Below are 72,089 nucleotides of genomic sequence, written 5' to 3'. Positions count from 1 at the left end.
TCCATACATAGTACATTACTCATGTCTCCTATTTAGGTCTTTAAACAAAGTTTTCTCTAGGAAGAGGATGCAATTCTTATTAGATGTATTGCTATATACTTCACAGTTCTTATTCCCTTAAGAAGTAGCTTTTATGTTTTTATTGCATTGTATAATTGGTTTGTTAGTAGAAAAAAATGTAAAATTTTTAATGTTGATATTGTACACCACTAACTTGCTGCATTTGTTCTTTCGATTTTAATCCTTTATCTGTGACTTTCCTTGACCTTTTTATGAATCCAGCCATATCATTTACTCATAATTATAATTTTGTGCCTTGCATCCATTGTCTGATAATTGTTACATCTTCTGTCTGTATCTTATTTTTTGGGGGGATAATTACAATGTTCAGTACAAGGTGTGAAAGGAGTTATGCATGCATTATTCCTGCTTTGTCTCTGAATTTAGTGAGAAAGGCTTTAAATATGTCATACGAAGTAGGATGCTTGCCGTAGGCTTACTGTGGATATATTTTACAGCAAATTAAGCCCCTCTTTTATTTAATTTTACTAATTTTTAAGGTCTTCTTATTTTATTAATATGAATGAATTTCTCCTTTAATATGTATCAATGCGCTGAATTACATTGATGAATCTATTAATTAGCAATCATTGTATTCCTAGGAGAATGTCTACTTTATTCTAAGTAGACACAGATAGGTACTCTAATATAAGTTTTTAGAATTTTATTTGCATATTGTTTATTTTCCTCCAATAGCTAGTTCTTGGATCTGTTTACTCCTCTTTCTATTTTCTTATTCTTTCTGCCTTCATTTTCCTTTATTATTATTTTCTCAGATACTTTTGACTCTTTTTAATAAATTACTTAATTGAGTGCATAATACAACTTTAGTCTCTCCAGTTTTTTCTTAAAAGAACATTTAAGGTGATGAATTTAACTCTGAGAAGTGTTTCAACTTGGTTGTATAGTTGTTATTAACTTCTCAGGAAAAGTAGTGGGTTAGATTGTTTCATTTAATTGTTAACCTTTAGCCATCATAGGTGGAGTGCTTTTTCTAGACTCTTCACATGGCCTAAATTTGTATCCTATACTATCTAATTTAATCCCCAAACAATTCTGTGAATTTTCCTTATTTCCCAGGTGAGAAAACAGATTCTGAGAGTTTAAATGACTTGCCTTAATCTCAGCTTGTGACCGGTGCTGCCTCTGTTTTATCTCTGCCACAGAGAATCTTTAAAAAACATAACTTAAGCAGGGCCAGCCATGCTAGCAAGATGGTATCTTTCATAAGATTTTCATCAGTTATATGGTTCCTCAACACGTATTTGGATTTGGTGGATAGGATGGAACATAGTGACAGAAATGAAAAAATACTCAAATTATGCCTGGAATAGTCCATATCTTCTGTTATTGGTTCTTTGTGCTTTGCTTCTTCAGTAGTGAAGAAATTTGAACTTGGGTTTTTCTTGGAGAAGGTTAACATTGAAGCCATGAGCTAGTTTAAGGAAGTTTCGTGGAAAGGAATTATTTAAGAATTATAGTTGTTGGAGCAAGGAGAAATAAGTTTTGCAAGCCACCTCCTTTTAACCTTGTTGCAAAATGTTACTTGTTGTGATAGCATCACCACATATGAAGATTATAAATGAAAATTACTGGTTTTCTGAAAGGAACTGTTTTTCTCATGCAAAGATCATTTTTAACTAGGAGAACTAGGAGTATTAAAATTGGATTCATGACCTTCGTCAGGATTACAAACTTTTTTTTTTTTCTGAAGGACAGAGAAAGGGGTGACCACATGTTTGCCTTTATGGGTCTTCATGGCATAGCCTAATCAAGCATTTAGGAATATGATATAACCCCCTTTCCAACATGCTGAATCACCAAACTAGCATTGTTTTAAGATACGAGAGAAACATGAAAATGACACTGTTTTTTGACTCTCTTAATGGTCAACATATCCACAAATATTTTAATTACTGGGCTTGTGTTTATGGTGATGACAATGATAAACATCATTTCTGAGAGGATCTGATGATGTAATTCAGAGAAACCCACAACTTAGTGACCTCAAAACTTTCATTAAAGAAAACACTCTCTAGAAACTTTGCAATGTGATTATATTGATTAAGTTTTAGCGACTGATTACAATTTCACTTTATTTTTCTCTCAGGCAAGACACATGATATTTTTCATATCACTTTTGATGTTTTCATTAGGCTAGCAATGCATTAGAATCCTGACTTATTGCTTCTGTGAATGTCAGGGCCAGACATTTTCTGTTCATTTTTAAAATAAAAAATGTATTTTTCCACATCCTTAATATCTGAGTTGGGTGATAAGAAAAGAAATTCTTTTTGCCAAGACAATCTGCCATGTACATAATACATTCATTTCAGTGAAATTAGGAAGTCATATTGTTTTGTATTTGCTTTGAGTATTTTTGGTTTTACTATTAATATTTTAACACTTCAAGAAGCAATATTTTGTGTTAGCCATTGTGCCCTTGTGAAGATTATTAAATAATATTGTGAGCCCACTAACAAATTATTACTCCAGATGATGAACCCACCCTATTCATAGGTAAATCTTGATTTTTAACAAGGAATATAGCTTATCAATATGCAGACTCTTTGTAGACTCATTTCTTTGTCTTTTTTTTTTTTTTCCTGGTAATTAGGAGCTGAGACACTTGACATCTGATGCTGGTGTGTGATTTAATTTGAGCTCTTCTTCTCTGGGCCGAGCTGAAGGAAACTGCGTGGAAGCGGTCTGGAACCGTGGAGGTCACCCTTCATTTCCTCAGGTTTGTAACCCAGTTGCACTCCTATTTGTGCTTTTGCTTCACTTCACTCAGCTGAGCATGACTGCCTTCTTGATTCTCTACATTTCACACCACTGAGCTTGATTGTTCTTAGGTCCACGGCTGCTCACTTGTAGCATTACTCACACTAATGGTCTAGACTTCAAATCCTAGTCAAGGCCAATCCCTCAAGATTCACAGATGATAAATTACTAGAGGACATGCAAAAAACCCAGAGTGCTAAAGGCTCACTGAAGCTATTTCTGTGTAATATAACAGACTTCACCATTAGATTTTGGAGTTAGAATATTCAAATCCTCAACTTAGACATCTAATCAATGAATTGTCTCAGTGATTATACTGGAGTATAATCTGGTGTATTGCCCCAGGATCTTTTTTAACATGTTGACTTTATTTGAGAAAATAAGCCCATTTCTTGTGAATACTGACAGACTGACAATCTGATTTATTTTACCTTTTTGAAATATTTTTTTGTTTTCCTTTCTGATAATGCAGATAACAAGATCAGATTGACTAATAAACCTTTCTGTATAATCCAAACTGTTCCTTTGGAGAGTCGTGAATAAACCATTAAAATACAACCTCTATCTCTACTGCCCATTGTCTTTTAAATTAAAAGACTCATTAGTGAATACTAGTTTCATTGAATTCATGGTGCTATATGGATTTATAAGTCTATTCTTTAGCACTCTGGGGCATGTGTTCACTGGGGGTAGATTCATGAAGTTTTGGGGTTCCCAAGATGAATCCCTGTGTTTGATAGGAATTGTTGGTTGAGGATTGATCAACAAAAACTTACAAGAAAGATTAGTTCTTAGAATTATTCTAGATGTCCAAAATCTAGACTACCTGCAATACTTGTTATTTCAGATTGATAGATCACTGAAAATATTAGAGATCTTCATCCATTTATTTATTTATTTATTAATATGTTTTGGGTACTTACTATGTACTAGAGATGCTATTATATATCAGAAGTTGAAAAAAACTTGGTGTCTCTTTCAAGGAACAGTTGCTTAGTTTATTGCAGCATCATAGGATGTGGAGTCTCCACATCAGTTAAGCATATGTTTGTATAATTCTTTTTTCTATTAGTGTATAGTTGATTTGCAATGTTGTGTTAGTTTCAGGTATATGGTAAAGTGATTCAGTTATACAAATACTTATATCCATTCTTTCTCAGGTTCTTTTCTCACATAGGTTATTAAAGAATATGGAGCAGAGTTCCCTATGGTATACAGTAGGACCTTGTTGGTTACATTTTTTATGTATATTAGTGTGTATATGTTAATTCCAAATTCCTATTTATCCTTCCACCTTTCCCTTTTGGTAAGTATAAGTTTGTTTTCCATGTTTGCGAGTCAGTTTCTATTTTGTAAATAAGTTCATTCGTACATCTTTTCAGATTTCATGTAGGTGATATCATATGATGTTTCTCGTTCTCTGACTTACTTCACTCAGTATGATCATCTCTAGGTCCATCCATGTTGCTGCAAATGGCATTATTTGATTCTTTTAGTGGCTGAGTAATATTCCATTCTATATATGTACCACTTCTTCTTTATCCATTCCTCTGCTGATGGACATTTAGGTTGCTTCCATGTCCTGGTTATTGTAAGTAGTGCTTATATGAACACTGGGGGTGCATGTATTTTTTTGGCTTATGGTTTTCTCTGGATATATGCCCAGGAGTGGGATTGCTAGATTATATATAGTAGTTTTATTTTTAGTTTTTTAAGGAACCTCCATACTGTTCTCCATAGTGGCTCTATCAATTTACATTGCCACCAACAGTATAAGAAGTTTCCCTTTTCTCCACACTCTCTCTAGCATTTATTGTTTGTAGACTTTTTGATGATGGGCACTCTCACCAGTGTGAGGTGATACCTCATTATAGTTTTGATTTGCAATTATCTAATCACTAGCGATGTAGAGCATATTTTCACCTGCCTTTTGGTCACCTGTATGTCTTCTCCGGTGAAATGTCTATTCAGGTCTTCTGCCCATTTTTTATTGGGCTGTTTGTTTTATTTTGATACTGAGCTACATCAGATGTTTGTATATTCTGGAGATTAATCCCTTATTGGTCACATCATTTGCAAATACTTTCTATGATTCTGCAGGCTGTTTTTTCATTTTGTTTATGGTTTCCTTTGCTGTGCAAATGCTTTTAAGTATAATTAGGTCCTGTTTGTTTATTTTTGTTTTTATTTTCATTACTCAAGAGGGTGGATCCAAAAAAGATATTGCTCCAATTTAGTCAAACAGTGTTCTGGTTGTATTTTCCTCTAAGAGTTTTATAGTACCTGGTCTTACATTTAGGTCTTTGGACCATTTTGAGTTTATTTTTGTATATTATGTTAGAGAATGTTCTCATTTCATGCTTTCACATGTAACTGTCCAGTTCTCCCAGCATCACTTATAGGAGACTGTTGTTTCTCCATTGTATATTGTTGTCTCCTTTTTTGTAGATTAATTGACCATATGTGTAAGGGTTTATTTCGTAATTTTCTATCCTGTTTCATTGATCAATAAAGCTGTCTTTGTGCCAGTACCATTCTGTTTTGATTACTCAAGCTTTATAATATAGCCTGAAGTCAGGGAGCCTGATTCCTCCAGCTCTGTTTTTCTTTCTCGAGATCGCTTTGTCTGTTTGGAGTCTATTTGTCTATATATTTTGAGTATATTTGTCTTTTGTGTTTCCTTACAATTAAGATTTTGTTTTTGCTCTAGATCTGCAAAAAAAAAAAAAAATGCCATTGGTAATTTGATAGAAATTGCATTGTGTCTGTAGATTGCCTTTTGTAGTATAGTCATTTTGACAATATTAATTCTTCCAATTTAAGAAGATAGTATATCTTTCCATCTATTTATGTCATCATCAGTTTCTTTGGTCAGTGTCTTATAGTTTACAGAGCACAGGTCTTTTACCTCCTTAAGTAGGTTTATTCCTAGGTATTTTATTCTTTTTGATATAATGGCAAATGAAATTGTTTCTCTAATTTTACTTCCTGATCTTTCATTGTTAGTGTATAGAATTGTGACAGTTTTATGTGTATTTATTTTGTATCCTGCAACTTTAACGGACTCATTGATAAGCTCTATTAGTTCTCTGGTAAAATCTTGACAATTTTCTATGTGTAGTATCATGTCATCTGCAAACAGACAGTTTTACTTCTTTCTCAATTATTTTTCTTTTCTGATTTCTGTGTCTAGGACTCCAAAATTATGTTGAATAAAAGTGGTGAGAGTGGACATCCTTGTCTTATTTCTGATATTAGAGGAAATGTTTTCAGCTTTTCACCATTGAGTATGATGTTAGCTGTAGGTTTGTCATATATGACCTTCATTATGTTGAGATAGATTTTCTCTGTGCCCACTTTCTGGAGGGTTTTTGTCATAAATGGTGTTGAATTTTATCAGGATATTTATCTACATCTATTGAGGTGATCATGTGGTTTTTGTTCTTCAATTTGGTGATGTGGTGTAGCACACTGAGTGATCTGTGGATATTGAACAATTCTCGTATACCTGGGATAAATCCCTGTTGATCAGAGTGAATAATCCTTTTAATGTATTGTTGGATTCAGTTTGCTAGTATTTTGTTGAGGATTTTTCTGTTTATCTTCATCTGTGATATTGTTTCATTCCATCTCATTTTGTCTAACTTTCTGTGTTTATAGTCTCTATTTGCTACCTGTAGTGGAGAAGGAAATGACAACCTACTCCAGTGTTCTTGCCTAGAGAATCCTGTGGACGGAGGAGCCTGGTGGGCTGCTGTCTATAGGGTTGCACAGGGTCAGACACAACTAGAGTGACTTTGTATGCATGCATGCATTGGAGAAGGAAATAGCAACCCACTCCAGTATTCTTGCCTGGAGAATCCCAGGGACAGAGGAGCCTGTCGGGCTGCCATCTATGGGGTTGCACAGGATCGGACATGACTGAAATAATTTAGAAGCAGCAGCAGCCATCTGCAGAATTTTAGTTCCTCTTTCTTTTGGTGTCTGCCTTTGGTTGGTAAGGCAAATCTAGAGGTTTGTGCAGGCTTTCTGGTTGGAGGGACTGATCCATGCTCACTGGTGGGTGGAGCTGGGTTTTGTCCCACTGCGGGGCAAGACTATATCAAGGGGTGTGTTTATAGGCCCATGGGCTCAGAAGTTGTGACCAGAAAGCAAATGGAATGTACAGGGGGATTAAGAAGAAGAGCAGAATGCCTTTGTTATATGACAATGACCTTGCAGGCTCAATGGGTTTGAAGGCATGTGTTTGGCTTATTCTTAATGGTCAGTCAGGGGTTCTCTGTGGGGAATTGGATAGAAGCTCATGGAGATGTTGTGCCTGTGTTTCATGGCACACTGCACCACCTGTATAATCTTAAATATATTTAAGCACCAATGTTGATCTGGTGATAGGAAGTAATACTGGATATCCTTAGCACACACCCTAAATTGCTACACCACATTACATTCCCACCTTTTATGATTTGCCTTTGTAATACTTCATATATTTGTGAAGAAACATACCTATAATATTTTCATACAACACTCGAGGGCCTTAAGGAAAAGGTTTGTTGTTGTTGTTCAGTTTCTAAGTCGTGTCCAGCTGAATGAAAACATAAGAAAAAGGTAATAGCTGATTAATATATAACCTGTATATTGAATGTTTCTTGAATAAGTTCTAGAGGTGGCAACTTACAATCTACAGCACTGATACAGGTAAGATTCACTAATTATTAGGTTGATGCAAACATAATTGCTATTTTTGACCATGAATTTTAAATCATTATAACTAGGCTCAAACACATCTTTATTAATCAAAACAAGAACCATTACAATCACCATGTATTTCTTGCCAATGAGAAATAAGTTTGTTTATTCTTGTAGCATAAAAATCCATGTTTCAGGATTTGACAGACTCTTGGAAGGCATTTTCTGCATCTTGCTGGTTGTGAAAGTGTTTTCCCTGCAGAAAATTGTCAAGATGCTTGAAGTGGTAGTCTAGTCAATTGGCAAGAAGTCAGGTGAATACTGGCAGATGAGGCAAAACTTCACAGCCCAATTTGTTCAACTTTTGAAGCATTAGTTGTGCGACATGTGGTAAGGTGTTATTATGGAGAAGAGTTGGGTCCTTTCTGTTGATCAGTGCTTGCTACAGGCATTGCAGTTTTTGGTGCATCTCACTGATTTGCTGAGCATACTTCTCAGATGTAATGATGTCACTGGGATTCAGAAAGCTGTAGTGGATCAGATGGGCAGCAGATCACCAATCAGTGACCATGACCTTTTTTTGGTGCAAGTTTGGCTTTGGGAAATGCTTTGGAGTTCCTTCTTGATTCAACCACTGAGCTGGTCATTGCCAGTTGTCATATAAATTCCACTTATTGTTGCATGTCACAATCCAAAGAGACAGGTTCATTGTTGCATAAAATAAGACAACACTTCAAAAATATGTGTGTTTTTTTTAAAATTTGCAGTCAGTTAATGAGTCACCCACTTAATGAGCTGTTTTCACCTTTCCAATTTGCTTTAAATGCCTTACCACCATAGAATGGTCAACGTTGAGTTCTTCGGTAACTTCTCATTTAGTGTAAAAGGATCAGCTTATGTGATTCCCTCAATTAGTTGTGAAATTCTGATGGCTGGCCACTGCACTCCTCATCTTCAAGGCTCTTGTCTCCTTTGCAAAGCTTCTTTAACCGCCAGTACATTGTATGTTCATTAGCAGTTCCTGGTCACATGTGTTGTTGATGTTGCAAGTTGTCTCTGCTTTACAACCCATTTTGAATTTGAATAAGAAAATCCTTCAAATTTGCTTTTTGTCTATTATCGTTTCCATAGTCTAAAATAATATCAAATAAGCAGCAAGTAATAATTCATTAGCAAAAAAGAGTGATACATGCACATTAAAATGATATATAACATAATCACATTTATTTAAGAATGTATTCCAATATCAAATGGCAAATTTCAGCAATACAAAAACCACTGTTACTTTTGTATGAACCTAATACTTAATTATTCAAGCAATTAGTTTTCTACTTTGCATACTCTAACACTCTCATTTGACTAAAGTTTTTCTCATCATGAGAGCCAGAAGACTTTGGTTTTCAGTCAGACTTTGTCATTAGCTGTGTTAGCTTTAGCAAATTATATAACCTTTCTGCACCTCAGTTTCCGCATCAATTTCTAAAAATGCTGGCTGATTTAATGCAAGTTCTATAGAAAAATGTTTGTGTTCTTTTTTTAGTAACTATAACAAAAATAGACCATTTGCAGCATGCTTGGTTTAGAGTGTATTATTAGAAACAGATGCTATTAGGATTTTTCTATTTTTAATGTTGAAAATTTAGGAATTCCTTTCCAGGACATATTCTCAAAGCAGAATTGTGGTATTCATTAGCATGATCTCTAGGCTCTTAACTTTTAGACCACATAAGAACACAAAAGTTAAAGAGAAAAAGGATTTGTGAATTAGATGAAAATGGTGGTTAGATTTACCAGAGAGAAATCTTGCTAGGGAATGAAGATTCATCCAACCCTGGTGGTCCTGAATGACATCTTACTTCCTAAGGTCAGAGTGACCTTAACTTTCTCTGTAATGAAGATGAATGTATTTTACTTTTCTCTAAGTTGTGGTGTTTTTATTAAAAAAATTCTCAAAAACCATTTTTTTTATTTCAAAGAAAATACAAGTTTTTCAGAAAGACTTACTTTCATATTTGAAAACCACATTTGAAAACTATGCATGTGCACTAAGGTATAGACATTCATTAAACATTTGTATATATATTTATGAACACCTTTCATTATCAAATATTTGAAAACACTGATAAACAGATGTTTTCTTTTCCCGTCTTGCTACACAACATGGAAATGAATATTCATGGCCTATGTCCCACTCAGTAGAATAGACACCTCCAACTCTCTAGATCAATGGAACAAGGTTCTCAGATGAATGTTGTGGATTTCATCCATCACAATGCTTATTTTGTCAGCATGAGGCCATCTGAGGTATATTTTCATTCTTCAGAATTTCTTTGCTCTTGTTCAGTTCAGTTCAGTTGCTCAGTCGTGTCTGACTCTTTGCGACCCCATGAATTGCAGCACGCCAGCCCTCCCTGTCCATCACCAACTCCCGGAGTTCACCCAAACTCATGTGCATCGAGTCAGTGATACCATCCAGCCATCTCATCCTCTGTCGTCCCATTCTCCTCCTACCCCCAATCACTCCCAGCATCAGGGTCTTTTCCAATGAGTCAACTCCTTGCATGAGGTGGCCAAAGTATTGGAGTTTCAGCCTCAGCATCAGTCCTTCCAATGAACATCCAGGACTGGTCTCTTTTAGGATGGACTGGTTGGATCTCCTTGCAGTCCAAGGGACTTGCAAGAGTCTTCTCCAACACCACAGTTCAAAAGCATCAATTCTTCAGTGCTCAGCTTTCTTCACAGTCCAACTCTCACATCCGTACATGACCATCGGAAAAACCATAGTCTTGACTAAACAGACATGTGTTGGCAAAGTAATATCTCTGCTTTTTAATATTCTATCTAGGTTAGTCATAACTTTCCTTCCAAGGAGTAAACATCTTTTAATTTCATGGCTGCAATCACCATCTGCAGTGATTTTGGGGCCCCCCCAAAATAAAGTCTGACACTATTTTCACTGTTTCCCCATCTATTTGCCATGAAGTGATGGGACCAGATGCCATGATCTTAGTTTTCTGAATGTTGAGCTTTAAGCCAACTTTTTCACTCTCCTCTTTCACTTTCTTCAAGAGGCTTTTTAGTTCCTCTTCAGTTTCTGCCATAAGGGTGGTGTCATCTGCATATCTGAGGTTATTGATATTTCTCCTGGAATCTTGATTACTGTCATTTTAATTTTGAACTCATGGAAGGAAACAGATGCTTTTAAGTTTAATGCACCTGGAGACAAATATATTAAATATTCATTTTATTTTAAGAATCTAAATTGCTAAGTCTTGTAACCTGGCTTAACTGTGGTACATTTGTTTGCCTATTCAAGTTCTTCTAACTCCTGATTTTGATAGTAAATCCATGGAAAGTAAGCAAAAGTTCACTATTATTGACTTGGCTGAGAAGCTAAGCAATTAGTCTAGGATTTCTCAAGCTAGATGTAGATTTTAAAATAAATACAGGCTAACAAACACATGAAAAGATGCTCAACATCACTCATTATTAGAGAAATGCAAATCAAAACCACAATGAGGTACCACTTCACACCAGTCAGAATGGCTGTGATCCAAAAATCTGCAAGCAATAAATGCTGGAGAGGGTGTGGAGAAAAGGGAACCCTCCTACACTGTTGGTAGGAATGCAAACTAGTACAGCCACTATGGAGAACAGTGTGGAGATTCCTTAAAAAATTGCAAATAGAGCTGCCTTATGACCCAGCAATCCCACTTCTGGGCATACACACCGAGGAAACCAGAATTGAAAGAGACACATGTACCCCAATGTTCATCGCAGCACTGTTTATAACAGCCAGGACATGGAAACAACCTAGATGTCCATCAGCAGATGAATGGATAAGAAAGCTGTGGTACATATACACAATGGAGTATTACTCAGCCGTAAAAAAGAATTCATTTGAATCAGTTCTGATGAGATGGATGAAACTGGAGCCGATTATACAGAGTGAAGTAAGCCAGAAAGAAAAACACCAATACAGTATACTAACACATATATATGGAATTTAGGAAGATGGCAATGACGACCCTGTATGCAAGACAGGAAAAAAGACACAGATGTGTATAACGGACTTTTGGACTCAGAGGGAGAGGGAGAGGGTGGGATGATTTGGGAGAATGGTATTCTAACATGTATACTATCATGTAAGAATTGAATCGCCAGTCTATGTCTGACGCAGGATACAGCATGCTTGGGGCTGGTGCATGGGGATGACCCAGAGAGATGTTATGGGGAGGGAGGTGGGAGGGGGGTTCATGTTTGGGAATGCATGTAAGAATTAAAGATTTTAAAATTTAAAAAATAAAAAACTAAGAAAAATAAAAAAAATAAAATAAAATAAATACAGCATATTCCAATCTGAAACCTTGAAATTATATAAAAATAATCGATAAAATTGGCATCCATATAAATCAGCTCCTAAACTGAGCAAAACTTTTATCTTTTGAAACAATGTTTTTTCAATTTTTATTTACTTACTAAAGTATAGTTGATCTACACAATGTGTCTTTGAAATACATTGTCCCCAAGTGTTGCTGCTGCTGCTAAGTTGCTTCAGTCGTGTCCAACTCTGTGCGACCCCATAGATAGCATCCCACCTGGCTCCCCTGTCCCTGGGATTAATATTTGGCAGACTCTTATATCACAGGTGAAAAAGTAGTACACATCTAAAAATAAATCCAAATGACCAGCCTAAATCAGGAAGGGTACTATAAGAAAGGAGTATACTCAGCATTCAGAAGGTTAATGCTGTGAAGGTGATACCTCAGAATTACAGTAGGGACAGTATAAGTATAAAATCAGTAAAGAACATTCTCAAGGATCTTCAAAGTCAATAGAAGACAAAAGAAAATATACCGAAAAGATACTTACCACTACTAGATATCAGGAAAATGAAGATTAAGATAATGAGATACCTCTACCTCTAGTGAGATAGAACTCATTAGAATGGCTCAAATTAAATGGACTGACAATACCTAGTGTTAAGGATGTGAAAACTGGTATTCTCATACATTGCTGATGGTGAATATTAAATGTTACAACCACTGTTGAAAACTTTTTGAAAGTTTCTTAAAGGTTCGATATACATGTAGCATATCAGTTAAGTCATTCCAATCTTACATGTACACCAAAGAAAAATGAAAGCATACATGTCCATATAAAAAGCTATATGTGAACATATCAATATTACTCACAATATGCAAAAACAACCCAAATGTTCACCACACTGTTCTATTCTACTTATAAATTTAGATAATTTGATTTTTCTAGGGATACAAGTCATATTGGTGCTTACCTGGGGCAAGGGCACAAAGGCATGGACTACAAAGGGGCCCAAGGAAACTTTGAGTTTAATGCAAATGATCTGTATCTGATTGTATGATTTTTTTGTTTGTGCATGCAAATAGAAAGGATGTATATATGTGTCAGAACTCATGAACAGTATGTTTTAAATGGATGTTATTTCTTGTACACAAATTGAACTTCAGTAAAATTCATAAGAAGGGGACGGTCAATGAAAGACCCTGGACAGAGAACTATAAACAAAGAAAATCAGGATACAAGTGAGAAATTATCCTAGAGTGAGTAATAGGACAAAAGCTCTGGTGGATATTTCCAGTTTTCAACTAACCCTTCTGCAAAACTGTGGAACTGACTGATAGCTGAGTCTGGGTTAATAATAACAACAGCACTTTAAATAGTAGTTGCATCTATAGTTTATAGTCTACTTATTATGTGACAGGGTATATTATTTGGAGAAGGAAATGGACTTATTATGTGATAGGGTATATTATTAGATACTCTAAAATGTATATTCCATGTTCTGAGACTTAATTAAAAATTGGGGGTCACAGAGAAGTTGGCCATCATTCCTGACTCTTCTTTCTCTCATTTCTTCCCTGTTGCTTTCTTTTCTGCTGCCCTCAAGGAACAATTTTTTTTATCACTTTCAGTGTGATGTCCATACTCAGGCCTCTTTTGGTCTTATATGTTATTTCAATCAGCTTTTAAAGAAATTTCCTGGGAAAACAATCTCTTCCCTGCCCAAGGGGACTTCTAGGAAATAGATTTTGTTTTTCCACTTGGATGAAAATACAGTAGATAAAAAAAATTAGAATTCCTTTTTAATATCCACAGTAGCCCCATGGTGTGGAAACAGAAGTCTTAATTTCCTTGTGAGGCAAATGAGGTGGTAGAGTTTAACAGATTCTACCTGAATTCACATAAATAGTAAGTAGTAATCCTGCTTACTAGGATTTGGATTAGGTTCCAGGCCTTTCTGGTTGCAAACAATGCACTGTCCATCCCTTAAACTTGGTCATCAAATGCAGATTGGGACTTCACCCAGCTGGAGTCAGAAGTGGCCCAAAGCATCTGAAGCCAGTAATTGACAGAGAGGTAGCATATTTGGGTTACAATTTGCTGGAAAATCTAGGAGTCAGAGCACAGGAAGACATTGTGATCTGATATATGAAGCAAAACACAAAATGAGGTTGCCATTCATTTATTTTATGACTATTTGTCTCTACAGTGTGCCAAGCAGCTTATTACACCCTGCAGGCCCTGCATTGAAGACAACATAGCTCTGGCCTCCTATGAAATTCTACCTTGAAAGTGGGGAGATAGACCCTTGGGCCAATGTTCGTAATTCAATAATTTGTGAAATAGGAATGCAGATGGTGCTGTGAGGCTTACATGTAGGGGCATCTTGGTAAAGCCAGAGAAAGCATTTCAGAAAAGATGAGATTTAAATAAGGCACAAGTTGTCAGGTGAAGAGTGATTTAAGACATTCCTGGAAAATTCATCAGCTCTTGCTCATGCAGAGACATGACATAAAACAGTTGTCTGGGGACACTGAGCCTATTTGTCAGAGCTGAAGTGTAGAATGAGTGTGAGTGAGGCGTTGTGATCCAAGTGAGGGAGGTTGGAGTAACAACTCTATAAAACATGTTACATTAGGGAGTTTCAACTATTTTCTTAAAACTTGGGTAACCATAGAAGGACCCTCAGCATATGAACATTATGCCATACATTTGTAACCTTGCTGATCTGAAAGGTGGGCTGCATGTTGCCATGGGGATGCAGTTATCATTTTCAGTCTCCTTCTTTCTGGTGCCCTGAGCAAGATGTGAGAGTGCTTCGCTGTAGTAGTTAGGAGTATATAGGTTGTTGTGGTGAATTCTACAGGATTGGCAAAGTTCACCTTTGAGTCTGGGGATGGGAAAAAGAGACTAGCAATTACTGATCACTAAGTGTATGCCAGACCCTGAGCTAGGTTCTTACTGTAAGTTATTTAATGTAATTCTCACAATCACTGCATAATATTGATGCTATACTCAGACATTAGGTATCTAAGCTGTAAATATTATGCCATCTGAGGCCCAGAACGTATTCCTTACATTTCCCAGTTAAGTTGATTCATACTAAAATTTTATCCAAGAGATTGGGAGCAGAAATAATGAATGCCACTTTGGGACAACGTGAGCAAATGCCAGGGGCTTCCGTGGTATCTCAGTGATAAAGAATCCGCCTGTAATGCAGGAGGTGTGGGTTTGATCTCTGGATTAGGAAGATCTCCCGGAGGAGGGCATGGCAACCCACTCCTGTGGAGAATCCCATGGACTGAAGAGGTTAGTGGGCTACAGTCCATAGTGTTGCAGAGTCAAACATGACTAAAGTGACTCAGCATACAGCTTCTATGTCTTTATTTACTTACTGTAGTAAATATGGAAATATCATGTATTTCATAGGTGATTAAAGTTCAGGTTGAAGAACAGTCAACCAGCCTACATAAAACACTGAGACATAAACCCTTATTTTTTGAGCCATTGACCTTCCAGAATTATTACTGCACTATACTCTAATCCAACATATTATTTATGTGTACATTTATTTATTTAGAGTGACATATGCATGTTTTTAAAATATCTACTAGAAGACTCTATTTTGGTTAAAAGGGAACCAAGGACATGTCACCAGACTTCACCGGAAGCCGTATTTGGGAACTCAAATCAGCTAGTGCTGTTTTCCATCTAATCCACTGACCTTCCAGCACTGCTATACATGAGCACCCTGGGAGACAGCCAGCCTGCCCCTTATTCTGAGTTTGGCGATATAAGCCCTGGCATAGAGATGAGAAAACTGAAACTAAGAGGAGAAACTTCCTCAAGGTCAAAGGTTTAGTTAATGGTAGAGGTTATACTTGAATTAATTTGCTTAATTATCACAGCTTATGTGACTTCAGAGGTCATTGTTTTTCTAATACTCCAGACTGTTATTTATATTATTGATTTATTCAACAAAGTTTCTTAATGTGTTGTTGTGTTGGTATTGAATTTTTTTCCTCTGTGTTTCTTTTATATCATCATGTCCTCACACCCGCCCTTCTTAGCTCCAGCTTAAAGGCAGATAAGCTGGGTAGCTGGGGTCCATACAGAAGTAATGATTGGCTGAAGGAGACAAACAACCAGTTAGTGATAAAGCCACAACCATTAAATCTGTGCCTGTCATCCTAGTAGGAATTTTTTCTACTGCAGGATGGTAATATCAGAATGTTTCTCTTTCTCACTCTCTCTTTCCCTGTCCTGCAAGACCGTCTGAGTGTGTTGGATTCTATGAGCTTGTTTGCAGAACCAAACTCAATTGCATTTTTATTTACCCCCAATTAATAAACATCTTCAGGTTATTTACTAACAGCTCACATTCTGGTTTGCACAAATATTCTTGCAGACTAGAAATTGTGGGAGAACAAGAGGCCTTGTAAGCTGTCTACCAGGTACCTTTTAAATATTATTTGATGAGCTTTGTCTGCGAGGATGAGAGAATACAGTTAGACTGCCCTTTCCTCAGATCCAACTGGCCCAGAATGGACTTATCTGCAATTAATATGAATTTGAGAGACAATAAAACAGAGTGAAAAAAATATCAGTTTTGGGAATTCGAAAATATTAAGTTTGTATTTCATGTCTGCTGATGTGTGCTCTTAGGCAACTCAATTAAATTCTCTTTGCCTCTGTTTTCTTAGCTGTAAAATGAAGATAGGGTAATAAGTGAATGTTCTAAAGCAACTATCAGTCAGCTCAGTACTTCATTCTGGAGCAAGAGTTGTATAGTCTTTGATACTAGGAGAAGTATGGATTTCTTCAATCTCAAGGGATTGAATGGTGGAGTCTTGGGAAAGATCTACATCTTGACACAGAAACTGGTCAGTTTCTTAGTGCCTTATGTTTCTGTCATCATGGTCAACCTCAGGGACATGCTTGTGCTCGTGCTTAATAAAAACTGCTTATGCAGTGGGCTCCAGGACTCAGCATGACGATGGAGAGAGGAGCATCACTTTCCTATATCTTGATGAACATTGAAAATTCAAAATCACAGTGAACTTCATCAGTGAGAGTGGTAGGATATCACTGGAAAAAACTGAGACCATGAAATTGGCTGTCCAAAGACTAGTTACCATGGTGACTGGTCCTATTGTCTGTGAATGAATTTCAGGCCCCTCTTGGCCAAAGGCAGGAGGCAAGAGGCAAAGAGGAGAAATAATTTATAATCTACATAATCATTCCTTGAATTCTGAGTCATTCCTTAGAGTGAGGAAGCTTGGAGAATAAAATTTTCATTATAGGCATGAGGGTTAAAATATTTTAATTTGAATATTATTGTCTTTTTGTAGCCTTATTTTTATTTCAAGATGGCCAGGTTAGGCCTATGGCTATAATAATGTCTTCTATTTATTAGGTTTGTTGTAAGGATTAGACATTATATAGCCCATAGCATAGCATAGTTATAGCTATAGCCTAGTGGAGTGAGGTAATTCTGTTCATAGCCTAATACCTAGTAAGGCAGTCAAAATTATTATTTTAAATTAGTTTTTTATCAGGTATCACTGTTGAAGATAATTGAGGCAATAAGTTGTAACTCTCCAAAGCCTAACATTTGTGTAATATTATTCTTTTATTTTATTTTTTTTTTAATTTTTATTTTTACTTTATTTTACTTTACAATACTGTATTGGTTTTGCCATACATTGACTTGAATCCACCACAGGTGTACATGAGTTCCCAAACATGTTTGGGAACTCAATATTATTCTTTTAAAAACTGATTTTATTTTTAGAAACTTTTTTTTCTGTTTTTTTAAACTGACCTTACCAGTATCTCTCTGTGATCTTCCCTCTCTTCATCTTCTGACTCTAACATACCATTTACTACCTTGATCATTTTAACTATGTAGCTATCTTAGCTCTCCAACTAGCTCATGGAAGACTGAGAACCATATCTTTTGTTCAATGTGGTGGTCAAAATATTTATAACCAAGGTGGTATAGACCCCACTAATCATGAAGGCTGAATGTGAACAATCTGGTCATACTGGCACATATCAGAGGAATAATGACACAGTTTATATCTCTTTGAATCTTTCATAATGACTCCCACATAAAAGAAGCTCAGCATGTGCACCTGTGGCTGATTCAAGCTGATGTATGGCAAAAACCACCACAATATTGTAAAGTAATTATTCTCCAATTAAAATAAATTAATTAATTGAAAAAAGAAGCTCAACAGATATTTGTGATTAAAGTTGGAAAGTTTCTAGAAAATGATATCTGAAGAGGCTGACTGACTGCCAAGTGTCTTCCCAAGATTATAATCACCTTAAGAAATTTATCCCTGTTAGGTCTTCAGCTTTGTGCATTCAAAAACTCAGGTTAATTGCACTTAAAACTTATTTATGAATTAGAATTCCATTTAATTTTTTTTTTCAGTTTTTTTTTTTTAGCCATGAAATTATTTATTTATTTATTTATTTATTTATTTATTTATTTATTAAATTTTAAAATCTTTAATTCTTACATGCGTTCCCAAACATGAACCCCCCTCCCACCTCCCTCCCCATAACATCTCTCTGGGTCATCCCCATGCACCAGCTCCAAGCATGCTGTAGTGAGAAATATGCTTTGCTATTCACATTGGTCTCAGCAGTTCATTCCTTAGATAAAAGCTAATTTATGTGGGAGTCAAGTTATTCTGAGAGGATATTGTGATTTGCATTATGTTAAGGGAGGCACCGGAGAAGGCAACAGCACCCCACTCCAGTACTCTTGCCTGGAAAATCCCATGGACGGAGGAGCCTGGTAGGCTGCAGTCAAAGGGGTCGCTAAGAGTCAGACATGACTGAGTGACTTCCCTTTCACTTTTCACTTTCATGCATTGGAGAAGGAAATGGCAACCCACTCCAGTGTTCTTGCCTGGAGAATCCCAGGGACGGGGGAGCCTGGTGGGCTGCCGTCTTTGGGGTCGTACAGAGTCGGACACGACTGAGGCGACTTAGCAGCAGCAGCAGTAAGGGAGACATTCTTACATTTATGGTCAACTGGCTTTCAACAAAGGTACCAAAGCAATTCTGTGAAGGAGTAGATAGTCTTATCAGCTGGAAAAATTAGATATACATAGGCAAGAAGGAAAAAACAAAAAAATGAGCCTACTTCCTTACCTCTTAATCCAAGAAAGAGAGAGAGAGAAAATTACAGAAAGGTAAAACTTTTCACTTAATTTTGGAAATTTTGTAAAGGTTAAAAAAATATCCAAACTGCTCTCCGGGTGGTGGAACAGCTGACAAAGTTTGAGAAGTTTGGCCTGTTTTGTTCTGTCAAGAAATTCTGCATTTGTACTTTGTCCTGCCTGCTTGAGTGGCTGGTCTGAAGTGATTTTACTCCCATGGTTGTGCCTAGTAGGTAAGGAGTTAGGCTCAGTTAACTCAAAATGAATCATAGCCCTAAATTTAAGAGCTAAAATCGTAAAATTTCTGGAAGAAATCAAGAGAAATCTTTGTGACTTGAGTTAGACGATAATTGCTTAGATCAATAAAAGGAGTAATTGATCAGTTTGCCTTTATAAAAATTTAAAAACTTTTACTCTTCAAAAGAATGAAAGTGAAAAGACCACTAACAAGTTGGGAAAAAATGTTTGCAAAACATATCTGGTAAAGGCATTATACCAGAATATATATAGCATATTTCTTGTTCAACAATAAGACAACCTAATTTTTTTTTAAATGGGCAACATATATGAATAGATACTTCGCAAATAAGATATACAAATTGTCAACAAGTGCCTGAAAGGATGTTTAATATCATTAATCATTAGAGAAATACAAATTAAGATCACAGTGATATACTTCTACACACCCACTAAAATGGCTGTAATCCAAAAGACTTAAACACCACTAAATGCTGGTGAGGTTTTTTAGAGAAACTGAAATCCTCTGACATTGCTATTGAGTATGTAAGATGGGTACACTTACATATGCTTATATCTGACCCAACAGTTCCATGTCCAGGTATCTATTCCAAAGAAATTAAGATATAGGTCCATTTAAAGACTTGGTTGTTCATGGCAGCTTATTCATGCAATCCAAATATCCCCGACAGGCAAATAGATAAATTTAGAGCTATACAAGGGGATGCTATTCATCAGTTTAAAAAATGATTTATAATATACATGGATGAATTTCAAGTACCTCATTCGAGATGAAAGAAGCTTAACACAAAAGACTATATATTTATGACTCCATTTATATGAAATTTTAAGAAAAGGTGAATCTGTAGAGTCAGAAGGCAAATTTAGATAGTCTGGGACTGTGAGTGAGAATTGATTGCACATGGTAGAAAGGAACTTTTTGGGTGATGGAAATGTACTAAAACTGGCTTGTCGTCATGATTACAAAGCTATATAAATTTAGTAAAATTATTCAGCTGTATACTTTTGATGGGTATCTATCATGATGTATAAACTATGCCTCAAAAAAGCTGCAAAAAATATTCAGAAATAGAATTGGCAGCTAGATAAAATCCTGAGACATCAAGCTCTGTAGATTGGCTGTCTATCTATGAAACAGAAACATTTACCTCCCAGAGAAACTTGCCTGGCTACATCCATCTTGAACAGTGAAAAAAAGGAATTAGGAATATATTTTGGTGATTCCATTTATCCAAACGTCTTCACTAACCAAGCCCATTTTATTTTTTTAAATTTTTATTGAGATATAATTGATTTACAGTGTGTGTCAGTTTCAGGTGTATAGCAAAGTGATTCAGTTTTATCTATATTTATGTATAGAATACGGAGAAGGCAATGGCACCCCACTCCAGTTCTCTTGCCTGGAAAACCCCATGGATGGAGGAGCCTGGTAGGCTGCAGTCCATGGGGTTGCTAAGAGTCAGACACAACTGAGTGACTTCACTTTCACTTTTCACTTTCATGCATTGGAGAAGGAAATGGCAACCCACTCCAGTATTCTTGCCTGGAGAATCTCAGGGATGGGGGAGCCTGGTGGGCTGCCGTCTCTGGGGTCGCACAGAGTCGGACATGACTGAGGCGACTTAGCAGCAGCAGCAGCAGCATATAGAATGGGCTTGCCTGGTGGCTCAGATGGTAAAGTGTCTGTCTGCAATGCAGGAGACCTGGGTTCGATCCCTGGGTTGGGAAGATCCCCTGGAGAAGGAAATGGCAGCCCACTCCAGTATTCTTTCCTGGAAAATCCCATGGATGGCAGAGCCTGGTAGGTTACCATCCATGGGGTCGCAAAGAGTCGGATCTAAATCTGTAAGAATAGACTTACATACATATCAGTTCAGTTCATTCAGTACAGTTCAGTTCAGTTGCTCAGTCGTGTCCAACTCTTTGGGACCCCATAAACCACAGCACGCTAGTCCTCCTTGTCCATCACCAACTCCCGGAGTCCACCCAAACCCATGTCCATTGGGCTGGTAATGCCATCCAACCATCTCATCCTCCATCATCCCCTTTTCCTCCTGCCCTCAGTCTTTCCCAGCATCAGAGTCTTTTCCAATGAGTCAGCTCTTTGCATCAGGTGGCCAAAGTATTGGAGTTTCAGCTTCAACATCAGTCCTTCCAATGAACACCCAGGACTGATCTCCTTTAGGATGGACTGGTTGGATCTCCTTGCAGTCCAAGGGACTCTCAAGAGTCTTCTTCTCCAACACCACAGTTCGAAAGCATCAATTCTTTGGTGCTCAGCTTTCTTCACAGTCCAACTCTCACATCCATACATGACCACTGGAAAAACCATAGCCTTGACTAGATGGACCTTTGTTGACAAAGTAATTTCTCTGCTTTTTAATATGCTGTCTAGGTTGGTCATAACTTTTCTTCCAAGGAGTAAGCGTCTTTTAATTTCATGGCTGCAATCACCAACTGCAGTGATTTGGGAGCCTAGAAAAATAAAGTCAGCCATTGTTTCCACTGTTTCCCCATCTATTTGCCATGAACTGATGGGACTGGATGCATATATGTATATAAATCTATCTCTTTTTCAGCCTCCTTTCCATGATAGGTTATTACAAGACACTGAATATGGTTCCTGTGCTCTTCTGTAGGTTCTTACTGGTTATTGATTTTATATATAGTAATATAGATATGTTAATCCCAAGCTTCTAATTTATATCCCCTCCCCCCTTTCCCCTTTAATTCTGATAGTTTGCCACTTAAATTATATCCAAAGAGGCCAAGTCATTTCTTTTCTTAAATAATTTATTTTAATTGGAAGATAATTACAATATTGTGGTGGTTTTTTTTTTAAGATTTAAAATGTTTTATTTTTAATTTTTTAGTTTTTAAATTTTAAAATCTTTAATTCTTACATGCGTTCCCAAGCATGAATCCCCCTCCCACCTCCCTCCCCATAACATCTCTCTGGGTCATCCCCATGCACCAGCTCCAAGCATGCTGTATCCTGCATCAGACATAGACTGGCGATTCAATTCTTACATGATAGTATACATGTTAGAATGTCATTCTCCCAAATCATCCCACCCTCTCCCTCTCCCTCTGAGTCCAAAAGTCCATTATACACATCTGTGTCTCTTTCCCTGTCTTGCATACAGGGTCGTCATTGCCATCTTCCTAAATTCCATATATATGTGTTAGTATACTGTATTGGTGTTTTTCTTTCTGGCTTACTTCACTCTGTATAATCGGCTCCAGTTTCATCCATCTCATCAGAACTGATTCAAATGAATTCTTTTGTGCACCTGTGGCTGATTCATGTTGATGTATGGCAAAAACCACCACAATAAAAAAGAATTCATTTATTGTGGTGGTTTTTGCCATACATCAACATGAATCAGCCACAGGTGCACATGTGTCCCCCCATCCTGAACTCTCTTCCACTGCCCTGCCCACCCTATCCCTCTGGGTTGTTCCAGAATACCAGCTTTGAGTGCCCTGTTACATGCATCACACTTAGACTGGTCATCTATTTTACATATGGTAATATATATGTTTCAATGCTATTCTCTCAAATCATTCCACCCTCACCTTCTCCCACAGAGCCCAAAAATCTGTTCTTTACATCTGTGTCTCTTTTGCTGCCTTACATATAGGATCATCATTACCATCTTTCTAAATACCATATATATGCATTAATATACAGTAATGGTGTTTCTCTTTCTGACTTACTTCACTCTGTATAATAGGTTCCAGTTTCACCCAGCTTATTAGAATAGATTCAAATGTGTTCCTTTCAATAGCTGAGTAAGGGGACAACAGAGGATGAGATGGCTGGATGGCATCACTGACTTGATGGACATGAGTTTGAGTGAACTCCAGGAGTTGGTGATGAACAGGGAGGCCTGGTGAGCTGCAAATCATGGGGTCGCAAAGAGTCAGACATGACTGAGCAACTGAACTGAATATTCCATTGTGTATATGTACCACAACTTCCTTATCCATTCCTCTGTCAGTGAACATCTAGATTGCTTTCATATCCTAGCTATTGTAACAGTGCTGCAATGAACACTCGGGTCCATGTGTCTCTTTCAATTCTGGTTGCCTCAGTGTGTATGCCCAGAAGTGGGATTGCTGGGTTGTATGGCAGTTCTGTTCCCATTTTTTAAGGAATCTCCACACTGTTCTCCATCGCGGCTGTACCAGTGTGCATTGCCACAAACAGTGTAAGAGAGTTTCCTTTTCTACACACCCTCTCCAGCATTTATTGTTTGTAGACTTTTTGATGACAGTCAATCAGACCAGCATGAGATGATGCCTCATTGTGATTTTGATTTGCATTTCTATGATAATGAGTGATCTGAGCATATTTTCATGTGTTTATTAGCCATTTGTATGTATTCTTTGGAGAAATGTCTATTTCTTTTGACCACTTTTTGATTGGGTTGTTCATTTTTCTGGTATTGAGCTTCATGAGCTGCTTGTGTATTTTGGAGATTAATTCTTTGTCAGTTGTTTTGTTTGCTATTATTTTCTCCCATTCTGAAGGATGCTGTTTCACCTTGCTAATGGTTTTCTTTTGTGCACAAAAACTTTTAAGTTTAATTAGGTCCCTTTTGTTTATTTTTGTTTTTATTTCCATTACTCTTAGAAGTGGGTCATAGAGGATCTTGCTGTGATTTATCAGAGTGTTCTGCCTGTGTTTTCCTCTAAGAGTTTCACATTTTCTGATCTTATATTTAGATCTTTAATCCATTTTGAGTTTATTTTTGTGTATGGTGTTAGAAAGTGTTCCAGTTTCATTCTTTTACATGTAGTTGACCAGTTTTCCCAGCACCACTTGTTAAAGAGACTGTCTTTTCTCCATTGTATATTTTTGCTTCCTCTGTCAAAGATAAGATGTCCATAATTAAGTAAGTAAGTGTTAGTCATTCAGTCATGTCTGACTGTTTGTGACTCCATGGACTATACCCCACCAGACTCCTCTGTCAATGGGATTCTCCAGGCAAGAATATTAGAGTGGATTGCCATGCCCTTCTCCACGGAATCTTCCCAGCCCAGGGACTGAACCCTGGTTGCCTGCATTTCAGGCAGATTTTTTACCATCTGAGCCACCAGGGAAGCCTCAAGGTGTCCATAGGTGCATGGATTGATCTCTGGGCTTTCTATTTTGTTTCACTGATTTACGCTTCTGTCTTTGTGTCAGTATCATACTGTGTTGATGACTATAGCTTTGTAGTAGAGTCTGAAGTCAGGAAGGTTGATTCTTTCAGTTCCATTCTTCTTTCTCAATTGCTTTGGCTATTAGAAATTTTTTGTTTCCATACAAATTGTGAAATTATTGTTCTAGTTTTGTGAAAACTACTGTTGGTAGCTTGATACGGATTGCATTGAATCTATAGATTTCTTTGGATAGTATATTCATTTTCACTATATTGATTCTTCCAAGCCATGAACATAGTGTATTTCTCTATTTGTGTTATGTATTTGTGTCATCTTTGACACAACACTGTCATCAGTATTTTAGTTTTCTATGTATAGGTCTTCTGTTTCTTTAGGTAAATTTATACCTAAATATTTTATTCCTTTTTTTTTTACAATGGTGAATGGGATTGTTTCCTTAATTTCTCTGTTTTTTCATTGTTAGTATATAGGAGTGCAAGGGATTTCTGTGTATTAGTTTTATATCCTGAAACTTTACTGTATTCATTGATTAGCTGTAGTAATTTTCTGGTGGTAGCTTTAGGATTTTCTATGTAGAGGATCACATCATCTGCAAACAGTGAGAGTTTTACTTCTTTTCCAGTCTGGATTCCTTTTACTTCTTTTTCTTCTCTGATTGCTATTGCTATGAATTCCAAAACTAGTTGGATATTAGTGATGAGAGTCAGCACCCTTGTCTTATTCCTGATTTTAGAGGAAATGCTTTCAATTTTTCACCATTGAGGATAATGTTTGCTTTGGATTTGTTGTATATGGCTTTTATTATGTTGAAGTATGTTCATTCTATGCCTGTTTTCTGGAGAGTTTTTATAATAAATGGGTGTCAAATTTTGTAAAAGGATTTCTCTGTGTCTTTTGATATATGGTTTTTATCTTTCAATTTGTTAATATGGTGTATCACATTGATTGATTTGCAAATATTGAAAGATCCTTGCATTCTTGAAATAAAACCCATTTGGTCATGATGTATAATCTTTTTAATATGTTGTTGGATTCTGTTGCTAGAATTTTGTTGAGGATTTTTTGTGTCTATGTTAATCAGTGACATTAGGCCAAGTCATTTCTAAGGTCTCTTTTCTCCAAGTTACTGGAAAATATTTAACTGTGGTCCCACATACAACTGCACTCTCTCCTCTCTCTCTCTCACACACACACATTACCACTTTATAAATAACCTACAAAGCTCCTTTCTTCCTGGAGAAATATTACCTGGCCTCCCCAAGTTTTGTAGACATGGAAAATAGTTTTTAAATGGGGAGTATATATGCCACAGTAGTCCTGTCGGGTATTCATAAATTTCTCCAAGTAGAAGTGGAACACTGAGATATATATTATTCATTATTTAAAACCAGAAAGGGTGGAGAAGAGATGGAAAACATGAATATATGTGCAAAGTAGGACATTTGCTTCTCCAAAATACAAATAAAATATTTTGGAGGAAAGGATTTAAAGTAAGAATTTTAAAGTGTTGGTTGGTTGCCTATAAATTTATTTTTCAAATCAACCATACGATACAAGGCAATACTTTAATGAATGAAACAATTCTTTCCAATTAATAGATTCAGCTTGTGGTTGCAATAGCCTTTTCAGAACTGACTTTCAGAACTGAGTCAGTACAACCAAGTCTGGTTTGAGTAGAATGGCATTGAGAAACAGATTAGATTCAGACACACCATAAATATCACACAGTGACTTACATAGCAGGCCAAGGCAAAGCCTGGTGAACCAATATTTCATCCTAAGTACAGCGCATATGGAGGATGTCCAGAGAAGTTTCTGATTGCTGCTACCCAAGCAAGACTTTTTTCCATTAATGATGGGGCTTATGGCAACATTATTCTGTGCAGCTTCTCTTCTGCTCATGTGTGTGGGCCCATAAGCAAATGACACTTTTAGAATTTGTTTGCTTATATAGTTCAGGAGTTTTTCAGTGTGAGATTCTTATCAGGTAATTTTTTTTAATGGACTCTCATAAGACTATTTTTATTATTCCTAAAACATTTTTGTTGCTGTTGAAGTATATATTACCTCAGGTAAATCATTCATGTCAATAATCTCCAAAGAGAGTTAGGAGCATACGTATAATGAAATGAGCAGATAATCCAGTAGGGAATGAGGACAAAGTACTAGAACTTCCATTTCAATTGTTATACAGTATTAAAAATATTAATACCTTAAGCTTCTTCAGGATTTAGTATATGGATTAGAAATGGTACATTCATCTGGTCATTGTGTGAGTTGTTCACAAATGGTCTACAGGTTATTCTGAAGGAAGACCAAAGTCCCACCTTTTGGAGGGACTGATTCAGTATCATTTTTGCATGTTTATCAACTTAAAGCGCACTATACTTTACAAAGTAAAAGATGGTCTTAAATCTGTGGGTTGAAACATAGCAGAAAAATACAAATATAAAAAACTGAAACATTAGGTAGCTAGAGTTCTAGGAGTAGCTCTTTGGCAACCTACCACAAAGTCAAAACAATGGTCACCTAATCATATCTGTCAAGAAGATGGCCAGTTACTGCCTTATATTTGATCATATGAGACTTTAGCAGTACTGAACTAGAATTTCTGTGTATCATCAATTGAATTAAACCAATGAATGGGCCTCCCAGTCTCTACCAGTCTCCATACTTTCCTCCACTGTCTTCTGCCTGACCCTCTTCACTCTATCTTTGGTTCCAGGCCTCCATAGGCATTTGAGTTTCTGATCTGATTTGTCTGATCATTATTTTTATACTTTATTGTTTAATATTTGTAGCTTAAACCTGTCAAAGTAAATGTTATATCCCTCATAAAAAAGATGGCCAATTAATTTTTTAAATTATAAAGAAAATTTATTGAAATTATATTTTACATCCACCTTTGTTAATAAAGAAGTAATGTGTGTTGAAGCTTAGTTAATAATAGTAGAACACAGAGAGTTTGTTGAAGTCACATTTTTTAATTGGATAGGCAATCAAGCCATTTGGAGACCACCCAGTAAGAAATATCACTTAGAATTTGTTTCCATGATTCTTGATGTTGCTGGCTGAGAAACATGTATTGGGAGACATATATAAGGAGACATGTATGTGAATTCAGAGTGGCAGCTCGGAAACTGGCAAATGCCAAATATCAGAAATGGGTGAATTCTGTGGTTTATTGTACATTTGATATTCTGAATATGTGAGCTTTGATAACTGCATTGGTTGTTAAGTATCTGGTCATCTTTGTCAAAATCTGGACCATTGTCCTTCTGTTCCACTCGCCCAGTGTTATATGCAATCAGACACTGACATTTGAAAATGAAAAGTAGCACAATTCTGAGAGCAGAATAAAAATTTCAAGTTAGATGTCAGGAGGTAAAAGGCTACTCATGAAAGCCTAAAGTATGTGTGAATTCATAAAAACTGACCCTCACATCTGGAGAAAAAGAAGACATATATTTGGATTAACTCAGCTATTCTGCTAGTAGTCATCTGCCTAGAGGCTCCAACTTTTTACATCACATTGAATTAATTAGTTGAATTAATTTGAAGGCATTTATTGAATGCCTACTAAGTGATGAGTGCTGGAAATAATTGATGTCAATTTATTCAGCATTTTCTCTGCCTGCTGCTGCTGCTAAATCGCTTCAGTTGTGTCTGACTCTGTGTGACCCATGGACAGCAGCGCACCAGGCTTCTCTGTCCACAGAATTCTACAGGCAAGAATACTTTAGTGGATTACCATTTCCTTCTTCATTTCTCTGCCCGGCTGTGGGCTAAACCTCTTGAATGTATCACTATGATGAATCCTATAACATTTAAATTAGGTGTTATAATCCCAATCATAGAAATAAGGAAATTGAAGGATAAAGAGGCAAATTACTTGGCCCACCTCTAAACAGGAATTTCTGGAACAGCCTCAAATCTGTGATGCTAGTTAGTCCTCTTGATGGATGGAAAACTATAGAGGGGGTGGAACGGTAGGGAGGGAGGAAAGAAGAAACTTGGGATGTGGGAGAGCAGTAGCCTCTCTCAGATCAGAGCTGCTTTCTTGTGGAAATTGCCTGGTCTGATCCCTTGCCTTCAGATTCTTCTAGCTGTGCTATAATATTTGAAATTTCACAAGCTGTAGACCCAGTCTGGCACCTATGAAGGAGAAGTCGACTTCTGGAGCTGTAGCTTTAGGTTTGTGTTGCAGGATTAGGTCATTTTTTCAGCTCTTTCCATTCTGGTCTTTATTTCATGGCATCCCAGTATCTGGCCCTTCTGCCCAGTCCCCTACGGCTGCTCCTCCTCAGGACCTCTCAGAGACTGAAGTCTGTGACAACTGTTGTCAGGGATTTTTCAAGACCCCCATAGCCTTGTTGAATGTTTGCTTATGAGTGATATCAGCATCCTCTAAATCCTGTCACTTGCTCTGTTCTTGTTTGAATAAACTCTCTAGGTATCAGCTCTAATTAGAAGGCACTGGTATTGTTACCTCTAACTTCCTGAGAAGTTTGTTTACTCTTTGAATTGCAGATCAGCTTGCTCTGCCCTCCTGCTTAGAAGGTTTCCTTTTAGGCTGATCCAGCTGCTCTGCTTGAAGCTTTCCTTCTTCTGTTCATTAATCTGGCATCCTTCCCATGCCTGAGCCTCAATTAAAACAAGGCAGACATATTTTAAAATTGTGACATTTGTCTTGACTCCTCCTCAGGTTCGTCTGCCTTTGTGTTGCTTCTAATCTTTGACATTCAGGTTTTAAAATAGGCATCATTAACATCATCATCACCATCATCATTTTCTTCATCATTCTTTCTACTTTGGTTTCATATATTTATTTTGTTTTAACATTGAATAAAGGTGAAGTTCTCATGTTTTCCTAGTTGACCTCTCTGCTCTGTTTCTCCCTAAGTTCAGTTCAGTTCAGTTGCTCAGTCATGTCCAACTATTTGCGAACCCAAGGACTGCAGCACGCCAGGCTTCCCTGTCCATCACCAACTTCAGAGCTTGCTCAAACTCATGTCCATCAAGTCAGTGATACCATCCAACTATTTCATCTTCTGTTGTCCCCTTCTCCTCCCGCCTTCAATCTTTCCCAGCATCAGGGTCTTTTCCAATGAGTCAGTTCTTCGAATTCTTTGGCCACCTGGTCAAAGTATTGGAGCTTCAGCAGCAGTCCTTCCAGTGAAAATTCAGGACAGATTTCCTTTAGGATGGACTGGCTTGATCTTACAGTCCAAGGGACTCAAGAGTCTTCTCCAACACCACAGTTCAAAAGCATCAATTCTCTTACGCTCAGTCTTCTTGATGGTCCAACTCTCACACCCATACATAACTACAGGAAAAAACCATAGCTTTGACTAGACAGACCTTTGTCAGCAAAGTAATGTCTCTGCTTTTTAATACACTGTCTAAGTTTGTCATAGCTTTTCTTCCAAGGAGCAAATATCTTTTAATTTCATGACTGCAGTCACCATCTATAGTGATTTTGGAGCCCCTAAAATAAAGGCATCTAATATCATGAGTTCCAGTTGGTATTATACTTTTCTACAGATAGAAGTATGTTAGTCACTCAGTTGTGTCTGACTCTTTGCAACCCCATGAACTGTAGCCCACCAGATCCTTCTGCCCATGGAATTATCCAGGCAAGAATACTGGAGTGGGTTGCCATTCCCTTCTCCAGGGGATTTTCCTGACCCAGGGATTGAACCCAGGTCTCCTGCATTGCAGGCAGATTCGTTACACTCTGAGCCACTAGGGAAGCCATATATTTCTACATATATCTGGGCATAAATAATTAATGACTAGTGTTTATTGAGACTTAGTGTACACTTAGCACTGTTCTAAGTTGTTTATATATATATATATATTCCTTTCTTACATATAACTGTTAAATATATATATCTACTTTTTCAAATTCTTTTCAATTATAGGTTATTGAGTATAATTATAGAGTATAATTCCCTGTGCTATACAGTGCTTCCTTGTTTATCTATTTTATATATAGTAGTATGTATATGTTAATCCCAAGCCCCTAAACTAATCTGTCTCTCTCCACTATCTCCTTTGGTCTTCCCTAGTGGCTCAGATGGTAAAGAATCTACCTGCAACATGGGAGACCTGTGTTTGATCTCTGAGCTGGGAAGATCCCCTGGAGAACAGAATGGCTACCCACTCCAGTATTCTAGCCTGGGGAATTCCATGGACAGAGGAGCCTGGTAGGCTACAGTCAATCTGTTCTCAAAGAGCTGGACACGACTAAGTGACTTTCACTATCTCCTTTGGCAACCATAAGCTTGTTTTCTATATCTGTGAGTCTATTTCTATTGTGTAAACAAGTTTGTATTATTTTTTTAGATTCTACATATAGGTGATACCATATCATGTTTATCTTTCTCTTTCTGACTTACTTTAGGAGTATGATAATCTCTATGTTATTGCAAATGACATTATTTCATTCTTTTTATGGCTGAGTAGTATTCTGGTGTGTGTGCGTGTGTATATACATACCACCTCTTCTTAATCCATTCATCTGTTGATGGACATTTAAGCTGCTTTCTTTCCTTGGCTATTGTAAATAGTGCTGCTAGTACTCTTGCCTGGAAAATCCCATGGGCTGAGAAGCCTGGTAAGCTGCAGTCCATGGGGTCACTAAGAGTCTGGCACGACTGAACGACTTTACTTTCACTTTTCACTTTCATGCATTGGAGAAGGAAATGGCAACCCACTCCAGTATTCTTGCCTGGAGAATCCCAGGGATGGGGGAGCCTGGTGGGCTGCCATCTATGGGGTTGCACAGAGTTGGACACAACTGAAGCCACTTAGCAGCAGCAGCAGCATGAACATTGGGGTGCATGTATCTTTTTTAATTAGAATCTTCTCTGGATATATGCCCAGGAGTAGGATTGCAGGATCATCTGATATTTATTTTTAGTTTTTTGAGAAACCTTAATACTGGAGAAGGCAATGGCACCCCACTCCAGTACTCTTGCCTGGAAAATCCCATGGACAGAGGAGCCTGGTAGGCTGCAGCCCATGGGGTAGCTAAGAGTCGGACACGACTGAGCGTCTTCACTTTCACTTTTCACTTTCATGCATTGGAGAAGGAAATGGCAACCCATTCCAGTGTTCTTGCTAGAGAATCCCAGGGATGGGGGAGCCTCGTGGGCAGCCGTCTATGAGGTCACACAGAGTTGGACACTACTGAAGCGAGTTAGCAGCAGCAATACTGTCCCCTATAGTGGCTGCACCAACTTATATTCCCACCAATAGTGTAGGATGGTTCTTTTTTCTCTATACTCTTTCCAGTATTTACTATTTATAGACTTCTAAATAATGGCCACTGTTACTGGTGTTAGGTGATACCACATTGTAGTTTTGATTTGCATTTTTCTAATAGCTCTATTGAACATCTTTTCATGTGCCTGTTGACCATTTGTATGTCTCCTTTGGAGAAATGTCTGTTCAAGTCTTCTGCCCATTTTTTGATTGGGTTGTTTTTGATATTAAGCTGCTTTTGATATTGAGCTGTTTATTATATGCTAATATTTTTAACCACTGTAATGGTATAAAACCTTTAGCATTATTCCTTATAGTAATTTTTTTAAAGACTCAAAAATGCACTGAAAAACTTTCCCTTGACTTATTTTTCTCTAAGCATTGCATTTTTGAGATATATTTAATCCAGTTGTTGATATTTACTGCTATACGATATCCTGTCAGCAATGTCCATCATAATACACTGTATTATCCTCAGGGGCATTTAGAGTGTTTCTGGTTTTTTACTACTACAAACTTGGCTGCAATGAACATTGTTGTGCATGTCTTCTTGTTAACAGCCACTTTACTCTCCAACTTTATTTTTAGTTTTTTGAAATGTGTCTATTTCACCAGTGCCTCTGGCAATTGATAGGATGAAATTGTTAATTGAAACGATTCCTGCCAATATCTGACTGATGGATAAAACTGATCCTTTGTTGGACTTTTCAGTTGGTTAAATTGAAAGAGTTTAATCTCTAATGGTTGATGTAATGCTGTGAAGACTTTCAGAAATTAGGAAGGGTGGATTTGAAGGTTGTATATGTGAGGAGATAATCCCAGTGCCTTTGGAACTCACCTTTCTCTTCTTATCATGGAAATCTGGGTCTCTATGGGAGTCTTTGTTTCAGCACCAATATTTCACAGTGGTTCAGATACTACCTGAATCAGTGCTCCTTTTCTTATGTTACAAATTGTAAATGTAAGGGCTGAATATTTATTGGATTAAAAATTACTCTGAAGTATAGTTGCCATGAGACATTAAGATATATGAAAACATGTTTCTAAATGTGGTGGCTCAGATGGTAAAGAATCTGCAGGAGACCTGGCTTTGATCCCTGGGTCTGGAAGATCCCCTGGAGGAGGGCATGGTAACCCACTCCAGTATTCTTGCTGGGAGAACTCCATAGACAGAGGACCCTGGCAGGCTACCATGGAGTCACAAAGAATTGGACACTATTGAGCGACTTTTACACTGCACATGAATATATTCGCATACTACATGAGATTTCCTCTGTAGTCCACGTTGCCTTGCTCTACAGTAGTTTGAGTGCCTTTTGAATCAAGCTGGTCCAAGTGAAAACATCAGTAAACTATCTACCAGATAGATAGTGCTTCCCTTGTGACTCAGCTGGTAAAGAATCCACCTGCAATGCACAAGACCTGGTTTGGTCCCTGGGTTGGGAAGATCCCCTGGAGAAGGGAAAGGCTACCCACTCCAGTATCTACTAGAAGCCCAAGAATAGTACATGTTGTGACAACTGCAGTCTTTAATTCATGGAGAAGCTTCACCAGAATCTAGTTTTTTCTGGATGAACTCATTGTGAATGAACTCAGTTGTTTGTCTGCTATTTTATGATTTTATATGTGTGTGGCTCTCCACATACATCTTGGTGCATGGCACAGGTGTTGTCCAGAAGTGGAACAACCCCTGGGCCTGAACTTTAATAATCAGAAAAATAGAATTTCCCATTAATGATGCTCCATCAAGGAAGAACACTGGGTTTAGAATTAGAACACCTGGTTCTAATTCTAACACTGATTTGGTGAAATTGGGCAAGTTATTGTAAATGGGAATCATTACTGATCTCCTGTTGTAAGGTGATTATAATAATATCTTCTAAATTAGTATAATTTATCCAAATGAAGTTAAAAAATCTAACAAGTTAATAAACACTGAGCGGTATACCCAAGGCATTAATGATTTACGTTGAAATATTCTGTACAAATTTAATATAAAAGAGATTTACTAATATTTCTTTCATAGAGTTGCTATGAGAAGAAAAAATGGGTTGATGTGTGTAGGGCATTATGTACAAGAAAAACCCTGGCCACATAGCGAGCCATCTATTACTGTGATTCTTTGTTTCAGAGATCACCCTACCAGTGGCTCCAAGTAAGAATAATGGGTACTAGTTACCTTAAAGTTTAAGTGCAATATATCTCAATCTAGGAATCTAACTACTCCTCAGAGAAGGCAAAAATCAATAGTTTAATGAAATGAACCCACTTTCCCCTCTCTTACCCAACAAGTATGAAATAGATCTGCATAGTGAATGAGACACCATCTTTTGCTACTGCTGCTAAGTCACTTCAGTCGTGTCCGACTCTGTGTGACCCCATAGACAGCAGCCCACCAGGCTCCCCTGTCCCTGGGATTCTCCAGGCAAGAACACTGGAGTGGGTTGCCATTTCCTTCTCCGATGCATGAAAGTGAAAAGTGAAAGTGAAGTCACTCAGTCGCGTCCGACTCTTGGCAACCCCATGGACTGCAGCCTACCAGGCTCCTCCATCCATGGGGTTTTCCAGGCAAGAGTACTGGAGTGGGGTGCCATTGCCAGGAAGTACTAATTGTTTAAAGTAGTAATTATTCCATCCTCCATAAGAAAGGATTAAGCATTTGTTCCCTGACCTTCCCACAGGATTGAGAGTGCCTAAATTGTTTTTTCCTCCCACTCCATATATAAGTCACAGATGAGGAAAGATTTGTTAGAAAATGCTGAGCAACTGAACTGATTGGTCATCTGTTCTTTAGGCTAGAGCATGGAGAATAGGGCCAGAGATGGCACCAAGTTGAAAGAGAAATGCCAGGGTGGAGCCTGTATGTCTGTGTTTGGTATGATGAGGATGTGTGAGTGGAATCTGGCTGAAGTGAAGTGACTGAGTATTCAGATTTTTTTCAATCACAACTCTCTCCCAGGGGCCACATTTTAGTTAAAGGAGGTAATAGGATGTGGCGTGGGCCACCTGAGATGGGCTTGAGGTGAGGAAGAAAAAGCTGAGCCACTGACAGAAAGCCCATGTCAGGGAGTTAGGCAGGGAGATCCCCCTGGAGGTCCCACCTGAAGATCTGTGAATGCCTCTCATGAGCAAGTCAGCATGCAGCTGAAAGGGGAAATGAGGCCAGACAGTGTTCTGTCAACAAGGAAGAGAAGCTGATTTACCACGTGTGGTTGCTTGCAGAATGCCATCCTTTTTCTCCTTCATTCTTGCTTCAATCCTAGAAGAGGACTGAAAGCAAAGATGATGAGAAGCAGCATGAGAGAAGACCCAGACCCCATCTATGCCTTCCCAACCTCCTACTCCCAGCCTGCAGAACACTGTTTAGCCTGTCATGGATAGTTGTTGCTGTTGTTCAATCACTCAGTTGTGTCTGACTCTTTAATCCCATGGACTGCAGCACACCAGGCTCCCCTGTTCTTCACTACCTCCTGGAGTTTGCTCAAACTCACGTCCATTGAGTTGGTGATGCCATACAACCATCTCATCCTCTGTCACCCTCCCTCTCCTCCTGCCCTCAATCTTTCCCAGCATCAAGGTCTTTTCCAATGAGTTGGCTCTTCATGTCAGGTAGCCAAAGTAATCATGGATGGTAGAAGAAAAGAACTGTGAATTGAATGTGAGATTAAGGTTTTCAAATGAAAAGCATCCAAACTAGTTTGAAAATTTATGAAACTGGACTTGAATATCGCCAGGGAGCCTGACTCCAAGGGGAGTGGAGGCTTGACAAATAATATTTTATTCAAAGAATTAAAACCTTTTAATGGGTATACCACAGGTTGATAACATCTCAACAAAATCAGTTATTAATTATTCATTATAAATACCTCCCTTTGTAGGACAGATATCCTGAGAAGTTGTTCTTCCAGATGAATCTTAAGAAATTTTTACTCAGTCTTAGCAGAGATGAAACTTGGCCAGCTTTCTATGTTAGCTAATCTTAGATTGTTCATGCATTTGTTCGTTTATTCAATCTACATTTATTGGGTATTTAGTGTGCCAGACCCTGAACTACTGAACCAGACTCTTGGGATAATTAAGCAGGCCAAATACTCAGTTCACATGATTTCACATGGATTGCAAAAACTTCTTTTCTGAAGCTTTTGAGGCATTGGCAGACACTGCACAAAGTACCCTGTGGGCTTTACAACCAAATAGCACCTGGAACTGCTTGGTAGAAATAATGATGACTATGGATCCCAGGTTTTCCAGGGACTGCCTTGGTTTCTTATATTTTTTTTCAATAAAATATTTATTCAATATGTATATAAATGGAATTTATTTTTCATGACTTTGTAACACTTTGAATTTAAATGGTAAAACATCCTTTGTTGGACCAAATGCCCCAATTTTTTATTTTAAAAATGTGGCTGGTTAATACATGAATTTTTTCAAAAGTGAATTTAGATCTGGATTATGATGACAAAAATGTGAAAGTTATTGTTTTCCTGGCAGTTGTATCTCTTGGCATATGACAAGTTTTAAGGGTATAACAAGCTGAGCTATAAAGCAACAGTTTGCTTTATGCCAGTTTTAACCCACAGTGATGCAAAGTTCACTAATTCCCTGTACTTTCAAAGGTAATGGATTGAAGCATCTGAGTCTTCACTCAGATTATACTTCCTGCAAGATAAAAATGCAATAGGGAAAGAATTGATAGAGAGAAACAAAGAGAAAAAGAGACTTAGAAAAACACAGAGGAGAGAGAGAGAACCAGGGAGAAATAGTTTGTAACCATCTCAGCTCTCATCTCAAAATAATTTCTTACACAAGCTATTCAAGAAGCATGATGAGGATAATATTCAGCTCTTGTTTTCAGATTCCTTAGCTTTACTGTGGAATAATTTAATTAAAATATATTTTTATTACCATTTAACAGCTTCTGTCCACTCTCTTTACTGCTATAATTTCCTGAAAAGGAGATGGATGACATACTGTGGGCATCCCTGGTAGCTTTTCAATCAATTCATATCTTCTGAGTTAGTTTCATTTTGTCAAAGGAATCCTTTTCTTATTTAGCATTCTTGTCACTGAAAATGAGTGGTCTGATTATCTGATGCATTGCACAGTTATGGGGAAAAAAATCTTCTAAAATTGTAAAATCTCCTCCTTGACTATGAAAGGCTTAGAAAAGAGAAACCTGGTGATAAAACATTTCTTTTAAAGACATGCCTTTCTGCTTTCCCAAGTATGGTAGGCAGAATAATGCCCCCCATGCCCCATTCTGATCTTTAGAACTTGTGAATATAGTAGCTTACATGGCACAAGGGACTTTGCATATATAATTAATTTAAGGATCTTGAGATAGGAGTTTATCCCATGTAATATAGGTGGGTCCATTGTAATCACAGGGTTCTTAAAAATGAAAGAGGGAGGCAGAAATGAGGTCATAGAAAAAGATGTGCTGATGGAATCAGTCGGAGAGATGCTGTGTTGCTGGCTTTGAAGATGAATGGTGGGACCATGAGCCAAGAAATGTGGGCCACCTCTAGAAACAGATTGTTCTAGCAAGGGACCAGATTGTTCTTCACAACTTTCAGAAGGAACACAGCCCTGCTGACATTAACTTTAGCCAATGAAATCTTTGCTGGCCTTAGAAACTATAGAGCTATGAGATAATAAATTTGTGTTTTTTTAAGTTATAGCAGCAATAGAAAACCAATACATTAAAATATCCTTTTTGTGCATACATTGAATCCTAAATTATTGGCTTTTAATTACATTAGTTCATAAAAGTCTTCCTAATTTTACTAGCCTTTCATTGCAATATTTTATATATTTGAAGATGTAATATTGGCAGCAGATTTCTCACCACTCTACACTTCCTTTCTAATTGATGCCCTTTTTAGAAAGCAATTTTCAGTGGCAGCATACTTACGCTTGGACAGTTCCATTACTACTTATTCTCAAGTCTAATTTTAATCAAATTTGTCAGTAGATGGAAGACCCAAGCCAGACAAGGCTTCATGAATTTTATAACAGTTGATAAGACAGGAAGGAATACTCTTCTTCCTTTTTTTTTAATGTTTGGGAGATTTGCTTTAATTTGAATTCTAGGAGTGAAATCTGCCAAGATCACTTTCGTGTTGCTCTGTCATGGTAAATATTCTGCAACCCACTCCAGTGTTCTTGCCTGGAGAATCCCAGGAACGGGGGAGCCTGGTGGGCTGCCGTCTATGCGGTCGCACAGAGTCGGACACGACTGAAGCGACTTAGCAGCAGCAGCAGTAATGTTATCGAGAGAGGAAGCCATTTCTTTGGAGCAAATATTAGTGCCTGAGAGGAGAATCTTGGTATAATTCAGTTGGTCACTTCACTAATTGGAAGCTACAAATCAATGTGAACCTGTGATTCACTTATATAGATGTTAGTTTTTCAAGCACTTTATTTTACCTGCCATGTACTTTTTCAAACAATCCTTATTGCTCTGTATCACATTGAATTTTAAACAGTTCTCACTGAATTTTCTTAAACACTCACACCAGATGAATGGAAAGGTAAGAAAAGAAGAATTTGTGGCAGCTTTTTTTTTTTTTTTTTTTTAATTCTTAGCTTTAATAGGAGCTTTGTAATGTCCGTACAGGCTTTGGATTAAGGCAGTGCCTCTGCTACAAGTTCACTTGTGACAGAGACAACAACACTCCAGGGATGTCCTTGTACATCTAACAAATGTCAGGCAGCAGTTTCTTGGGTTCTTGACAGTGGGTAGCTAAATTCCACTGTGATTGCTAACTGTGAAATTTGTCACAGCAGGTTGAATTTTTAAAACATTTTATTTAAAAACATTATCTATTTGACTGTGCTGGGTCTTTAGCAGAGGCATGTGAATTCTTAGCTGGGGCATGTGGGATCTAGTTCCTTGACCAGGGATTGAATCTGGGCTTCCTGAATTGGGAATGTGGAGTCTTAGCCGCTGGACCACCAGGGAAGTCCCAGTAGACTGACTTTTACCACTAATATTCGCATGGCCTAATTTTCAAAGAGTCGAATGGTGTGACGATGTGTGTGATGGGATGTGTTTCTGTGTGTGTGAGAGAAAAGCCTTTATGAGATACAAAGTAATTTTTCCAAAGGACCGTGACACTAGTTCATGGAAATACTTTCCAATTTGAAATCAGTAAACACCACATAGAAAATAAAATTATACAGTCATTAAAAACTGGAAGTATCCTGCCCTTCTGCTTCCTGCTTCCTTTTAGTTTCCAACCCTTCTCATCCCACAGGCTATTTTTTCCCTCTCTCTCCAGAAAGACAATGTTGACTGCAGAGTAGTTAAAAGCCTTCAGAAGACAATTCTGTCGTCTCTTCAATAACAACAAAGCATCTGCCAACTAGCAAACTAACATAAATCTGCATCAGCCATGTCCTTCTTTCTCCTTTTTATGTTGATCTCCCTACTATCTAATGTTTTGAATTTTACCCACTCTGGTGCGCTTCAGAACTTTACACTTGTTTCTTTATCTTACATGGTAAAACTTACCCTCTAACTTGAATACTTTTCATTAATTCTTAAACATGATTATACCTTTTATTTTTTAAGACGAGTTAAAAAAAATCCTCATTACCCTTCAGATCTCGCATTCTCTTTTCCTCCACTCTAGCCAAATTTCCTCCAGTTGCTTCTGAGTGCACCTCAGTTTGGCATTTAATCACTTAACTCCACCAAAATTGCTCTCATTTATGTCCTCAATATTGTCCATATCATTAAATTGAATGGACAATTTCACTTCTCCTCTTCCCTTTCAGCAGCTTTCAACATGTCCTTATTCTTAAAACTCAAAACTTTGAGTTCTGGGATACAACACTTTCTCGGCGTTTCTCCTTCCTATCTGCTCATTCTTTCTTTATTTCTGTTTAGGGCTCAACTTCTAATACCTGCTCATTGGCTAATGGAATTACTCACAGTTCATTTTTGGTTCTCTTTTCTCTCTACCTGCCGTTCTCCTTCTAGGCAATGTGACTTTTGCCCCAAACTTCAGTTACAATTTCTAAGCTGATGAATCCCAAATATCTTGTTGTAGTCTAGACTATTCCTTTGTTTCACATCTGAATTATCCACCTGCCAACTCGGCACTTTCCTTAAGTAGCTCAAGTTACCCAGTCAAATATGTCCAAGAATATACCACAGTTAACCTGTATCTTGTCCTTTCACCTTGGTCTCTTTCAAGCAGATGCCATCAGTAATGCTATCAGTGAATACACCAACATTCACCCATGGATGCAAGCAAGCCAGGAGGTATTGGATCATCCTTGACCAATCCTTCTAATTCACTAAGCCAGTCCTGTTCAGCACTAAGTCCTGTTATTTCACTTTCCAAAGGCTAACTCAAATATACCCAGTACTCATCATTTTTGTCAATTATAACCTAGTCTAAGCTACCCAGTAGCTGCTTCCCTTCCACTTCATTTTCTACAGTTAGCTAGTGTGATCTTTTCATAGCACACATCTGAACAGGATACTTTCCAGAAGGTTAAAACCCTTTAACAGCTTCCCACTGCTCTATGAATAAAAACACACACCTATGATCTTTGAGAGGCTTCCCTGGTGGCTCAGATGGTAAAGAATCTGCCTGTAATGCCAGATACTTGGGTTTGATCCATGAGTTGGCTTCCCAACTCATGGATCCCCTGGAGAAAGGAATGGCTATCCACTCCAGCGTTCTTGTCTGGAGAATCTCATGGGCAGAGGAGCCTAGTGGGCTACGGTCCATAGGGTCATTTTTATCTGGGCCCTCACTACCTCTGTAGTGTCTATGTGTACCATGTCCCCATTCTTTTTAGTTGGCTCCAGGCACATTGTCTTTCTTTCAGAAATATGTGTCACATTCCTCCAACCACAGGGCTTTTGTATACGCTTGGAGATTCTTCTCTCATCTTGTTCCCTGTTGAACACCTGCATACGAAGCGTCATCTCTTCATGGACTGTTTTAGTTGGCTCCTCTAACTTGACCAAATGCCTGCATGAAATTATGTATTTCTCCTTCATAGCACTTAGAACAGTTGCAGTTTAATATACATTTGTCTAATTGGTTAATATAATATTTGCTTCTTGAAATATACTTGAGGTAAAATGATAAATTATTGTTTATGATTAGCTGAAGTCAGTTAGCAAAGGTGACTGGGAAAAATATTTGTTGAAAGCATACATGGAGAGGACTTACAAATTATTTTAATCTGTTTTAGAGAAGCTTGACTGAATCTCAGAGAGGCGAATCACTCAAACTGAAATTCAGGTTCCATAATACTAATATTAGGGCAGATTAGTGGTATAATATTATGTTTCTAAATATGCTTTATGCTCTGTTTATACATTAATACAAATCTCAGTGGGGTTAGTGTCAATTATTTCAATAGTGATGACATTGGAAGAGTTATAGGTAAAGTCTGCATTCAACACCTGCTCCATATAGTTAACTTTTATAGACAATCACCCAGTCCTAAGTTTCTAATCTAAATTGCTGTACCTGATGAAACTTCTCGTGTGAAAGCAAACTTTCTGACCTGGATTAGCTAGAAATATATGCATGAGAGACAAAAGGACTCCACAGGAAGCAGTTACAAGGAATCCTAGCTACTTGTGTGTTGGCCTGGCTTAAACTCTAAATTTCATGATGGCAAATTCTTTCCATTGCTGTGTGCTTGCTAAAGCTTCATTCATATCCGGCTCTGTGAGACCCTATGGATTGCAGCTTTCCAGGCTCCTCTGTCCGTGGGATTCTCCAGGCAAGAATACTGAAGTGGAGAAAGAAGAATGGAACTGGAGGAATCAACTTGCCTGACTTCAGGCTCTACTACAAAGCCACAGTCATCAAGACAGTATGGTACTGGCACAAAGACAGACATATAGATCAATGGAACAAAATAGAAAGCCCAGAGATAAATCCACACACATATGGACACCTTATCTTTGACAAAGGAGGCAAGAATATACAATGGAGTAAAGACAATCTCTTTAACAAGTGGTGCTGGGAAAACTGGTCAACCACTTGTAAAAGAATGAAACTAGATCACTTTCTATCACCGTACACAAAAATAAACTCAAAATGGATTAAAGATCTAAATGTAAGATCAGAAACTATAAAACTCCTAGAGGAGAACATAGGCAAAACACTCTCAGACATAAATCACAGCAGGATCCTCTATGATCCACCTCCCAGAATTCTGGAAATAAAAGCAAAAATAAACAAATGGGATCTAATTAAAATTAAAAGCTTCTGTACAACAAAGGAAAATATAAGCAAGGTGAAAAGACAGCCTTCTGAATGGGAGAAAATAATAGCAACTGAAACAACTGACAAACAACTAATCTCAAAAATATACAAGCAACTTCTGCAGCTCAATTCCAGAAAAATAAACGACCCAATCAAAAAATGGGCCAAAGAACTAAGTAGACATTTCTCCAAAGAAGACATACGGATGGCTAACAAACACATGAAAAGATGCTCAACATCACTCATTATTAGAGAAATGCAAATCAAAACCACAATGAGGTACCACTTCACACCAGTCAGAATGGCTGCGATCCAAAAATCTGCAAGCAATAAATGCTGGAGAGGGTGTGGAGAAAAGGGAACCCTCCTACACTGTTGGTGGGAATGCAAACTAGTACAGCCACTATGGAGAACAGTGTGGAGATTCCTTAAAAAATTGCAAATAGAACTACCTTATGACCCAGCAATCCCACTGCTGGGCATACACACCGAGGAAACCAGAATTGAAAGAGACACATGTACCCCAATGTTCATCGCAGCACTGTTTACAATAGCCAGGACATGGAAACAACCTAGATGTCCATCAGCAGATGAATGGATAAGAAAGCTGTGGTACATATACACAATGGAGTATTACTCAGCCGTTAAAAAGAATTCATTTGAATCAGTTCTGATGAGATGGGTGAAACTGGAGCCAATTATACAGAGTGAAGTAAGCCAAAAAGAAAAACACCAATACAGTATACTAACACATATATATGGAATTTAGGAAGATGGCAATGACGACCCTGTATGCAAGACAGGAAAAAAGACACAGATGTGTATACCGGACTTTTGGACTCAGAGGGAGAGGGAGAGGGTGGGATGATTTGGGAGAATGGGAATTATAACATGTATACTGTCATGTAAGAATTGAATCGCCAGTCCATGTCTGACATAGGGTGCAGCTTGCTTGGGGCTGGTGCATGGGGATGACCCAGAGAGATGTTGTGGGGAGGGAGGTGGGAGGGGGGTTCATGTTTGGGAACGCATGTAAGAATTAAAGATTTTAAAATTTAAAAAAAATAAAAAATTAAAAAAAAAAAAAAAAAAGAATACTGAAGTGAATTGCCGTGCCTCCCTCCAGGGGATCTTCCTGATCCAGGGATTGAACCTTTGTTTCTTACACCTCCTGCATTGGCAGGCAGGTTCTTTACCACTAGTGCCACCTGGTAAAATCTAGCCAGTCATTTGCCTATTTGTTCTCAGATCAATTTATTGCATATTTTTATTCTCAGATAAATTTACTGCATATTCCCATTATTATTGTGTGTTGCAATCTAACTAGCTGTTAGGGTCAGCCAATGGGAAGAAAAGGTGAAGTACAAGAAGAAGGGGGAATTTATGGTTATACGTCCTTTCATATTGACTTAGGCAGCATCTTTGGCAGAAACAGCATCTCCTCCATACTTCCAGCTCCTGGCAGATAACCTTTCCTTCATTCAGTGGTCCTAGTCCCCATAGGCAGCTTGCTGGTGGTATGTGCCCCCTTCCATACTGCTGGCTTTTAGGCTCCAATAAGATCACTTATGCCTCCTATAGCTCTATAGGGTAATACCGGCTTTCCTGCTATTGCTAGTCTGTGGATTGCTTCATGATCTTCTATTAAGTTTCTCAGCTCTGTCAGCACATGTGTAACCATTCACCTGTATTAAAGTTCCTTTATTTGAAATATGTAAATTGATTTATATTTTCCTGGGTAGACCTTTACCAGTACAATCTTTAGGAGGAGGTATCAGGATTAGTTCCAGGAAACAGATCCTCAAGAGCAACTTCGATTGCTTGCTTCTTTTAGCTTGAACACACCACAGAGCTTCATTCAGATGGAAAATGGGATACTATAATTAATCTGTCTCATCAAATGGCATTACAATTACTTTAAATTATAACCTAGTTTGTTTGGGATGATGTGCCAATTGAAAACTAGGCTTTGGGGAAACAAGTAGCTGTTGCATTTGACGATAAAAATGGGATCACTGTTTCTGATTGTACTGGACTGCTTTCAAGTGGAAAATGATAAATCTAAAGGGTTAAACTCTTATCTCAATAGACAACCAAGGAATCAGAGGCTTGCTGTGGAATTCTTAGAGTTCTTTGTATCAGGAGGGAAATCCTATTGAGAATCAGAAGCATGTGTTGTTTGTAGAGTTACCTTGCAAGTTGAAAGCAGGCTTACCAATTTATTGTGTCAGTATTAAGGCATTAATTTTGAAGAATGAATCTCTTCATTCTTTAATGAAGTGTTTGGACAGAGGTGTGATATTTGAACAGATGCAGTTGAATCTGAGAACCATGATCACAATATTTTACCAGCATATTCAACTATGTCTGATGAAGGTTGTCTTCCTTTACTTAAAGAACTTAAAATTTATCCACCTGAAAAAGTTGACTTGAAAAGAGATGCTTATTTTCCTCAAGGCTCACTGACCAGAAGTATCTCTTGTTGATAGCTTAGGTAAAGTGCAAAGCCTGATCCCAGAATAAATATCTTTTATAGCCAAAGAATTACAAAATATTTGCTAATTTTTATTAGCAGATGCCTGGAAAGCATGTGTGGAGATGAAATCCACACATAAGTAAGACTAAGAAATGCAGTATATAATATAAGGTTGGTCAATGTTTATTAATATAGGTGTATTTACCTAAGTATCCAGATTAAATTCATTTGAGTGCTAGCTCAAACAGCTGAAAATTATACTAAAGCATTGTTTAATTGGTTTACTGAAGCATAGACTTTACAGTGGTCTATGAGAAATGACAAAATGCCAGACCTTTCTGGAATTAAAGCTGAAGAATTGAAAAGCATAAGGAGATGAGAATGTTGGAGTACATTTATTATATGCAACCTGTTCACTTTTCTTATGGCAATTTCTCATAAGAAAATCCAGAGGACTCTTGTTAAAACATCAATAATTGCACTAATGAGAGGAGCTTCAATAATTAAATGTCTATGGTGACTTTACTCTGCAGGCTGTGGATGACAGTAAGAGATGATACCTTTGAAGTGACTGATTTTAATAGGAAGGTGAGATCTTAAGATGTCTGCAATCAGGTTGCAGTATCACTTTACTAATAAAGACAGATGATCATAATTACTGTAATGAACAGAAGTATTGAGTAGAACTCAGGATCTTTTATCTGCAGGGATCTATGATGACAACTAATTAATCATAGTTGCCCCAGGAATTAAGTAGAAGCCCAACAAAGAATGGCTTGACCTACAAGACTAGAAAATGCTGGTGTGGTGATCAGAAAACTATCTTGAATAAACACAATAGGAAGTCTCACAACTGCTCTTCTTTTTCCCAGGCATGAGCCAGTTCACAGATCAAGAGCCTAAGCAAGAGGCCAGCATCCCTTGAAGAAGGGCTTTGAAACACTGCTGCAAGTATAAACTGTAAGTATCTGCCATCTCTTTTGGTAAAGAAATCTTAATTTATTTAATGGAATAACTGTGCAAAGAAAAATATCCAGGAATTTGAAGATTCTCAGACACGGATTCTTAGTTAAGGCTACTACCTGGTACCACAAAATGAATATTTGATCCAGTAATCAGTGTAGGAGCCTATAGATACGATGGTAAATGAAGTTTGGGCCCCGCATGAATCTCACAGTGAACCCAATAACCCTTGTGGTTATTTCCCCAGTTCCTGAATGTAGAGTTAAAATAAACATATTGGAAACTGGCTGAATAGCCATATTGGTTTGTTGACTCATGGAATGGGAACTATTATGTTATAAAGGGTCAGATCAAAGCTTGTGGAAGTGTACATGTCAGCTGAGATAGTAAATTGAGAACAGTATCTATATGAATTAGAGACTGTTACCATCTAAGGTTTGCAGTATACAGGATATGATTACTATCTCATTCATGTTTAACTTGTCTGCTTGCTCCAAATTAAAGCTGACATAGCTTCAAAAATATTTGAGAATTTAAAAATTTCATCCAGTAGTAATTTCAACTGTAGCATGTTCCAGGTCTGATATATTTGCTGGAGCAAGTCACCACAACACCTGGATCTTGATATGCAGCTACTGCTCTGGAAAATACTTCATTTTCCCTACATATGAACATGGATTATCATGAACAATTGTTTTACTTGGAAGGGGCAGTAGTATACCTTCCCTGTCTCACTTCAGGCCTATGCCAACACAATTTTTTCTCTGTCATAGTACAGAGACACTGATGATCTGTGCATCACATAAAATATCACGCTTATTGATTCTGGTGAGCAGCAAAGCTTATGCTTATTGATTATTGAATATGCTTATTGATTCTGGTTAGCAGCAAGTGGCAAGAATTGTGTACTAGAGAGTAGAAGGAAAACCCCAGTGACCTGACATCTCATTGAAAAACTTTTAATGTGAACAACAAGTTTCTGTGCCTTTCATTTGCTGCCATGAAGAAAGAGGTATAGTCAATGCTATGAGTCTTTATGGAATTTGGAGGAAACATAGCCATAATTCTTGTATTGTTCTTATTCATTTACTGAACATCTCATATAATCACTACTTTTTAGTAAGATTCAGAGAAAAAGAAGACTTTGCCTAGGATCTAGGCTTTCATACAAGTTGTCTTGTTATTTGAAATTTATGTTCTAACACATGCCATTGTGGCCTCTAACAGATTGGTCAGAAAAATTAAAGTATAGGAGCTTAGGTTTTGGAGCAAAACCATGTCTTCCTCTACTGATGCAACTGGCTTAAACATTGGATTTTAAAAAATGACTGCTTGACTGTGGGACACCAGAAGAGTATGCCTCATGAGCCACCCGTCATGAATGAGATCCTGGCTGACTTACCAAGTTATAAGGTTGGATTTGGGCAGTAATCATCCATTATCAACTAAACATATATGTGAGGTTGGGCTTACAGAGATTTGGAAGATGTGGATATGAAGAATTTGCTGGTGTTGCAGGTTCTTATAACATCTACATTTGGTTTTGTAGGGCATTTCCATTACTAATTGATGGAAGACAAAAGAGTTCAAGTATGGTTTACAGATATGTCTGTAAAATTTGCTGTAACAAGCCTCAAATAATTGTTCAAATCAAACCTCAAATTATTGCTATGTGATAGAACCACTACTTTAAGTAGCCCTTAAAGAAAATTTTCAAGGAAAGTCCCATCTTCAGAGTGCATTTGGCTCTCTCTCTTTCCTGGAAGTGTATATGTCCTGTGGTAGGGTCTACACTATCTTGTTATCATGTCTAGTGACTTAGTTTGCTCTTCAGGAACTATGAACAAACATGATTGGAAAGTTAGTGAGAATGAGATTTGGGAGAAGTTCTATAGACTAATCTAACAGTGTAAGCGTGTTTATACTCCATGTGAATGCTCCTCAAAGAATATCCATGGAGAAGTATCTTCCAATAATATGGTGGATAAGACTGTGCATTCTGTAGGTGTCAGATAGTCTCTTAGCCATCCTTGTGCTTGCCCAACAAAATGGTGCTAGTGGCAGGAAAGAAAGCTTTGCATGGGTGCAACAACATGGACTTCCCCTCATTAAGGTTGATATTCCTATCTGACTCCCCAATACCTAATGTATCAGCAGTAAAAGCCAGTCCCGAGTCCCTGATATGGTACATTCCAACACCGGAGTCAGGTTAGACACCTAATAGAAGTTTACTTATTCCTTTTCCATCATTGGTTAGGCACTTAATTAAATGAACCCTAATTGGATTATAGTTGTATTGCATGCCTAAAATATTTTGCATGCACCACCATCGGTGGACTTATTATCTTATTCATCATGATAGTGCTCTATATAACATTGCTCCTAACTGGAGAAGTTATTTTACATCAAGAGAAGTGCTTATGAAATTCATTAGTCCTGTCCTTACACCTAGGATTTCAGAAGTAGATGGCCTGTTAGAATGATGGATTACCAACTGAAGACTTGGTGTCAGCGGGAGTGAGGAAGTAACATTGTATGAAATTAAGTTGTTTCCCTCTAGAGTGCAGGATTTGTTTTGAACTTGTGACTAGTGCATGCCACTTTTTCTCCCATGGCTATAATTTGCAAGTCTTGATATCAAAGTATAAGTAGTAGTGGACTCTCTCCTTATTACACCTAATGGCACATTTACAGAATTTTTGTTTCCTATCTCTATTCCCATTTAGAGATCTGAGTTTCCAAAGGAGGATGGATTCTACCAGGGAACACAATGCTGATTCTATTGGAGTGAAGCTTTTGGGGGCTCCTCATGCCATAGATCCCATAGCCAGAAAAAGATAATTGGGTTTTGCTGGGTTATTAAAGCAGATTGTTAAGGGTAAATTGCCCTGTATTCTACACAATGGGAGTAAGCACTCTGAGCATGTTTAAGGTTCAGAAACTAAGGTATATTCAATTCATTTTTGACTCTCAACTTTTTTGACTCACGATGTGTTTTTACTGGGATGTAACTCCATCGTAAATCAAGTTCCTAATAATAGCATGAAGGGGAAGGCTGCATATCACATGGAGATAGTTTACTTTAATATAGGCATGGTGACTGATGGATCTTTACATCTCCCAATTTGGGAAGAGGGTGAGAACATTTTCATTTTATAGAGGACAGTTATTGTGTAGATTCTGTAAATAATATTCTATGAAAAAGGAGAATAAAGTTGTTACAAGAGTTAAATATGAACAGGGGATATAATAAATTCTGATTAGCAAAAAAAAAAAAAAAAAAGGTGCACTCTGTAGGTTATATGATGGTTTCTCTCATATTCATTCTCTGTACTTTTTCTGCACTGCTCTGGATCATGAGTCAATACATTTTCCACATTTTCTTGCCTAAGTTTGTAGATATGCTTGATCAATGAGAAGTCCTAGGGGAAAGACAGAGAAAAGGGGAGATAGAAATAGTATATTTCTTCCTTCCTCATTCTTTTGGGTGGTATCTGGAAGTAGCTGCATCCCTTCTGTTGTTCTGGCACCTGACAGGGAGCCCATCACTTTATCTTCTAGACTTGTGGGGGAAGCTCCACCATGGTCCTGGCTCCAGCCAGACATCCTCAGCTTCTGGCTTTCTGTGACATCATGTTACAGTTGTTCCTCAGAGTCTGCAGGAGATTGGTTCTGGGGCCCTCCTTGGACACCAAAATCCAAGGATGCTCAAGTCCCTGAGATAAAATGGTGTAGTATTTGCATATAACCTACATATACCCTTTCCTACAGTTTAAGTCATCTCTAAATTACTTATAATTCCTAATATAATGTAAACCCTACGTAAATAGTTGAATATACAATGTAAATGCTATGCAAATATTTGCCAGTGTGTGACAAATTCAAGTTTTTCTTTTTGGAACTTTCTAGATTTTGTATATATATATTTATTTTTTAAAATAAGTAAACATAATATATATATTGCAGATTCAACCAACTGAAGATTGAAAATATATTTTCAATCTTCAGTTGGTTGAATCTGCAAACATGGAACCCATAGATAGAAAAGGTCATTTTCTGTTGTAGCTAAGTTGTACGTTGCCTCATTGTCTCTATTTTAACTTTTCTGTCATTTATGTAAACAGTGCCCTGTATTAAATTCCATTTTTCTGAAAAATAATTTCTTCTGTTTGAAATACCTGAATCTGATTGTGAAAATACTGGGTAAACAAAGAAAACATAGGTTATTTCAATTTCAGCTCAAGCTGTTATCTCAAGTGGTTCTGAGTAAACTTTTTAATTCTCCATCATGGGGCCTGAAGCTGAAAGCTCTCCGTGTCACACAAGGCTCCCACCTAATATAGCTACTGTCTGCTTCTTTCGCCTGTCTCCTGACACTCCCTGCCTCACCCCACAATTCAGCTATTTAGAGTCATTGGCACTTCCCCCAGTGGGTGTTCTTGTTTCAACCCTCAGTGCCTCTGTCCCAGGTCTGGAAAGCCACCATCTATCTCCAAGCTCTCATTTATTTTCTCAAGACTTACTTAGTTCAAGTGCCTCTTGCAATGTGACAACTTTCCTGAGACCAAGGATAGTTCACTCTGCTTTTTGTGTCCTAACTTCTTTCCACATATTCATATGCATATAGCGACTGAACTGAACTGATACCCATGTAAGACCTGAGCTCCTCGAGGGGAAGGAATTCACCATCTCTGTATCCTGGCCAAGGGAAGACTCTTACATATTTGATGAATGAATCACTGGAACAAAATGATAATAAGTGGTATTTGTACTAGGTATTTCTTAAAGATCAACTCATTATCTTTCCCGTAGTAAGGTGAACGTTTTCATTCATCACAAGTGATTTGATAACTCAAAATGTTAAGTCATTACCTTCAGCCATAGCCTGCCTTCTATACAAACAAGTAGCCTTCATTTAGAAGACAGTTGTACATCACTTGGGCCCTCCAATGTGATAAAGAAAAATGTCACAGCCTGCCAGCAGCTTGCTTGTTTCACAGTGCCTTGTTTTCCAGCCCATAGGATAATGATCCCAATGAACGATGTTGATCAGACTGAAGGAGGGCAGGCTGTGAACATGAAATAAACAAAGGCCCTCTAACATGTTGGAATAAGGCATATTTAATATCTTTGGAACTCACATTAACAATCATTTTAGATTACTGAGCGGGCCTTGGTTTTCTGTTTACTGGAGCATTGAAATTGCCTTCAGGAGATTGAAGTTACTGGCCTGGCAAAATAGTTCAATCATGCTGGCCCCTTCAGTGATAGTGATGTCACTGTAGTTGTGCTCTCCAGGAAATTTTCCTCTTTTCTCCAATCCTAATGCCTCATGAGGGCGTTTCTTGGGTATGAGGTAAAAATGATTTATAGAGATCTGTGAAGGCTGAGGGTCTAGTTTTCTACTATGCTAGTGATGATTTATACTTCCTTAGGATCCCACAATGCTGCACTCTGAGGTTTGCAGTTCTATGGTTCTGCTGGTTTCAAACCAGTCAGCATTAACCCTTTTGCATTAGCAGGACAGATTTTCACCCCTACTGCCTCTAATCTCTGACAGGCAGAGGCAAGGTTGGAGGTTGGAGAGCTGTGCCCTCCCTCTTCCCTGCTCTCCTGTGTGACCACTCCAAATAAGACTCAGGTAAAAGATCCTATGGGGGAGGCCTGCTTTAGAAGCAGCCTGTCAGGCCTCTGATACTCATCAGCATTTCTGAGATCCAATTGAAATGTATGTTTTGGCTTTGCCAGGGGGAGAATGGGTGAGTGTCCTCTCATAACATTTCTACTGTCTGGAAAGATCCAGTCATGTGCCTCAGGCAGAGGGCATTAAAAAGAAGAGTTCTGCTGTCACCTGCTTCAAATTGTTCTTGCCTGCAGCAAATAAGAAAAGTGTCTGTGCTGAAGAGAGAGGAGATGGGGAGGATGGACTGCTTTTTTGCTCCAGGCAGCTGAGAGAGGCAGGAACATTTAATGTTAAAAGCTGAAAACTTTGCTATTAAAATCAAGGGGAGAGGAAGTTATTTTCAACAGGCTCCCATGTCAAATACTGCTTCCTCCTCTATTAATTTTTTTTCACCCTGATCTGACATTTTATTCTCAATCTCAATAATTGCAGGGGATTGGATTATACCAGTATTTCAAAATTGGATTATTATACCATAATCCAATTATACCTTGAGATACGTATTTTAGGGAATAAAAGGTATATATTTCAGGGGATAAAATGTTCAGTTGCAAATAAATTTAAGAGCCAAGACTTACTATCCTTCTACACTCATTTCCAGCGTTATGATGACAAATTACCATAAATTTAATAGCTGAAAACAGAAAAATTTATTTTCATACAATTTTGGAGGTCAGAAGTTCAAGACAGGTATGACTGAGCTAAAATCAAGGTGTCAGGAGGTCTGTGTTCTTTCTAGAAACTCTAGAGTAAAATCTATTTCCTTATCTGTTCCAGTTTGTAGAGTCTGCCCACATTCCTTCCCTTATGGCCTTGGACTACTTTGATCTCCATCATATGCTTTCACCATCATATCATTCTATCTCCTTTGACTCTCATATTCCTATTCCTCAAATGAGAATTCTTGTGATTACTAGAGACCCACCAGTATAAACCAAGATGCTCTCAGGATCAGGACATAAGCATAATAGAAGGCCACTATTCTGCCTACCACATTTTCATGGAAACCCACAATGTTTTAATAGCACATTAAAGGATGCTACTGGAGATCAGTGCAGAAATAACTCCAGAAAGAAGGAAGGGATGGAGCCAAAGCAAAAACAACACCCAGCTGTGGATGGGACTGGTGATAAAAGCAAGATTCGATGCTGTAAAGAGCAATATTGCATAGGAACCTGGAATGTTAGGTCCATGAATCAAGGCAAATTGGAAGCGGTCAAAAAGAGATGGCAAGAGTAAACATCAACATTCTAGGAATCAGCAAACTAAGATGGACTGGAATGGGTGAATTTAACTCCTATGACCCTTATATCTACTACTGTGGGCAGGAGTCCCTTAGAAGAAATGGAGTAGTCATCATAGTCAACAAAAGAGTCCAAAATGCAGTACTTGGATGCAATCTCAAAGACAACAGAATGATCTCTGTTCGTTTCCAAGGTAAACCATTCAATATCATGGTAAGCCAAGTCTGTGCCCTGACCAGTAGTACTGAAGAAGCTGAAGTTGAACAGTTCTATGAAAACATACAAGACCTTCTAGAACTAAAACCCCCAAAAGATGTCATTTTCACTATAGGGGACTGGAATGCAAAAATAGGAAGTCAAGAAACACCTGGAGTAACAGGCAAATTTGTCCTTGGAGTACAGAATGAAGCAGGGCAAAAGCTAATAGAGTACTGCCAAGAGAACGCACTGGTCATAGCAAACACCCTCTTCCAACAACACAAGAGAAGACTCTATACAAGGACATCACCAGATAGTCTACACCGAAATTAGATTGATTATATTCTTTGCAGCCAAAGATGAAGAAGCTCTAGACAGTCAGCAAAATCAAGACCGGGAGCTGACTGTGGCTCAGATCATGAACTCCTTATTGCCAAATTCAGACTTAGGTTGAAAAAGTGGAGAAAAACACTAGACCAGTCAGGTATGATGTAAATATATGACTATATAATGGAAGTGAGAAATAGATTTAAAGGACTAGATCTGATAGAGTGCCTAATGAACTATGGATGGAGGTTCATGACACTGTACAGGAGACAGGAATCAAGACCATTCCCAAGAGAAAGAAATGCAAAAAAGCAAAATGGCTGTCTGAGGAGGCTTTACAAATAGCTGTGAAAATAAGGGAAGTGAAAAGCAAAGGAGAAAAGGAAAGATACACCCATTTGAATGCAGAGTTCCAAAGAACAGCAAGAAGACATAAGAAAGCTTTCCTCAGATCAAGGAAAGATTTCCTTGATCAATGCCAAGAAATAGAGGAAAACTATAGACTAGATCTCTAGTCTAGGGAAAGACTAGAGATCTCTTTAAGAAAACTAGAGATACCAAGGGAATATTTCATGCAAAGATGGGCTCGATAAAAGACAGAAACTGTAGGGACCTAACAGAAGCAGAAGATATTAAGAAGAGGTGGCAAGAATACACAGAAGGACTATACAAAAAAGATATTCATGACCTAGATAATCATGATGGTGTGATCACTTACCTAGACCAGATGTCCTGGAATATGAAGTCAAGTGGACCTTAGGAAGCATCACTATGAACAAAACTAGTGGAGGTGAAGGAATTCCAGTTGAGCTATTTCAAATCCTGAAAGATGATGCTGTGAAAGTGCTGCACTCAATATGCCAGCAAATTTGGAAAACACAGCAGTGGCCACAGGACTGGAAAATGTCAGTTTTCATTCCAATCCCAAAGAAAGGCAATGCCAAAGAATGCTCAAACTACCACACAATTGCACTCATCTCACATGCTAGTAAAGTAATGCTTAAAATTCTCCAAACCAGGCTTCAGTGATACATGAACCGTGAACTTCCAGATGTTCAAGCTGGTTGTAGAAAAGGCAGAGGAACCAGAGATCAAATTGCCAACATCCGCTGGATCATCAAAAAAGCAAGAGAGTTCCAGAAAAATATCTATTTCTGCTTTATTGACTATGCCAAAGCCTTTGACTGTGTGGATCACAATAAACTGTGGAAAATTCTGAAAGAAATGGGAAAACCAGACCACCTGACCTGCCTCTTGAGAAATCTGTTTGCAGATCAGGAAGCAACAGTTAGAACTGGACATGGAACAACAGACTGGTTCCAAATAGGAAAAGGAGTACGTCAAGGCTGCATATTGTCACCCTGCTTATTTAACTTATATGCAGAGTACATCATGAGAAACGCTGGGCTGGATGAAGCACAAGCTGGAATCAAGATTGCTGGGAGAAATATAAATAACCTCAGATATGCAGATGACACCACCCTTATGGCAGAAAGTGAAGAAGAACTAAAAAGTCTCTTGATGAAAGAGAAAGAGGAGAGTGAAGAAGTTGGCTTAAAGCTCAATATTCAGAAAACGAAGATCATGGCATCTGGTCCCATCACTTTCATGGAAAATAGATGAGAAAACAGTGTCAGACTTTATTTTTGGGGGCTCCAAAATCACTGCAGATGGTGATTGCAGCCATGAAATTTAAAGACGCTTACTCCTTGGAAGAAAAGTTATGACCCACCTAGACAGTATATTAAAAAGCAGAGACATTACTTTGTCAACAACATCTGTCTAGACAAGGCTATGGTTTTTCCAGTGGTCATGTATGGATGTGAGAGTTGGACTGTGAAGAAAGCTGAGTGCCAAAGAATTGATGCTTTTGAACTGTGGTGTTGGAGAAGACTCTTGAGAGTCCCTTGGACTGCCAGGAGATCCAACCAGTCCATTCTAAGGGAGATCAGTCCTGGGTGTTCACTGAAAGGACTGATGTTGAGGCTGAAACTCCAATATTTGGCCACCTAATGCAAAGAGCTGACTCATTGGAAAAGACCTTGATGCTGGGGAAGATTGAGGGCAGGAGGAGAAGGGACGACAGAGGATTTGATGGTTTGATGGCATCACCGACTCAATGGATATGGGTTTGGGTGGACTCTGGGAGTTGGTGATGGATAGGGAGGCCTGAAATGCTGTGTTCATGGCGTCACAAAGAGTTGGACATAACTGAGTGACTGAAGTGAACCAAAAGGTTCTCCAAAGTCTTATAAGAAATTGTGTTATATTTTCTTTAACCCAAAGGGTCCCAAGTCTATTTCCAGTTTCTCTTTAATTCCAAGAATATCTGTTCTTAGAAGAACACAGCTTAAGAAATGGAATTGTGATTGATATATATACACTGTTGTTGCTTTGCCTAAAATAGATAAATGATGAGAACCTACTGTGTCACCCAGGAGCTCTGCCAGTGCTCTGTGATGACTTAAGTGGGAAGAAGATACAAAAAATAAGGGATATATATATATATACATATATATATATATGAAGCTGATTCACTGTGCCATACAGTAGAAACCTACACACCATTGTAAGCAACTATACTTCAATAAAAATTAATTTTAAAAAGGAATGGAAGACTTACAGTCATTCCAGCTTTTCTTTGTTACTTACTTATTCACTCAAGTTAATGGGTAAGAAATGGAATCAAAATTTGTCTTTGGTACTCTTTTCATATGAGTGACCTTGGGCTAAACATGTAAAATCACAGAGACTCGGTTACCTTATCTGTGAAATGGAGATAAGGATGACCGGCTTTGCTTGGTTGTTTTGCACATTTTAGGCAATGTTAAGTATGAAATTTCATGTAAATTGTAGACAGTTAAATAATGTAAGTTTTCAGTATCATAAGATAAAGAAGCTGAAATGCAATAAGGTTACAACCAAATTTTCCTAATAGTAGTCTAAAGCTTTGAATATTCATGATTGTTGGTTTTAATCATGGTGATGTTTTAACTTAGGAACAAGGAATCTATGATAGATAAAATATTTATATGTGTTTAACCATCAGTTATCCTTGTTACTAATTTGAGGATTGTTTGAGAAGTATTTTTCATACCTGATTTTATTCTTAGGTTTCCTCTTATTTTTATTAGTGTCTCCCCATGGACTGCAAATGAGGTTTAAATGAATTTAAACTCAGTTATTAAATTATCTAGTGTTTAGGATAACCTTCACTCATGCTATTTTTGCTTTATGTACTTGGTAGTAATTTTGATTGTTCACAAAGGTACCATCTCTTCTTCTAGACACATGGTAGGTTAGTACTTACCTGTAGCCTCAGAATGCAAAGCAAAAAGCATGCACATATGAAATATGTAGAGGAGACCTGTATCACTTCCATGGGAGAGCATTAGGAGCCTGTGGGCCATTTAGCATCTTCCTTTTCTAAATAGTTTTGTAGCCTGTGAAGGTGTGTGCAAGATGGTACTTTCTCAGCCTGCATCCCCAAAGGATTACAAAAATAAAGTCCTGTCTGTTGACCCCCCTTTGAACTTGGATATGAGTGAGAAATAAATTTTTGTTAGGTTACAGTCACTAAGATTTTGGAATTCTCTTCATTGCAGTTAACCTGGCTGAAATATTATAGAATCCTTTAACCAATCCCCCTTACCTTTAAGCACATGAAAGTATATATGTGAAAGTTCTTGGTATACTATAAAGAGGACTGGAAAAGTTCCTTTTGTTACCATAGAAACAGTTGAGATCTAAGCAATAGGAAAATCTGCAAGGAGAACGGAAAGATCATGGGATTTGGATCAGATGACCTGCATCCCAGTCTTACCTTGATTCTTATTCACCTTTAATATAAATTTCATAAATTGAATGCATAAAGCATTGTTTAATTTTTAAAAATTATTTTTGCTTAGGAAAGTGGTTCTTAGTGTATGGAAGGATACTTACAATTGCCATAGGCTTGTAAAGGCATGCTGAAATTTTACTTGTTTTCAGAAGCTGTTTACAGAATAATATGTGATGAAATCATTTATTTCATCTTTTTTTTTTCTCTTACCTTTCAATCCTTTGATAAAATCTGTTTTGATTAAATAAAGCATCTCTTGGGATTGATTTATAACCAAATAGCTACTGCCTCTACTACTTGGTTTGGAGAATGCCAGTGGGAAGAGAAGGTGAAGAAGCTGAAAATGCAGGTTCCTCCTGAAGGGAAAGCGTCAGTGGTAAACCCTAAACCTGACTGTTAATGTCAGCTATTGGAGTCACGTCTGTAATAGGGCTTCCCTTGTGGCTCAGCTGGTAAAGAATCTGCCTGTAATGTGTGAGACCTGGGTTCAATCCCTGGGTTGGAAAGATCTCCTGGAGAAGGGAAAGGCTACCCACTCCAGTTTTCTGGCCTGAAGAATTCCATGGACTCTATAGTCCATGGGGTCACAAAGAGTTGGACACGACTGAGCAACTTTCACTTTCACTGTAATAGGGAAGACCTTTTGTATTCTATTACCAGTTAATCAGTAAAGGTATGTTGCCTATTAGCTTAAATGGCACACAATATCCCATCTCTGGGAACCCTGCTTAGGTCGTGGGTGTTAAGACCTTTTGTTTAGATAGTTAAGTTGCTCAGTTGTGTCCAACTCTTTGTGATCTTGTGGACTATAGCCCACCAGGCTTCTCCATCCATGAAATTCTCCAGGCAAGAATACTGGAGTGGGTTGCCATTTCTTTCTCCAGGGGATCTTCCTGACCCAGGGATTGAACCCAAGTCTCCCGCATTGCAGGCAGATGCTTTAACCTCTGAGCTACCAGGGAAGCCCCAAGACCTTTTGTTTAGTTCACAGGAAACATCCAGAGCAGGCCCACCTATGCGTAACTGCAGGAAGGAAGAAATTAGCACCTTCCCTCTGGAGGCTGACCAGAACCAGGAAATGTTTGACTTTACTCCCTTCCCTTTTAGTATAAAAGATGTCTGAATTCTAACTCAAGCAAGATGGTTCTATGGGACACTGGTCCACCATATTTTTGTTCTACTGGTTTTCTGAATAAAGTCACTATTCCTTGTCCCAGAGACCCGTATCTTTATTTATTGGCCTGTGGTGTGGTAAGCAGTGCGAGCGTGGACTCAGTAACATTTCCTGGAGCCACTTTGTATGGAGGTAGGGCAGGTGGTAGAGAAGTCTTGGTGGGTGAGGGAGGCACATGATGTTGCTGGGCATCTAGATTTTTAAGAAATGATGATAATGGTTAGGGGGCAGATAAACCCTGGAGCTTCAGGATGAGTAGAGAGAGGAAACTTGAGCTTCCAACTCTGAAAATTAGCCTAGGGCCATTCTAAGTGCCCCTGAGCAATAGCCAGATACCAGAGGCAGCTCTTGATATTATAGCTTGCTTCCTCTTTAATCCTCCCTAGCCTCTCCCAGCCCTCTGTTCATTAGCAGTTCCCAAGAGGCACCCTGTCTACTTACCTGTCAAGGCCACTTTTGGCAACTAAAAAGGATTTGAAGGCAGTGGCAGTTTCTATCCTTTCTCAGTAAGGATGGCATTTTTCATTCCTGTCCTGCTTTTATGCTTTTTTTTTTTTAATTGCAATAGAAGGCTAATTACAGATAGTAGAAAGATGGGCTTTAGAGTCAGACAGCCAAATTTCCAGGGCTCTAGTCTTACCTCCATCAATTAGTTATGGTGAAAACATCAGTTCAGTTCAGTTGCTCAGTTGAGTCCGATTCTTTGTGACCCCATGTGCTGCAGCACACTAGGCTTCCCCGTCCATCACCAAGTCCCGGAGCTTGCTCAAACTCATGTCCATTGAGTCAGCAATGCCACCCGACCATCTCATCCTCTGTTGTCCCCTTCTCCTTCTGCCTTCAATCTTTCCCAGCGTCAGAGTCTTTTCCAATAAGTCAGTTCTTTGAATCAGGAGGAAAAAGTATTGGAACTTCAGCTTCAGCATCAGTCTTTCTGATGCATATTCAGGACTGATTTCCTTTAGGACTGACTGGTTGGATCTTCTTGTAGTCCAAGGGACTCTTAAGAGTCTTCTCCAACACCACAATTCAAAAGCATCAATTCATCAGCACTCAGCTTTCTTTATGGTCCAACTCTCACATCTCACATGATGACAACATACTCAGAGCATTTTTTAAAGGCAAATACTGCTTCTGTCTAATCACATTGTATATAAAGTTCAGGGTGATTCTGATAGTGAATTCCTTTTAAAGACATACTGAAAATTAGCTTTTGGATTTTTCTGCAGTGACCCTTGATTTGCCAGAGAGTAGGATTCAAATTCATTATACATTCTGGTTTACTGAGAAGATTAGCATCACAGTGGTATTCTAGAATTCTTTCCAGGCATGTGGGTGAAGAGAGATGTGTGGGTCTCACAGTCCCCACTCTCTGTACTCCATCTGCCACATGAGACCCAAGTGGGACCAACAGGTATAGGTGTGGGCTGAACTTTTTTACATTTGACATCCTATGGAGCTCGCCACACAGTGTTGCAAGCATAGCATCTACTTGTGAGAAGGAACTTAGGATGTAAGTTTGTTTTTTGTTTTTTTTTTTTGCTTCATCTTGATAAGAAACCAGAGGATGACTACTCCCAATGCTGCACAGTTTAATAAAGAAAATGTTGGCTAAGTGTCTATTGAGTTACTGTGGCAGATTAAAGATGGACATAAATTCTGTGACATTCATTGAGAGGAGGAATCTGTTTATCCTCCCCTTGAATTTGGGATGGTTTATGACTGCTTTGTTTAATAGCATATGGCAAAATGATGTCACTCTAGTGTCAGGTGTTTAAAACAAGACTGGCAGCTTTTGCCTGCTTTCTTGGAAGCCAGCTGCCAAGCAGGAAGGGAGTCTACATAGAAACTATCATGTTGTAAGAGTCCCAAGCTGCATGAATAAATCCTAGAGAATAACATTACTACAATCAGGTTTAGCAACTCACTGCTTAAAAACCGATAATTGAGGGGTAAGTGTCAGTAAAGGGGAAAGATATTTTATTCAGAAAAGCCAGCAATCTAGGCAGAAAGTGGACTCATATCCAGAGACCAGCTCTGAAGATTCTGCTCTGCCATGACAATTTTTAAAGGAGAAAAAGGGGAACACTGTAAGGAGATCAGATTTTTCATCATTTGTACATTGCATACAGACCTGCTGACTTCTGATCTTCCATGGGGCGCTGTGTTGCTTGCCTTGTCTACCTGAGATTGGATATTCTCTTGCTCACATGGTCTGCCTGCAGATTTACTAGGGGTAAGCTTGGGATAGAGAGTCAGCCATTCTTTACTTAATTGTTCATTCTTACTCCTCCTAATCCAGGAAAGGAATCAACAGGTTAGGTAAGGCATTGTGTACATTTAGTAAAGCAGAAATCAGAAACTAGATTAAATGTTACCTAATGATTTCGTCTTTATGATTAAGGTCTGAGGAAAATAGGGGTGAAACCGGAAAAGGGGCAAAGGAGCTGCTTACAATAAAGACCATGTAGAGAGAGAAGAAGAAAGGATGAAGAAAGGATAGAGAAAGGAGGGAAGGGAGAGAGAGGAGAAAGAAGAGAGATGAGAGAGAGGGAGAATTAGGGAGACAGCCTGAAGCTCTCAATACGTAGTAAAGAGGTCCTTTTGGAAGTGGCTCCTCCAGGGCCAGCCACTCCAGCTTCCATCACTTGCATCAGAGACCACCTGCCCAGCCAAGCTTGTTGTGAATTCCTGACCCATAAAACTGTGAACAAATGTAGTGGTGATTCTAAGTCGTTTGGGGGTACTTATTTACATTTTCAAGTAGTTTGTTATGTAATAATAGATTACCTGATGAACTGGTTTTGTAAACCTAATGTAGGTAATTTTTTAAGAAAATGACTTGAGAATTTGTTTTTACCCTTCATTCCTTGAGCATGGTTATCCTACTTGAACTAAGAGAATACTGGATTTCCTAACACCATGCAGTCAGGGGTCAGTGTGTCTCCAGGGACCTGAAGTGGCAGCAGGAAGACTAGGGCAACTGCAGAGTCTGGGGAGAAAATGACAAGGTGAAGTGAAGAAGGCTGGGTCTGAGTCCAGTTCTATTGGTAAATATTCTCTGTTGTGGGTTCTCCTGACCTCACATCCTATTGCTTGAGGTATATGGAGTAAGATCAGGAACATCTGTTCACTGAAAGTGGCTGGTACCCCTGTCTCCTTCCTTCATGTGCTTGCCAACTGGTAGAGCAGAATCTGTATCTGAAGCTATTTCTTTTTGTTGGAAAAATCTTCCTACTCCTTAAAAAAAACCAATCAGCCCTTACCTATCATGTGAGACAGCTCTGAGACATCGCCTTCAGGCTTGTGTGGGAGCTCTTCCTCTTCTATGATCCCATAGCAACCTGAACTCACCTCTATCATTTAAAATGCCATACTGAATCATCAACCAATGTTTTGGTCATTTCCAGGAACGTCAGATTTACAAAGGACAGGAAAACTTTTCCAATCATTTCAGGATTTACAGGGTATAGAAAGGAACTTGGACTCTTGGTGGTTAATGAATAGTTCATGGCACAGAACTGAAAGGGACCATCTTGGGCAGAGGTAGTTTCTCTTGCGATTTTAAAAGTAATACTGTTGGGACCATGGGAGACCTGCCTTTTGAGAGTAGGCAGGCTTGCTCTGAAGTCAGATCTTGCTAGAGAGAACTAGTTCACTTTCCTTCTCCTCAGTCCTTCATTTTCTGGAAGTTTGTCTCTATCTTTGTGGGGCTATGGCATAGCACACCATCAGCCAAGAGGGAGAATAATTTACTGCTAGTTCCACTAGGAGCCACCCTCTGTAATTTCAGCAAGCTCCGCGTGCCGCACTCCTGGCCTGTTTTCCCTTCCTCCTCTTCTCACTTCTCTTGTCTCACAGGATCATTCTTCTCATTTTACTCCTTTTTTTTCAAAATGGCACTCAAGGAGATAAGACTGGTCCTTGCTGCTGCCCTGCCTCCTCAGAGGGGCTGGAACTGCCTGGGACTCCTCTCAGGCTCTGGTCCAGTTTCTGCCAGCAGAGAACTTCTGGTCTTCATTTCTTCAACTATAAGAGAGGCAGAATGATTAAATACCTCCCAGACTGGTTAACGGGACAGATGAAAACTTGGAGTGAAATAGTGAGTGTCAAAGCACTTTGTGAAGTGAACTGATGTATAAATATTTGGTGTGCTGAGTGAGTTCACCTGCTCTCTGCCTATCACTGTCTAATTGTGTAATTGACCCCCTACTACTCACCTAGTGTTGTTTCTGACCACAAATCCTTGAAACAATTAAAGTCTGCAAGTCAGATTTGTCTTCCAGGATTTCTAAAGCCTGCCACTGTGGTATTAATGGACAGAACCAGAGAGGCGAAAGCAGGGTTTGATGAATGTACTATAATTGCTCTTTGGTATGACATAGTAATAGGAAAATTCGTATAATTGACAATGTAAAGGCTCCTACTGTTAGCAGCTGCTTTAAATTTAATGGAGCTGAGACTGTTAATAGTCTTTTCTTCACAGGGGTCTTTCCTTTGGCAGTCAGAACACAGAGCAAGCGTGTCCCATCACCCGTGCTTTCCCTCCAGGCCTACAACCCAGCCTCCCTGTGGCAGAGAGTTGTAGGGAATAGGTTCGTTTGCACTTCTTTGTCTTGTCTTAATTATCTGGTGGAACCATTGGTGTGTGCTATGTCGCATTTCCTCCCTGTCAGACTTCTCCTTATGAAACATGATGCATAAGAAGAGAGAGTTTTGGGGCCAAACCAGGGATATGCCATTTCCTAGCATATCCCTGTTTTGGACAAGTCACTCAATCTCTCTAAGCTGCAGCGTCTTCTCAAAAATATGAAAATTAAAACCTACCGATTGTTCAGTGACCAGCACAGGGCATGGGATGTGTTTATTACAGATCAGCTGCCTCTCTTCTCTGTGTACACCAGACCAGACCTCTTCAATTAGCCAAGTCCTCCACTAGCCGTTTCTCTGTCTTCACTCTCTGGTTTGCCACTTTTCTCAACAAAACGACATATAAAGCAGTCTGACTTTGCACTGCAAAATTCCTTAGAGTTACTTCTCTTTTCCTTAAAAGAGCTACCTTGCTTTACCAGAAAACCATTTGGGTCTTGTTACAAGAAACCTGACTGCAAAGGTTTCAGCATAGGGAGTCCTATTGTTGGGCGCTTTGGGTCACTACCATTGGATTAGGTTTACAGGCATAAGATGGGTTCACAGAAGTCAAAACCAGAGTATAGCAGAAGAGATTCCACTCAGACACTGATGCAGTCTTTTAAATGCAGAACATCAAATTATAAAACTGTATGTGTGAGTGTGTCTGTGTCTGAGAAAGAGAGAGCAAGGAGGATGGGAGGGAGCAAATGGAGAGAGAGCGATGAGAATTCTATTGGGGCTCAGGTGCTTTCTGGAAGAAACATGTTTAATGCGGTTTATCACTAGGCCCACCCTAATTGTTCTCCTTGGCTGCAGATAAAGCGTGTGTGTGTGTGTGTGTGTGTGTGTGTGTGTGTGTGCATGTGTTTGCACGCACCTATCACCTGCCTTCTTCAGATAAACCAAAGCCACAGGTGCTGAGTCAGTTCTCTCTGCAGTTGCTCAGAATGTTTCTTATGTAGCTATTTTGCAAGCAGTATTAATTAGGGTTTACATTATCTGTCCTGCAGACAGATGGATAGTGAGATGTGCCCAAATCAGACCAGTAGAATATTTACAAAGTGCTGTGGTAATCATTCAGGAGGAACACTGCATCTTCCTAACTTTCTTATAGAAGTAACTCTCCTAAGAAGGAAATAGGTATATTTATTTTAAGCCCTGGTATTTTGTTTTACTGCCTGAGTTTCTCCCTTACGGACTCCTTAATGTGTGTGCTGCTGAAACTAACCATCTTTTATAAGCACTATTGATTTTTTTCTTTCATGTCTTCTAGTCATCTTTAATCAGAATATTCTGTCACTGCAGAATCTTCCATGGGAAGATTTTATTTGACATAAAAGCTATTAATGCCTAGTGTTAAACGCTTTACCCAGTTCTCAGGTTCTGATGAGCCCTCTGATGTGGTATACTGTTTATAATTCTCAAAAGCATGTTTTCCCATGGAAAACATAGATTTCACTCCACCACTGATACTTGCTTTTCTTTTTATAATTTTTTATAAGTTGTTATTATTGGGAAATGTAATGTCAGGTGGCAACAATGTATCACTTAACAAAGGAGAGAAGATCAAAATGTTGCCATTTATTAAAAGATAAAAAGAAAGTGTGTGGCTACTTAGGTGTGTATGCTGCTGATGCTGCTGCTAAGCCGCTTCAGTCAAGTCCGACTCTGTGCGACCCCATAGACGGCAGCCCACCAGGCTTCCCCGTCCCTGGGATTCTCCAGGCAAGAACACTGGAGTAGGTTGCCATTGCCTTCTCCAATGCGTGAAAGTGAAGGCGCTCAGTCATGTCCGACTCCTAGCGACTCCATGGCCTGCAGCCCACCAGTCTCCTCGCCCACGGGATTTTCCAGGCAAGAGGACTGGAGTGCGGTGCCATTGCCTTCTCCAATTGGTACAATTTAGGGATGTCCTATCCAACCTTTAGTCACAACAATGTTTAGACCCTCCTGTTTGGACAAAGACAATTCTCTGGAGATGAAGGCAGCCATGAATTGCCATCATCCAATATTCACATGTATGCTGCTTAATAGAGGCTGTCTGGATTGGAAACCACAAGTATTCATTACTATCAGTTCTTTGCATTTTTTCACTTACTCTCTATATTAAGTTCATGCCTTCTGAACACAACTTGTTTACAATTTTGGTTGGCCATACTTGGGAGACAGCTTATAAGAAAAGAGTTAGTGGAATAAACCACTGTGTCTGCTGCTGAGCATTCTTAGGTGAAACGTGTTTAATCTGACACATTTGTCTGTGTTGGTAGCTCAGACACTGTCAGCCTTTGGGTAGTGGTGCTAGCTAAGAGTGTGTGAATGGGAAAGGCAAACCCACACTTGGAGTATGTGCTGATTCTGGCCAATGATGAATGGCTGCTACTACCAGAGGGGAAGAAGTCCCATAATGTCAACTTTCTGCAAGTGGCTGTTTGGTTTTCTTGAGGAGGAGTAGTCTTCTGAGGTCTTAGTTTTGTTTCCTTTTGTTGTTGGGTGGGACATTCAGATGGGCAGGAGCTATATTAACATTAGTGAGAGACATATCCTGTTGTCTGACATGAATATCCTCTCTCTCTCTGCCACCATAGAGCCCTTTATGAGTCCATTATGGAAGTAACGCTGATAGTGGGTGGTGGTGGTGGCTTAGTCATTAAGTCATGTCCAACTCTTTGCAACCCCATGAACTGTAGCCCACCAGGCTCCTCTGTCCATGGAATTCTCCAGGAAATAATACTGAAGTGGATAGCCATTTCCCTCTCCAGGGGATCTTCCTGACCCAGGGATTGAACCTGGGTCTCCTGCACTGCAGGTAGATTTTTTACCAACTGAGTATGAGGGATAGTGGGTAATGAAGGACAAAAGTTAGAAGACTTGCTGAGTCATCCTGTCTGAAGGGCACTTTAATGCCTCTTCTATAGTAGGTGCTCTCTGCTCAGCACTAATGTGTGATACAAAGATGCTCATACTTTGTGCTCACTTTCAAAGATCCATTCACCTGCCAGTCCCCCGAACTTCCTTATTTTCTAGTCTAGTTTTTTTCTAAGTCATTTACCAAACAGACCAACAAAGGTCCGTCTAGTCAAGGATATGGTTTTTCCAATAGTCATGTATGGAGGTGGGAGCTGGACTATAAAGAAAGCTAAGCACCAAAGAATTGATGCTTTTGAACTGTGGTGTTGGAGAATACTCTTAAGAGTCCCTTGGACTGCAAGGAGATCCAACCAGTCCATCCTAAAGGAGATCAGTCCTGGGTGTTCATTGGAAGGGCTGATGTTGAAGCTGAAACTCCAATACTTTGGCCACCTGATGCAAAGAGCTGACTCATTGGAAAAGACCCTGATGCTGGGAATGATTGAAGGAGGGGGAGAAGGGGATGACAGAGGATGAGATGGTTGGATGGCATCACCAATTCAATGGACATGAGTTTGAGTAAACTCGGGAGTTGGTGACGGACAGGGAGGCCTGGTGTGCTATACTCCATGGGTTCTCAAAGACTTGGACGTGACTGAGCGACTGAACTGAACTGAACTGACTGACCAAACTGATAAGCTATTTCTGCTGGTTCATGAGTCTGTGTATAATTTTAACCTTGGTCTACTCTCTATATTCCAAGTGTTCCATCCCTTGTAATGTCCAAAGCTCTGCCCAGTGGGAAGCTTTTCCCTTGACATTTTTTCAGTACTTTTCCTGAGTGAGGATGTGATACAATGACAGTTCTTTTTTGTTTGCTTGCATTCACTTGCTAATTGACTCATCTGTGAATCAAGCTTTGTGTATTTCCTCTCCCATCATTTAGTCATAAAAAATGCTATGTGGTCAAAATGGGAGCTGAGGAAAAGGCCCCAGAGAAATATGGGCTATGAGCAATCTGTTCATGCACCTTATTTGTGCCCTTTGGACCAGCTTGTGCCTGATTCTGGATATACCGCACCCATGTTATAATGGATTGTTGCTGGAACTGCCCCAAATTGTGATTTGGTGGATCTGAAAGTATCCAATTCATTGTAAGTAGTTCTCACCATATAGACATCTAATTCTCAAGGTCAGACACACAGTTTTTAAAAGGACCCAGTAGCAGCATTACAAGAACTTTTTTTTTGAATCATATATAGTGTTTTGTTTTTTTTTTTTCAAACTACATGTGGCATGACTTTGCTTCCAAGTCATAGGCATTTCTGTTGTGACTAGCCTATAGGGTCTGCCAAAGCTTCCATACAACATCTTTCTCTACCACTGATCTGTCTAATCTTATGGAATCTGCTGAGTCACAGAAATCAAATGTCAGCACCTCTAGAAACCACAGCCTGAATCGCTATAGAGAATTTCTCTTTGGGGGCCTCAATCAAGCTGATAGCTTTCAAGCCAAACATGGTAAATCAGTAGTTTCAGTATTCTTAAATGCAAAATAGTCCACAAAACCCAAAGAACCCTATCAGGGGTTGGGTTTCATTCTTTGTGGTAGGAAATGCGAGACATTTCCCCACTTTCTGGATTATGTGTACCTTTCCAAGGCATCCATAGCATTTGCCACTGTTTTGATTATCAGTTTCAATTAATACAATATTAATTTTCCAAGAGGTATCCAGACAGTTGAAAGCAGAATATGCCATCTCAAAATACACCCCTTTGTCATAGGATTATTTTGACCTGAAGGCAAATTGAAAAGAGACAAATATAAGAAAAGCTCTCTTGCATTCCACCACTTGTCTAAATGCAGGGCATAAATTTGTAAAGGTATCCCCTTCCCCTTTATCAAGAAAAACAGAAGTTAGTCACCAGAGGAAATGTTAGGCCCTTATCAGCCCAGGGGTGGTACATAAGAGTCTCCAAAATATGCAACTAGCCTTTAGTTCACATTAGTTTTCCCACACATTTGCCTTCCCAAAGCATGCTGCCCCTAGAAACTCAATCCTTTACCTTTGTCCTGTCACTTGTCTAAACAAACAAACAAACAAACAAATAAAACTATTGCTCTTTTGCTAAGATCCCATATAAACACAAGTTCTAACCACTTGTTAGATGATGTTAGATGAGTAACTGGTTACTCGTCTCTTTTTCTTCCACAGTCCAGGTCCCATCAATCTATCAAATGACAGAGAACATGAGAAAATAACATGAGGGTATGATAGTGAGTATATAGCCCATGTGGATGTACACTGCTCTCATTTTATTTTTTGTGGTTATGGTGTGCTGGATCAGTATCCATATACTGTGTACTGGAGGCTGTGTTAATTTTCTCTAATAAAGATAACACATTTGGTACAGTGGAACCAATAGATTTTGTAGGGACCAGACTGATAAATGAAATGAAAATATGGCGGGGAATACCACTCCTGCATGTTTTAAGCCTTTGAGTGTAGCACTGATTTTGTTATTGTGCTGTGTTGTGATAATTGTTTTTGTTTACTCTAATTTCTGAGTGGGAAGGGACAGTTTCAGGGGCTATGACTTGGCTTTCCTACTACTAACCACTCCTATCCTATAGGTTAAAGAGACAATGAGAAGTTTCTGCCAACTGCTAAATATATTTGTTTGATTTATACATTTGGGGATCAGGGCAATGATAATCAAGTGGGTTCATACAGACAGCATTCCCCTCTACAAGATGAACCTGGGTCAAAATTCTGTTGATTACCTTTGTTACCTGAACCTCTTCTACCTCTAATTTAATGGAGAGAGTGCCAAGATAGAACTTTTTATCTCATAGTGTTAGATTGAATTTGAACCCTATATCTACCAGGCCTGGAAAGATCTGAATATTCCTGTTTTCTAAGTAGGCTATTATCCAGGTAAATGGCTATCAGATATAAGGAAATGGGAAGATAATCCATGTCCTGGGAATTGAAGAATTAATATTTTTAAAATATTCATTCTACTCAAAGCAATCTACAAATTTAATGCAATCCCTGTCAAAAACCCATGACATTTTTTCATAGAAGTAGAACAAACAAACCTATATTTTACATGGAACCACAAAAGTCTCAAATTTCCAATCCTGAGAAAAAAGAAGAAACTTGGAGGTATCATGCTCCTTGACTTCAGACTATACTGCAAAGCCAAAATAACCAAAACAGTTTGATTCTGGCACAAAAACAGATACATAGATTAATGGAACAGAGTAGAAGGCCCAGAGAGAAACCCATGCATTTATGGTCAATTACTCTACAACAAAGGAGGCAAGAGTATACAACGGAGAAAGATAGTCTCTTCAATAAGTGGTGCTGTGAAAACGGGACAGCTACATGTAAAATAATGTGATTACCACCTTTCCTCCCATCATATACAAAAATGAACTCAAAATAGATTAACAACCTTAATATAAGACCTGAAACCATAAAACTCCTAGAAGAGAACACAAACAGAACATTCTTTGACATAAATTGTAGCAATGTATCTTTTTGGATCTGTTTCCTGAGGCATATAAATAAAAGCAAAAATAAACCTAATTGAACTCCAAAAATTTGCATAGCAGAGGAAACTACTGACAAAATGAAAAGACAGCCTACTGAGTGGGAGAAAATATTTGCAAGTGATACAATTCGTAGGGGTTAATATCCAAAATATAGAACAGCTCCTATAACTCAATATCAAAAACTAAACAATTTGATTAAGAACATGGGCTGAAGACCTGTTTTTCCAAAGAAGACATACAAACTGCCAATAGAAACATGCTCCTATGCTCAATATTGCTAATCATCAGAGAAATGCAAATCAAAATCACAGTGAGATATCATCTCACACCTATCAGAATGGCTAGTATCAAAAAGACCACACATGACAAGTGTTGGTGGATATAGAGAAAAGGGAACACATGCGCACTGTTGCTGGGAACACAAACTGGTGTTGCCTCTATGGCAGACAGTATGAAAGTTCCTCAAAGACTAAAAACAGAATTATCTTATGATGCAGCAATTCCACCCCTGGGTATGTATCCAAAGAAAGTAAATCATATCCAAAGAAAATAGAAAAATGGAACAATGGAGCGGGTGACTTCCACCTCAAGTTTTTTCCCTGCTCCTTGATGCCAGTAGCTTGTGAGTGGCATCCGTCATGGCGAGAAAACAATAGGTTGCCATGGAAACAGTTGTGCAGCGGTAACCCAAGCCCACAAGGGACAATTTGGATTCAAGTTGTAAAATTGGTTGTAATCAACCATAGAAAAATGTTTGTATCTGGGAAACAGTCATCACTTTTTCTGCATCAGATAACTCATAGTGGTGAGAAACCCTCTGAAAAATATGGGAAGGCCTTTTGTTGTGCCTCAAATCTTGCTCAACACAAGAGAGTTCATACTGGAGCAGACAGCCATGACTCCAAGATCGCGTCAGTTGTACCTCTGAAAGAGATGAAAACTCCTGGATGTCAAATTAAGAGAGCTGCCAATCTGGATACTAATACATTATTTCATCCCTAAAGGCATTGCTGGAGTGTTTCAAAAAGGTTATTACCAGTATTACATGTATCTCAGCATGAAAAAAGGGAATGTTGCTAGGCTTTCTATGGTGCTGGCAGCTTATGTACCTTTCATCTGTTGCCATTCTTACAAGGAACTTAAATAGGAGCAACCAAGAGTACCCCTGAAGAGGGCACACACTGCATTCTTGAATAAGACCTTTGCCAGACACTCCTGAATCCTTTCATATCCTAATGGAGAATAACATCCAATAAAAGATGACTGGCTTAAAAAAACCTCTTATAGCAACTTTCAAGTCAAGTATTGCTAAATTACATCCCCATAAGTTATCTATTTTATAACTGGAAGATTGTAGCTTTTAAGACCTTCATCCTTTTCACCCTTTTTGCAAAATTTATGAACTCCCTATTGCAAAATTCAGACTTAAAATTGAAGAAATAGAGAAAACCACTAGCCCATTCAGGTATGACCTAAATCAAATGCCTTATGATTATACAGTGGAAGTGACAAATAGAGTCAAGGGATTAGATCTGATAGACAAAGTGCCTGAAGAAGTATGGGTGGAGGTTTGCAATATTGTATAGGAGGCAGTGATCAAAACCATCCCTAAGAAAAAGAAATGCAAAAAGGCAAAATGGTTGTGTGAGGAGGCCTACAAATAACTGAGAAAAGAAACGACGTGAAAAGCAAAGGAGAAAAGGAAAGATAATCCATCTGAACGCAGAGTTCCAAAGAACAGCAAGGAGAGACAAGAAAGTGAACCTAAGAAATTGGCCAATCACTTGAATTGATCCTAAGTGATCAATGCAAATAAATAGAGGAAAACAGTAGAGTTGGAAAGACTAGAGATCTCTTCAAGAAAATTAAAGATACCAAGGGAACATTTCATACAAAGATGGGCACAATAAAGGACAGAAATGGTATAGACCTAACAGAAGCAAAAGATATTAAAAAGAGATGGCAAGAATACATAAAAGGCCTGTACAAAAGAGATCTTCATGACCCAGATAACCACAACAGGATGGTCTTGATCCCTGTCTCCTGTACAATGTCACAAACCTCTGTCCATAGTCCATCAGGCACTCAGTCTATGAGATCTAGTCCCTTAAATCTATTTCTCACTTCCACTGCATAATCGTAAGTAATTTAATTTAGGTCATATCTGAATGGTCTAGTGGTTTTCCCTACTTTCTTCAATTTAATTCTGAATTTGGCAGTAAGGAGTTCATGATCTGAGCCACAGTCAGCTCCCAGTCTTGTTTTCGTTGACTATATAGAGCTTCTCCATCTTTGGCTAAAAAGAATATAATCAATCTGATTTCAGTGTTGACCATCTGGTGATGTCCATGTGTAGAGTCTTCTCTTGTGTTGTTGGAAGAGGGTGTTTGCTATGACCAGTGCATTCTTTTGACAAAATTTAGCCTTTGCCCTGCTTCATTCTGTACTCCAAGGCCAAATTTGCCTGTTACTCCAGGTAAATTCTTGACTTACTATTTTTGTATTCCAGTTCTCTATAATGAAAAGGACATCTTTTTTGGGTGTTAGTTGTAGAAGGTCTTGTAGGTCTTCATAGAACCATTCAACTTCAGCTTCTTCAGCATTACTGGTCAAGGAATAGACTTGGATTACCGTGATATTAAATGGTTTGCCTTGGAAACGAACAGAGATCATTCTGTCATTTTTGAGACTGCATCCAAGTACAGCATTTTGGACTCTTTTGTTGACTATGATGGCTACTCCATTTCTTCTAAGGGATTCTTGCCCATAGTAGTAGATATAATAGTCATCTGAGTTGAATTCACCCATTCCAGTCCATTTTATTTCGCTGATTCCTAGAATGTCTATGTTCACTCTTGCCGTCTCCTATTTGACCACTTCCAATTTGCCTTGATTCATGGACCTAACATTCCAGGTTCCTATGCAATATTGCTCTTTACAGCATCAGATCTTGCTTCCATCACCAATCCCATCCACAACTGGTGTTGTTTTTGCTTTGGCTCCATCTCTCCATTTGGAAAGCAATGGCACCAGTACCCTTGCCTGGAAAATCCCATGGATGGAGGAGCCTGATCAGCTGCAGTCCATGAGGTAGCTAAGAGTCAGACATGACTGAGCAACTTCACTTTCACACATTGGAGAAGGAAATGGCAACCCACTTCA

The sequence above is a fragment of the Capra hircus genome, chromosome 8, assembly GCF_001704415.2.
Source record: "Capra hircus breed San Clemente chromosome 8, ASM170441v1, whole genome shotgun sequence".
Lineage (NCBI taxonomy): Eukaryota > Metazoa > Chordata > Mammalia > Artiodactyla > Bovidae > Capra > Capra hircus.
Note: the sequence above shows the minus strand (reverse complement) of the source record.